The following is a 71,273-nucleotide window of genomic DNA, read 5'->3' as shown; positions in this document are numbered from 1 at the left end:
AGTATTTCAATTTGAGAAAAGTTGAGACAAAAGGGAAATAAAATTTGAAGATAATTGCTTGAATGCACAATAAGAAAGAGAATTTTATATATATATATGTGTATACACACACATTGTACGTTTGGACCTTTCATTGCTTGAGATAAATTTAACTTTTTATTAAAAACGTATTTATCAAATTATATTTATATCTGTAAAAGATATCTATAAAAGATATATAAAGTTATAAAAACTTTTATAAATAACACTTTCATAAATATTATTATTCTTGTTCTGGCAATAAAGTATCATTTTCATCACTATCATCTTCTGCGATAGTTTGATTCTCCGGTCTCCTTATTTCAAGGAGCTCGTCCACTGCGTGACGCATATTTTCTCGGCGACCTACGTTGTATATCCCATGATGTAAAAAACATTCTTCTTACATCATGGTACACCCATGGAATTTGATTCTGTCCATGGGGAAATTTTCCAAACTAAAAAATCGCTATCTTTCTACATACTTACAGTTCATGATTAATGTAACGACCAATAAGCTCTAGTCGTTACATTAATCATGAACTGCGAGTATGTAGAAAGTGGTGATTTCTTAGTTTAGAAAATTTCCCCATGGACAGAATCAAATTCCATGGGTGTACATTGTAGCTGATTTTCGGTTAATCGTATTACGATATCTTTATTTACCGAAACGTACCGCTTCCCCAATTTCTCTGAAAAATTCTTTGCGTGTTGGCTGCGGAAAATTAGTATTTCCAGAAATTGCATCTGCAGGAAGAAATATGCTATTATAATTTTATGTAATTTATACCTGCATGTATATTTTTAATTAAAGTTAGAAGTTATATATTTCCAATCTTTATTCGAAATGTTAACAAGCTCGAATATAGCAAAGCATAAAAACATAAATGAGTGGTAAAAAAGAGCGCAAAAAATTTAATAAAATGCAAAAATTAGAACATTTATTTGTTAAATGATAATAATTGTATATGGCAAAAGAAAAATTAAAGCGGTAAAAATTAAACTACTACTTTTTTTTCTTTTACGACATACAATTATTGTCATTTAACAAATAAATGTTTTAATTTTTATATCTTATCAAGCCTTTTGCGCTTGTTTCTTGACCTCTCTTATATGTTTTTGTATTTTTCAATCTTGTTTTAAAATTTTAATTTGTGGTGACAATGATGCGGAACAATAATGACTTTAACTATATCTTAACCGTATTTTTTTTATTTAAAGGAGCTAATCAGCAAGCAACTTACCATATATAGCTTTAATTAATTTTGTCGTTGATAATGGAAAATTTCCCCCTCTCCCCATGCAGAAAAGTGGCGTATAGCCTCGTCTGACAAACTCTCTTTAAAGCAATATTTTACAGCATCGTGAAGGGTCCAACCCCCCCCCCTCCCAAAATTGGAAATATTCAACCTGTAATGAGATAGTATACTTTTGTAATAAATTTGTTATTTTTACATGAATAATACAAGTACTTTTTTTACAAATTAATGCGCATTTATATGTATTACAATTATATGTATTACTTATCCTTTGAAATGTGATTTCTTATTAAAGAATTACAATTATTTTAAAATATTTTGTCCAGTTTTATAAAAATTATAGAAATCTATTTTTTCTTAAAAAATGACATTAGCTCTCTTAAAAATTTAACGTATTTTTTTGTTATGTCAACGATGTTTGCGTTGCTTACATATAAACTATTTTTACTGTTATTTTAAACTACAAACAACTACAAACGATTTCAGATTGAAATCTGATGCCATTTGAGCTACTAAATAATTTCTTACTGTTTTTTAAAAACCGATAACATATTTATTTTTTAACTACAAACAAAATAATGTTTACTACAATCATCTACAGACAAAATCCTACAAGAAACACACTTTTAAATTTGATTTCGTAAAAGTCGGGTGCCAACTTCACGGAGGTGCCGAGCCACACGATATCCGTTTAGAATTTCCATAGTTTTGGTTCTGTGAAAAGCCTGTATATTGGGACGATGTTATAGTATGCGACATCGGTGGCCTTAAGGTTCCTTGAGAAGATTCAGACATTCTCGATATTAACGGTAGGATTTTCATAATCTTATTGTGTTGGAATAATCCACTTTATTGGAGCTAGAATATTCAATAGGGAATGCAACATTGCTTGCGGCAGTTCTTGACGCCTCAAAAGCATATGTCGCTGTACTAGGTACAAGCTGCGTGTAAGTGTACGGACTGTATCGTTCTGAACCTTCCGTTCTGCAAGTACTTATCGAACTGTACGGCTTTATGCCACATATTTCAACCTGCTGATCATTGGTACAACCAATTAGTGTATTGTGCGACTGTGTACTAGAAGTCTCTCTTAAATGTGTCTGAGAATTATTTGTATGATTACTTTCCACTGCGAAAACTTGAGTATGCTGTATAGGCTTAGATGTTATCTGTTGTTCGGATTCAAGCATTTTTTTATTTGCATCAGTGGCATTTGTGCTTGAAGAAACTTTTTTCAATGTTTCTTTGATAATTTCAATTTCTTTATCCATATTTGCATGAATAATCTTCTTGGTGCGTACATTAACATTTTTACGCTTTTGTAAGAGCTCATTCTCCGATGATAATGTTATGTATCTTTTAGGCCTCACAATGGTACGTGAAGCATGTCCAGAACTAGAATGCAAAATTAATTTATAATTTTATTTCTACAATAAGCTCTACAACATACCATGCGTTTATTGCAATAATAAAAAATTTTCCTCTGACTGGTCATTTTTTGTTTTTCTCGCATATTTATTTCAGTATCCTAAAGTGACCGCTTGAAAGAAAAAGTGTTAGGGATGTCTAAATCGATTTGAAGTTTTCAAATTATAATAATTAATGTCTAAGTTATTACAGATATAAAAACATAGTTATGTATGGATTTATAGAAACCATAGTGCTGTATTTTTGAGAATACAATTAAATTTTTTGCGTTACTTTCTAATAAAGCCCCTTTCTTTTTCTGTTCGTCTGTATTTGACTAGACCATAACTGGCATATGCGAATATTTCAACGTTATCAATTTTTCCATCAGATGTAAAGTTACAATACACGTTTTTATTAAAATATCTTCTTTTTCGCCAATGCACAGCCGCTATTACGTACTATTAAAAAAAAAAATAAACATTAAAAATAAAAAATATCTTATTGCAATTATATCCAAAATACTAATTTTTTTGCAGGATTGGATAGTAAGTGAAAGGATAGAAAGTGAAAAGTTAAAAGTTAAATAATAAAGTTAAAAAATTAATAATTTTTAATTTACTTCGTTTTTAATGATTTACTTTTTAACTAGTGTAGGAGGATCAGTCGAGTGCGAGCGTGGGTATGCGTATGGTGTGCGAGCGAGTGCGATGCGTATACATCTATGTGTAAGAGTGGGCGACAGATGGCGCGAGCGGGCGGGAAAGTGTAGAGTCCCTAGAAGTAGAGAGTCTGGACATCTGCCCCTAAAATGTCGGTAATGAATATGTTAGTGTATGTACGTGAGCTTTATGTGTGTGTATGTTTATCATTGTGTGCACTTGAACGTATTGTATATTGTTATCGCATTGGCTAAAGAGGATTAAACAAGGATCCGTATTGGTGCTGCCATTTTAGGTGAACAATCACATGGAACCCCGAAATGTCCAGACTCTCTACTTCTAGGGACTCTAGGAAAGTGTAGCGCTAGCGGCGGCGCTGGTTTGTTCCGTTTTTGTGCGCTCTCTCCCTCTCTCTCTCTCCGTGCATGGCGTACCTGATGCGAACGTTCGCAAGCGATAGCGTAATATTTCCTAAGTTTTATTTAGTAAGATTAATCTATTTCCTAATCAATTCTCCGGGATCATTTGTGATGTTAGCTCAGATACCTGTACCCATATTCGCGTAGACTCTACTACTCTCGTACAGTAGGCCTATAAGTTCCCGAGAGCTAACCTCGAATCATAGCCGTTGAGGCTCGAGCTGTAAGCACGCGATCACGTCCACGTACTCGTGGAGTTTATTTGTCTTGGCGATTTTACTAAAGCAAACTATTTTATGTAAAGCCTAGCTGCTTAAACATTCATTATAACTCTCTATTTCCCGCCAGTCGAAATACGCCAGTGATTGGCCAGCACGACAACGTAATAGCCACAGTTGGTGACCCCGACGTGATCACGGCGCGTTACGCTGTAAAAAATTTTCAACCTAATCAACGCGTACATGTAACGAATAGTCATGGCTAGTGGCTCAGGCGACCCGCCGTCGGGCGACCAAGAAAACAGTGTATCGTCGCGTGTAATAGAGGTTCCCGCACTCGCGCGAGTCGGTATTAGATCCGTTTTGGAAATCGAAGCCGGATCTATGGTTCGTGCAGATGGAAGCTCAGTTCTTTACCGCGAATATAACAGTAGACGATAACGAAGTATAATTACGATGATACAATGCCTCGACAAAGCTTGTTTAGCTGAGGTTAGCGATATTGTGCTTAATCTTCCCGCGGCGGACAAATATCATGCGCTTAAGGACAGGTTAATTAAAAGTTTCGCGGACAGCGCTGAAAAGAAACTGCGTAGACTATTAAACGAGATCGATCTGGGTGATCGCCGCCCGTCGCAATTACTTAGACGAATGCGAGACCTTGCACAATCCGGTGTATCCGAAAAAGTGCTTAAATCCTTGTGGTTACAACGACTACCGCAGCAGGTGCAAGCCATTTTGACAGCTACCAAGTACGACCTTGAAGAATTATCGCAGCTAGCGGATAGAGTAACAGATGTGTTACCCGCCGGCATTAACGTGGTCACGGCAGCAACATCCAAGCAGACTCTTCCAACGGATCCGCAATGCTCGCAGATTTCTGCGTTTATAGAGCGAGTGGAAAAGTTAGAGACTCGTGCTTCGCGCAGCCGTTCACAAACTCCGCAGGGTTCTCGTCGCGGAAGTTATTCAAGATCCAGTTCAGGGAGCCAATCCGACAGCTGCTGGTCCCATCGACGTTTTGGCAGCAAAGCCAACAGGTGTACAAAGCCGTGCGGTTGGAAACCAGCCCCACAGGAAAACTAGAAGCCGAACTGCTTCAGGCGGCAGGTAGTTTGGCCGTGGCAACTCGCCGTCTTATAGTCAGAGACCGTGTCACCGGCATTAAATTTTTGATAGACACCGGGGCGGACGTCTCGACTCTTCCCGTCTCAAGACGCGACCGGTCGAATCAGAGCGATCATGTATTCTACACGGCTAATGGAACAATTATGCCTACGTTTAGACAGAAGTTACTCAAACTCGACTTGGGATTCCGTCGGACCTTTCAATGGCCTTTTGTGATTGCCGACGTGGACACCTGTATCATTGGCTCGGATTTCCTGGCACATTTCAATTTATTGCCCGATATTCGACACAAGCGGTTAATCGACGGCAATACGCTCATCAAAGTCTCCGCTCAGCTGGTCAAACAAGCCACGCCTCGCATAACAACGTTGGCCGAAAATTGTTCATTTAAAGAGATTCTGAGTGAGTTTCCAGAAGTAACGAGAACGTCGATCATTCATAAGGAAACTGCGCACGGAGTGGAACATGTTATCGAGACAACGGGTCCCCCTGTGTCGGCCAAAGCTAGACGACTGTGCCCGGAGAAACTTAAGGCAGCCAAACAGGAATTTGAATACATGATTCAACAAGGCTTATGTAGACCCTCCAAAAGTCCTTGGGCTAGTCCCCTACATCTAGTACGAAAGAAAAACAGCGACTGGCGCCCGTGCAGGGACTACCGCAAACTCAACAAGGTAACCTTGCCAGATCGTTACTCAATTCCTTTTTTGCAAGACAGCACGCATTTTCTGCATAACAAGACTATATTCTCCACCCTAGACTTGGTGCGCGCATTCCAACAAATACCAGTCCGCGAATCGGATATTCCAAAGACTGCAATTATTACGCCATTTGGACTGTTTGAATTTCCGTTTTATGACTTTTGGGCTGCGTAACGCGGCGCAGTCCTTCCAAAGATTCATAGATCGGGTAACCGCGGGACTTGATTTCTGTTTTACGTATATTGATGATATCTTGATCGCTTCACAAAATGAAGTACAGCACAAAGAGCACCTGAGAGTACTCCTCGGCAGACTCCAACAGTACGGAATCGCAATCAACCCCAATAAATGTGTTTTTGGTCAAAAAAGTGTCAGCTTCTTGGGACATATAATCAGCACGGAAGGCATCAGACCCCTTCCTGAAAAGGTCCAAGCCATCACCGATTTCCAAGAACCAGCAACGGTTAAAGGACTTCGACGCTTCTTGGGCATGCTCAACTTTTACAACCGATTTCTCAAAGACGTTGCAACCATGCAGGCGCCATTGCTCAAGGAAATCTCCGGACGTAAACGTTGCAATAACGCAAAAATAGTATGGACCCCGGAGCTTAGACAAGCTTTTCAGGAAGTTAAAAAACATCTTGCTCAAGCCACCTCACTTGCATTCCCTGATAGCAAGGCAACACTCTCGTTGCAGACGGACGCCTCAGATACAGCGATCGGTGCAGTATTGCAACAGCGCAGCAACGGAATTTTACAGCCACTTAATTTCTTCTCGAGGAAACTCACACCCACGCAAACTAGGTATAGTGCGTATGATAGAGAGCTGTTGGCTATCTATTCGGCTATCAAGCACTTTCGTTTCATGCTCGAAGGACAAAATTTTTACATCGTAACAGACCACAAGCCCCTCGTGTTCGCATTTAAGAGGAAATCTAATCAAATGTTTTCCAGGCAAACTCGCCAGCTGCTTTTCATCTCAGAGTTCACGACTGACATTCGCCACATCGCAGGCGCCGAGAACATCGTAGCAGATGCTTTATCTCGCGTCGACACTATCGTGATGCCAACCAGCCTTGACATGCAGGAAATTGCAGAAGCTCAATCCTCAGACGAAGAACTGCAACAGTTGAAGCAATCCGCAGCAACGTCACTGAAGCTAAAAAAGTTTACCCTATCGGAGACAGCATCCACCATCTTCTGTGACACCTCGGAAGATGACATCAAGCCGTACATTCCTGCATCATTGCGCAGACGAGTGTTCGACATGGTGCAGATGTCGCATCCAAGCGGCAGAGCAATGCATCGACAAATTTCGCAAAAATTTGTGTGGCCATCTATGGCGAAAGATATTAAAGAGTGGGCCCGTACATGTTTAGCGTGCCAGCAATCGAAAATCCATCGGTACAACCACGTTTCGCCCACTAAAATCCCAATGCCTGACTCACATTTTGAACATGTGCATATTGATATTGTCGGTCCCCTGCCTCCATCTAAAGGTTTCAAATATCTGTTAACGATGGTCGATCGATTTACTCGTTGGCCCGAAGCCATTCCTTTGCAGGACTGCACTGCAGATACGGTGGCAAAGAACCTTTTCACTTACTGGGTAACCAGGTTTGGTTTCCCACGCCTGATCACAACTGATCAAGGCTCACAATTCGAGGCACAATTGTTCGATGCTCTAGTTCAACTTGTCGGTTCGAAGCGCTGCCGAACAACTGCGTATCATCCGGAGTCCAACGGGATCATCGAGCGATGGCATCGCTCCCTCAAGTCCGCATTGATGTGCCATGGCGAAGCTCAATGGATCGACACACTACCAGTGGTTTTGCTTGGTTTGAGAACCTGCTTCAAGGAAGATTTAGGCACCTCCGTAGCGGAATTAGTTTACGGCGCCACGCTCAAGGTCCCAGGTGAATTTTTCTCCTCCGAGGAAATGCCGAGTAACTCACGGATTTTCGTTGAGGATTTCCGCGTAATTATGCAAAAACTGCGACCTAGACCGACCTTGCATCATATTAAACCTAAAATGTTTTTCCACAAAGACTTATGTAATTGTTCCCATGTTTTTCTCAAAGTAGAAGGTAGCAGACGCCCCTTAGATCAGCCGTACACCGGCCCACATAGGGTTTTAGAGCGCATCTCGGATAAAGTCTTTGTTTTGGATATGAACGGTAAATGCGTTAATGTTACTGTCGATAGGCTTAAGCCTGCCTACTTAACAATCCAAGACCCGGATACCTCTCAGTCAACTACATTTCCGGCATCAGCTGGTGCACCGAGCCAGCAAGAACCAAGAACATATTCCGGTCCAGCGACCAAGCCAAATACCGTCAGATTTAAAGAATAATTCACATTAAGAAAAACTCTAATGTACAACTTAGCGTTAAGCATTCAAAAAGCAATAATTCTTTTTTTTTATTATTTTGTCTATTATACCATATTGTATTTACTATTATCCTTGTTCTTCCATTCCAGTATTAACTAGTACGTTAACGTTTTCTTACGTTTACACTGGGGGGGGGGGGGAGAGTACTGTGGCGTTACGAGCGCTAGCGGCGGCGCTGGTTTGTTCCGTTTTTGTGTGCTCTCGCCTTTTCTCGCTCTCTCTCTTTCCGTGCATGGCGTACCTGATGCGAACGTTCGCAAGCGATAGCGTAATATTTCCGGGAAGGTCCCAGATGCGCACAAACCCAATTGGACACCACCAATTATAGCGGCCGATGCCTAGAGTATTTTCGTTGGTTGGGTTAGATTAGATTACGTGATTGGTGGTGTCCGATCGGGTCTGTGCGCATCTGGGACCCTCCCATATTTCCTAAGTTTTATTTGGTAAGATTAATCTATTTCCTAATCAATCCTCCGGGATCATTTGTGATGTTAGCTCAGATACCTGTACCCATATTCGCGTAGACTCTACTACTCTCATACAGTAGGCCTATAAGTTCCCGAGAGCTAACTTCGAATCATAGCCGTTGAGGCTCGAGCTGTAAGCACGCGATCACGTCCACGTACTCGTGGTTTATTTGTCTTGGCGATTTTAATAAAGCAAACTATTTTATGTAAAGCCTAACTGCTTAAACATTCATTATAATATCTCTCTGTTTTCCGCCAGTCGAAATACGCCAGTGATTGGCCACCACGACAACGTAGTAGTTACAAGAGTCCTGTCGGCAGCGGGACGAGACACGTCAAGGCAGGAGCGATTTTTGAGTTGCGAGCTGCGAGTCTGTGCGTATTGTGTGTGTGTGCGATATGATAGAGCTAATCACCGCGAGATCGGAAAGCCTTGTCGAAACCGAAGAGACTGATTTGAGACTGCTAAGAGTTTTGCAAGCACCGCAATTAGTTTGTATCCGAAGCGTGCTATTCTCATTGTGCAATAAACTCTGTACTTGTAGATCACACTTATTATCTAAATATACAATCATATCCTACACTAGTTTAAGTAATTTTTAAAACTACTTTAACTAGATATTTTTAAAACATAAACTTTAACTTATTACTTTTTTGCCTAAGTTAAAAATTTATTTATGTAAAAAGAAAACAATTATCACAGAAAACTAATTTTTATACAAATAATATTTTTTTTTTATTTTATTAACTTAATGTACAAATAAAATATTAAATGATGATCTATATTACAATTATTTTGAGCAAAGTAATTTTATAAAATTATGACTATAATTTAATATTAATGATTTTTAAAATTAATTTTTATTTTAAATTTATTATATTCAACGTAACTTTTAACTGAACTTTTTGTTAATATAATTTTTAGCGTATATTAATTTAATAAGCTATTAATTTTAACTTAATTTAATTAAAAAGGAATATTGTGAACTTATCTAATTTTGTTATTTTGTTCGCTAATATTAATGATTATCTATATAAGGTAAGTGAAGAATGTTTAATTTGCAAAAATATTTATTTCAAGTTTATAATTTCAACTCAGGAGTGTTTGTCAGTGTAAGAATAAATATGAAAATTAATAGCAATTAAAGGAACATACAAACATTATCAACATATCTTACTATGCCAGTAATTTGCTATGTCAGTAATTTACTGCCAGATATGTCCTACAAATCAAACAGTGTTAATATTAAAATATCAGATCAATTATTTATACATCTCTTGGATTTTTCTTTGGAGAGGTCGCTTCATGGGAGATTAAATATATGTAAATAAGTTATACAGTCAAGAAAAGTCTTCCATCCAATATTATCATATGTGTTATATCTTAAATTTTACCAAAAATATATAACATTTCATTACATATGAGAAACAGAAAAAGGGTAGCAACATTTACGCTCTTTAAAAGATATATACTTAATTGTAGAATCACAAACACATGCATATAAAACACCATGCTTTTATATTATCGTGTTTTGGTATATTAAAATGGAGCATAGTATATTATTGACTCAATTAATAACTTATTATCAATTAGTGACATACCGCCAATTTTTATGTTAGACATTTACCACATCAATTTAATCTGGCACTAATGCAATACAAATAGCAGGAAAAAGTGTATACAGAATATAGGAAAGTCTTTAATCCTTTTAAAAATCACAATATTAACTAAAGACCCATCACCTACATTTGATCACAAGCATTTTTAAGAAAGTTATTTTTAAAACAAGTCATTGTGCATCCTATTAATAAAGCAATTAGCAATTGAGTTCATTCATTATCAGTTATTGAGACAATGCGTATACGTACGTATGTGGCACGTAAATAACCACAAGTTTGATTCATATGGTATAACCCTGTTGAAATTATAAAATAAAAATTATAAGTTTGCACTTTATTGTGTTAACGTGTAAAAAATTACATTGTGCAGGAAGCGTCCCGTGAGGACGTTTTGTGAATCAGATAAAAACTGATAAATATTTCTGTGAAGAACATGATACATTTTTTTATCAGCGTGAACATAATAATACGATAATATAATGAGTACGAGATTATAAAAAAATATCTGTATAAAATTGAACGTATATTCTTTTATGTATTAGCAGACAATCAAAGTATTTTTAAATGATAAAGTCTAATCATGTTTTATTTGTAAACCATTGCATTCCAGAAATTATCATAATAATTAACAGTTTCAAAAGCGAGTATTTCATTTGAAATAAAAAAGTTATTGTAGCTGAATACAATTTTTTTAACCATATTTTTATTTTTCTGAAAATGTGATAAGTTTATATGATTATAGTATATAGTAGCTAGTTAATCAATAATAGTTAAAAAAAGAATACATTTCTATAAAAATGTATTAGAAACGTTCAAAAATTAAGAATTTGCCTGTCTCAGTTAATACGTTCTGAACAAAATTCATTAATATATTCGATATTCGAAATCCTAATTGTTATGTAAAATTTGTTTCGTGTCCGAAGATTTACATATGCATCAAACGGAACTTAATAATTACATTAATAAACGAAGTTTAATTAAGTTACATTAATAAACGATTTTGCTATTATACTTTTGTAAGTGTAAGAAATAAAAAATCACATTTACGTAAAGTATTAAACAAAAAGGTATTTATAAACTGTAAAATATTCACATTATAGCGTATCCAATAGCAAAACCTTTATTAATAGTTGACGAATCATGAATAAGCTTTATATATATAACATAGTTTGCTATACAACTTTACAACACCCATTCTGTATATAATATGAGAGCATAATTACCGATTTGATTGCCTTATTTTGCCTCGACCAATTTGAACACAATTTCGCTTCACCATATTTGCTTGTCGATTCTTTGCTTTGAGTTTATCATTCATTCTAAACGTAAGCATATTTTAAATTAGTTACTGTGTTATTATTAAATTACAATCTTTAATTGTAGTGCATAAATATATAACATTATGTACCATACAAAAAAATATGCGGAAAATTATTGTCATGATAATATATAGTATTTAAAAAAATAATGCTAACGAAATTTCTTTTTGCTATAGTGCCATTTTAAATGGCACCTTTGTGGCACCAACAAAACCTTCATGTTCATCTGGTATTACAGTATACATTTTTTATTCTTTTACTTTAAATTTATCTATTTTAAAACAAAGTAATAATAAAAGGATAATAAAAGGATAAATAAAAGTTGTTATTTTGGCCTTATATGACCAAACACACTTATTCAAAATGTAACAAGATTGTAGAAAGCAGTTTTCTGTTCATGAGAGAGAAAATCTATCTTTTAGTTCTCCAGAAATCCTAATCAAACCAAATTATAACAAAAATGAACCGAATCAAACCATCCAGCAAACAAACATAAATTTAAATAAATTGAAAATTATAATTTATTTTAATTTATCAAATTTACGGTTTAGCCTTTTTAGATTGAAATGGATTAAAATATAAAATACGCCATTCATCATGTTGAATTCTCATATATTTTTGTCTATATTATATTATTTTTAGATACAAATGGATTCGAAGTCTAAAGCGCGAATTCGAAAACGTCGAAATGAATTTATGTCTATCAATTTTAATTTAATTTCATTTAGTAGGCAATCAATTAGAACTAATTTCGGACGATGCTTACGAAACTAAATTAAACATAACAAAATCAATCTGAAACGAATCGATACAATCAATTGATTAATTAATCTTTATTAATCTCGAATAATCTTAATCGAACTTTTTTTTTACGAAGGGAAAATGGGCTTTGGAGGAAAACCCGGGGTTATGCGGGACTCGCCCCCGCCAACGACGTGTCGGCGGAGGACGGCCCACTAAAAACCCTTCGGGTATCCTGCCCAGATCCTTGATGTGGGAGGGCTCCGGAAACGTGTGCAGCATGCTTTCGGAGCATTGTAATCGAACTTAATAGAATTTCAGCGAATACAACCTGTTGTAAGATAATTAACCTCTCCAAATATCCTATAAAAATAAAACGAATTTATCAGGAATGGACTCTCCTTGCTCACTTTCCATCTTACAGAAGTGTTAAAACGACGAACTTATTATAAATGGATTCATCTTCTTCACTGACAGTAACATCAGAATAGTTGTCATCCTCGATTTTCCACCACGGCATAACATTTTCCCTTAATTTTACTCAAATCTACAACAGTACAATCCTCAGATAACACAGAACACACAAAAACTCCAAGTTTGGACGATGGAATACCGACATCATAGAAATCTTCCATGATTTGAAATTTGTTAATGATCAAATAATATGTATTATTCATTTGAACAATATTGCAAACAATGCAGACTGAAAAATTAATCGAAACAATGCATCTATCACCTAAAGAGTCAACATCTAAAAAGAAACTCTTTGTTTGTAGTTTTTTATATTGTACATAGTGAGAGGACAGTTGTATAGGGAATGGATTGCTATCATGCCTCCTAAAAACTTGGAGATTTTAATTTCTCTCTTTTCTGTCTTTCAACTTCTCTAAAAGCAAACTGTTGCAAAAAACTATGAGTTTTCTATAGTACTTTCTAAAGAACTCCATATTATTTTCATATGGAAACGCTGATAAAGAATCAAGAGGACCTAAGCGTTCAACATCTTTTGATAAATGCAGTAACGCATGAACATTATAGGAGGAAAAGGTCACGTCACAAAAGCAAGGACATGTCTCGACAAACTTTTCTAATGCAAATTTGGATATTTTAATCGTCTGTATATGTATGTAGTCGCGAAGGAATTAACTGAGAGCTCAAGTGAGTTTTCTTTCTGTTTAAAATCTAACGTTTTGAGTACATTACGTCCGAGTTACAGAGTTCGATGTGCTATGTCAAAAAGTTACTTGGCGAGAGAGAGCGTTTCCTCTCTCGCCCGCTTTATATAAACTCCAAAATGACTGTTTGGTCCGCAAATTCGAAACTGTATATGACCTTCCCTGTTTGCGAATCTTCTGACAAACATGTCATTTATTTTCCTGTGTATTATTATTTTTCAAACCTTCCGTTGGGCATGTGGCGAAAGGTCGCCACACAAGTTTTGCAAAAGTCATTTGGCTAGAAGAAATTTTAGAGTGGCACAGCGCACGTATAGCTGCGTGAAAAAGCAAAAAATGCTTATATCCTTGTTCGTCTATAATGCCTTGTAAAGCAATAGATCCTGTGTACAAAACAAATTGACGACCCTCCGTTACTTTGTAATCTTTATAGTCGGTCAATAACCTTGGCTTTCTCGAAAATTCTCGTGGGCAATGTAGCGTAATACGTTCGAATCTTTTTGAAATTCGATTTTGATTTCGAGAGGACAATTTCATTTTTTTGCCATACTTACTACTATTCCACGCAGTTAACAATTTCTTTACGACACCTACACAAATTAAGTGCATGAATTCAACGGGCACCTGTGAAACCAATCTAATCGGTAAATGAGATAGTGGACTTGGTCTCTTGTGATGATCATCGTCAAGCAATTGTGCATATTCGTTATCAGTCCGGAGAGGATGTTTTATGCCAGTAAAAACCAACTGGCCATCACTATGAACACCGACAATTTTGCATTTATGACAAGGATTACTAGAAGTATGACCAAAGTGATTTAGAATCCATGAGCGTGCTGGTGCGTCTGCTATAAAAGCTCTTAATACAATCGGGATATATTTGTTAAATAAGAAAATACCTCCACTGCTGATAACCTGAAGAACATCTACAATAAAGTCATTTAGAAAATCATCAATATTTGCAGATTTTTTTGATCCCTTATAAATTCTTACAATTTTAGGATTACTGCCCAGAATATTTGCTATCGAACACTGAATTGGCCAAATTTGCATAGTGCCACATTTATTTAATCTAGCACCATCAGTGCTAAAATCAATCTCGAGAATGTTCGGAATCAAGTTTGGTATAGTCTTCTGCAAAATACGAGTAAAGGCTTTCTCAACACCAACATGAAAATACTCTCCTGAATAAACTTTGCGTATCTGAGGACCAACTCGAGGAGTATTTAAGAGAGTTCGCTATCTTGCGGAAGATAAACGAGTTGCGAAAGGGATCGCAATGTTTTTAAAATAATGTTTCCTTGCACATGCGTAAGATTTCCCTTTATAAAAGCTGATGCGAGGGATTCTTGAAAAATATGTGCAGAATCTATTATCTCTTCACTCATACAATCACTCATACAAACTGAACTAGCACCCTTAGAGTAGATTGTACTTGCATTGTTGACATCATTCATTACTGTTACCAAAGAAGAAATATCAGTATCAAGTTCATCAACAGCGAACATTAATGAATCATTACAATTTTGAAGGGACGATGACATAACATCGTTATTATGGTCGCATGCAGCCTTTACTACTGAATTAACTATCTGCACATCCATACGCAATTCACTGCTTTGTCGCAATTCTTGAAACAAACGGTTACGTTAGCGTAACGATAATTTAAAAAACGGTTTACGTCTTCTAGAATTTTTCAAATTTTTGCTCATTTTGAAAGAATTCATTTCGCCTATTACATAGATGTGATAGCCAACTAAATGTGTTATACAATTTACCACTGAACAAATAATAGTTAAAAGCTTAAATTGAAAGTAAAGAAACTCTTGAAATTAAATAAATTATAATAATAAATAAAAATAAATTGTTTCTATAGGAAAAAGGAGAAACATTAAATGCACAGTACAACTTTTATGTAAATCAAGATAATGTGTACAAAGGTATTTTCAATTGTTGAAAGAGGAACATGTAATATAATGGAGTCAAACGATTCACTTAATGAAAGAACTCATATTAAAATACTCACTTGCAAAAATTATTACCAAAACTTTGTGAGTTGTACTAAACAGCACATTTAGTTTTTTGATTATCCTTAACAGCTAATATCAAGAATCTACGGAGATCCTAATAAAGAACAGATGAGGGGCCTGTAAGTAGAAAAAAACATTGGACTAAATTGCATGATTGTGTAAAAGGGTAATCATTTTATTATTTCTCTCGTGTATCTTTTTCTATCGTATGCGATACAAAGACAAATTGATCTTGAGATCTAGGATGCTATTCTGTACACACTTTTTGTTTTTAACGATAGTTGTCAGTGTCGTTGCGCAAATATTTTACATGATAAAAAAGCTGCGCAACGATACCGACAACTATTGTTAAAAATAAAAAGCATGTACAGAATAGCATCCCTGAGAAATGAATACGGACATATGTGCCGGTGCAATATACCCTAATATTTTGTACAGGGTGTTGCATTTACATATGAGGCAGTATGACCGGGATGCACGACAGACTTTGTCTACGTTCATTATCTATAACTGAGTCGCGCTTGAGATACATAACCTGCAAAGTCTGTCATACAACCCATCGTACTGCTTCGTATGTAAATGCAACATTCTGTACACATGAAGTTTTTGTCACGTCCATCAATTACCTAAATCAGTGCTCGGAATTAGTGGCACATTTCGAGCACTGACCTAAATAAGTAATTATTTTTACATACCTGTTAGGATGAAATTTTCTGGCTGATCTTCACCTTCCACTTCCACTCAATTATTGTTTCGTCCTTTTCCAAATGAAATCGAGGACGATACGATTATAACTTTTTCAAGAAAATACAGAATGAGAGGTGATCGCGTTAGCAATCTTCCAAGATTCTTAATCGGACAAAGTCTTGAGCGTCTTGACGTGTTGGCGCACGGATCAAAACTCGAAACTACTTTTCACTTTCAATTTTTTCAAGATCTCAAACTTTTCTCATTCTCTCCACAGATACAGTCCGAACAATAATAGATGCATTCAGAAATGTCGTGCATCCGCTTGTTGCTAAGCAACAAATGAAAATGATTGGTTCTTACCTAGATTCAACCAATACGCGTCGTTCTGATTTGAGTGGCTGGTGGAAGACGCGTGAATATGACAAATTATAAACATTTACGGCAGAAAAATATTATTAGTATATAATTATTAATATATAATTCTTGTCATAAAAATTCTATTATAGTTTTTAATGAAATTGTCCTTAAGGTAATTATGAAGGAGACGGTCCTTTTCACTGATTTTGATAAAATTTTACATATTTGTTCATTTTGAAACATACATTAAGAATCTGAAAGAAAAAATCGTCGCTCTCAAGCGGGTAAAAAGTTATGAAGTATTAAATAACGACGTTTGTGAGGTTAGGAAATCTGTCACACTGACGGCATAGAGAGACCGAATATATTTTTTAATTATTGCACCTGAAAGTAAATGCTTAAAAGGGGAGGGGCTTCGCCCCTCCCCCCGCCCCCCCTCCAAATCTAACCCAACCCAACCCGTGTCCCAGTTTTAATTCAAAAATTGTTTTGCGTGGAAGTTGAAAACCCATGTGGGGGGGGGGGCGGGGGGAGGGGCGAAGCCCCTCCCCCTTTTAAGCATTTACTTTCAGGTGCGATAATTAATTTTGCTGTGTGACAGATTTCCTAACCTCACAAACGTCGTTATTTAATACTTTATAACTTTTTATCCCCTTGAGAGCGACGATTTTTTCTTTTAGATTCTTAATGTATGTTTCAAAATGAACAAATATGTAAAATTTTATCAAAATCGGTGAGAAGGACCGTCTCCTTCATAATTACCGTCCTTAAATATAATCGTACAAATAATTATGAATAAATTATTTTTCAATTTAATAACGTGCCATTACTATTCTTGTGCAACTTAAAGCTGTGTGTGTCAAGACCGAAAATTTGCTCGGCGCACAGTTTTGTGAATTTGTATATAAAATTACATTGAAAAACATTTGCACGAAGATCTAGCTATGACGATATATTATTAATACATTATTTGTTTAATGTACACAGTTTTTTTTTATATTCTTGCCATATATATTTTATATTTAAAAAAAAACAACTCTTAATATTATAAAAGATATACAAATTTTTTATTTTACCAAACATGGAAAAGAATTGACAAGAAACAATTAGCTTTATTATTTTGTATATAAATTATTCTGTTTATATATTCTATATATTATAAATCACATATTTTTGAAAAGAAAAAACTATAACAGTTTCGAAAAATTAATATTGTTAAGTTATTGAAAAACAATGAAAAAAAGTTATAGTATTTAAATACTAGAAACAAACGTTTTTAGAATGTTATTGAAAACGTAGAAAAAATTTGTTACATCAATAAATTAGGTATTGTCATAAAAATGAAGAACAATACTATTATAACGTTAACAAGAACTGTTGTTAACATCATAATATTGACAACAAGATATAATTCAGAAACTTCAACAATATTCAACAAATATTTTGCAACGTTTGTAAAACGTCAGATATTTTATGTGCCATCAATTTGCCATTATGTTGTCGGCACGATACTGTATATGAAATGCGAAATCATCGCATGTTGTTATCTTGCTATCAACATGACACGTTATTAATCCTCACTATTTGCTCTTGAAATTTCATAAAATATTGATGTCTATTTGTCCTCATGTTGCTAACTCAGGTTGCACATAGGACTTCGGTGTCAGCAAATTGACGGCAACTTCACAACAACTCGTGAAGTGCATTAGTTTACTTAACATGGAAACAACGCTTGGTTAACTGGGTATATTCGTCCTGTACAATTGTAATACCTTTTGCGTTTGACCCAACGTGATATATTTCTTCCATTGATTTTTTCTTTTTTAAACGTATACGTGGAATTTTTACATATAAATAATGTCTTGCTTTTTCATCACGAAAGTTTAAAGAAACGTAATCAATTAACATCGTAACTTGATTTAAAGAAGTTCTTGCTTCTTCATTAGCTTCATTTTCAATTATAACATTTTGTTTATTAGGAAGATGGACAGGTAAACGAAATACAGCATGACTTTTATCTTGTAACTTTTTTTCGTGAATACGCCAACAGGCTTCTACAGGTTCAACATATTGAGTTTCTATAAAATTATGTATCGCATTATGATCAACAATTACATTATTTGTTTCAGGTTCAATTGTTATAGCAGATGCATCGTGTCCTTTGTAAATATACTTATAAAGATACTTAACTGATTTGATACTTAAAACTACTTTAACATTTATATGGCAATTAAAAGTAATTGATAAAATAGGACAATATGGAACTACGTAACAATTATTTACTACATATCCACCAGGACGTTCAAAACTTTTGCCGTTATTTCTTTGACAATAATATGGATAAGCATTTTCATTCATTCTGGTTTCTTCTTGATATGGTTTAGCATAATGTTTTGAACATTTTCCATTTACCAAACACTAATCACCACAAGGACCATGAATCGTGTGTTTCATAACTATATTATGTAAATTATGATTTTCACTTGGATCAGAAATTTCAGCAGATATATACTTGTCAACAATCTGAGGTGTTGTTATTTTGAAATTATATTTTAAAGTAACTAACATATGAATATGTGGTAAACCGCGTTTTTGAAATTTAATTACATATACATAGGCAGTTACTTCTCAAAAAAATTTTTGTTTTATAATCAAATCAATTAAATAATTTTTTTTAATATTAAAAACTCTTGCACAAATGTTAGGTCTATCAGAAGCTTATTGACTATGTAAAAGATTTCTTCGATTTTGCGCCATTTTGGATTACAAGTCTTAGTAACAAAGAGGTCCGATTTACCAAAATTACCAACGATTGCCATTGCATCTTGATAATTTTGTAACATATTACGTGGTGATCCAATAAATGTGGAGGGAAGTATAACCATACGCCCATTTAAATTATTTGCCATAGTTTGTGTATAATCTCTTAAACCTTGATAAGTTTCAGTACGTATTTCTTTTTCATGATTTTTACAATAATTTATTCTGTCTTTTTCAATTTTTACATAATTATCTACAAGCCACTGTTGAAATAAACGACGTCCTAATATAAAGACGTTAAATTCATCACGAATGGCTATGCGATATCTAATATATTGGCCTCTAGTTATTCGTTTATTACTATTTTACAAGTAAATATTGTTGGTTCGTAATATATAACAATTTTATTCCTGACGCAACTAAATCATTATTGCCCATTGCTACGTTTTAGAACATAATACAACGAAAATGGCTCCTGTTTTATCTAAAATGTGGGAAACGATAGAGGAAAAAACTCAGGCGATGATGAGAGTGTGGCCGGAAATTGTTCATGATATCATGCAACATGTCAAGAACAATCCTGATATTGATAAGTGGATGAACAAAGTAAGCATTATTGATTAAAATAATACAATATAGCTAATGTGGGAAATGAAAAATTATTACAAATTGTTTTATAGATTGATTGACATATATTACAATAAATTCTTTTAGAATAACTAGAAACGATAAGATAATATAAAATAAATATTATAAAATAATGTAACATAAAATTTCTCAAATAGCTATGAACAATTTATATAAAAATTTTAATCAAGATATTTAATGATAGCAATAATATAAAAGTTAATAAAAATGTTAAGAAATCTAAAAGAAAAGTGAAAATGTATACATAAATAAAAATAATGATATTTTATACCGTTAAGTATTTTAATAACATGAAAATAAATCTATAATTAAATTTATATTACCCATAAATTTGAACAAGCATGCAGATTGATACATTTTTATATAATACAGGTATTACAATATACCCTGCCTGCACCGGACGTAACAGAGACGTGCTGTTTTGATCACAAAGTCGCAGAAAATATGATACGTCTTGTGCACGTCGCTGCGACGTAACTAAATAATTTGAATGTTTTAATTAATTAGCTGTTTGTTGAATTTTCTTTTGTATTATGACTTATGTTTTAAAGATAAATAACATTTCACTTTTTAAAAATGATGTTTTTCATTTAATGTAATTAAATTTAATACGTAATTGTGAAAACGTTACGTAGAGTAATGTACAGTTGGGAAATACTATCGCGGTATCCGGCTATCCGGTAAAAATCACTATCCAATGCATCTCTCATAATAATTTCCTTAACCATGCAATTATAGTCACAAATACTTTTTTCTCTGCGTATAGTAGTACACGAAACCATCACTAGATGGTTGTTATGGCGTTTTCTCGTAAGAAAGAAAACACTTAAATGATATAAAAGGCGGAGCATTATAAGATTTCACCGATGTTCTATTAGAATAGAATAATTTTTCTGATGAATTCCCTTGAAAATGAAATCAAGTGAAAGATGTTTTAATTTAGTATATGATTAAAACTAACCTTTTTAAACTTCCAATATTTGGAACTATATAAACATAATAGATGTAACTTGTGACGTGCAGTTTTATCTATCTCGCTACTTCGTCCTCCACCCAAGCGCAAGAAGGCGCGTATGACCGGGTCGGGCACTCAGCGAGAGAGCGAAATCTCCGGCGGGACTGCGTAGGGTATTATTTTTATTTACTCATTCGCGGCTTATTTCATGTAACCGCGGGCACCTCAACAAACGTCGCCTAAGGACCAGCAGCGGCGAGGGAGATGGACGGCGGCGAGAAAAGGAGAAGGCGATCGCCCAGGGCCGGCGCACAGGAAGCCGCCGACGGAGAGGAGGACGAGACAAGACGTCGCGACAGATAAGCGCCACGCAAAAGAGGTTCGTAAGTGACACGGCTGATGGACAAGTTGAGGCGGACGAACGGCCAGGATGAGGGCCGTCGAATGCCGGCTGTCCATCGAGGAGGTAGCGGCGAAGAATCGTTGCAGGAAAATTCGGTTGCTGTCGTCCGCGAGGACGACGAGAGCGACAAGGATGTCGAATGCCGACGGGGACCGTACGACACCTGCGGAGACCCGACACTGCGCTGTCGTGACGTCACGGCTAGATAAGGGCGGCCGTTGATAGGCCGCGCCGCTTGGCGCAAGGATATCGCGCACCCTGTGGGAGGGGTAGCGTTCATCCATTGTGCATCGAGCGCGATCCCCTCGGTTTTTGCGTGCGACCCGTTCGACTGCGTGCGTGTGCTAGAGAGCGAGCAGCGGCTATCGGTTGGCTATCGGCGTGTCCGCTATCGGAGGAAGTGCCCGGCCTTGGCGAGCTTTGTCGGATCGCGTGGAGGATCCACAAGGATCCTAGGGACCCGGAGGAAGATCGTGCTGGAGTCGAGGTGACCCGTCTAACCGCTGTGTAAAGCCACGAGCTGCCGGTGTCGACCGGCTCGCGCTCTGAGGTGGAGCCATTAGGTTAGTGTGCGAGTGCGTCCGCCGCGTGGCGATTGAACGCACCTTGCTTCTTGGTGTTTGGCTGGCTCTCCACCTCAAACACGAGACCTCGTCGAGGCACCCAGCTGTCGGCTACCGCGTGTGCTTTAGCTGTCCCGCCGTAGAAGTTCGCGGACGCCCGGCTTCCCGGGAAGCCGCAAAGCCCTCGCGCACGTGCGCGAGGCGTGTTACGGCCGTGATCGCACGGCCGCCCGAATCATCGGTGTGTTGTTGTAGCGCGTGCGTTGTATTAATTTTGAAGTGCGGTTTCGGCGACTGCGTTGCCGCCGGCGCGAATCTTTTTACTGTACGTACTTTTATCTTGGAATTACGTGGTTCGCCTTAGCGAAGGCTCGGCTTTTGCGTTCTTGCCGCGCTGTTCAGAGCGCGCGTGATTGGCTGTCGTGTTCCGCGCGCGACAAACCACCGTAGTCTTTGCGTTGAGCGCAATTGTTGCAAACGTTAAATCAATTCTAGCATTCCGCCTATGTTTCCGTCAACCGCCTATCTATTTTGGTTGCTGTTTTCTTTTTTTTGTCTCCTTTTTTTGCGTTTGCTTAATTTTTGGCTGTACGTCATTCCTGTTTTTCATCACAATATATTATAGTCTGCTTGTTATATCGGCCTGATTTTACTTAATTTCTCGCCTACCCGTCTTCTCCCGTAAGAGAGCCGCTTCGTCCCTGTCTCCGCTACCCCGCCCCTTTATCGGTTAAAGGAGCTAGCTGGCCGCGTGCGAGCGACGATTTCGCGCTTCGGAATGACGAGCTATCGCGTGGTGTAACTCCGCGTTTGGCATTAGAGAGTGTATCCGGCGATGCGACCGGTATAATCACGCCTGGCGCCCAATTTCGTGACTCGGTGTGAACATTTGGTGTTTCTCGGTTCGTTCGTCACTCCCGCGCGTGTTTCGCGCGTAATTCCTTTGTTTGATCGCATATTTTGCCGTTGCTCTCCGGCGTCAGAAAAATACGTGACAAACTATACATAAAAAGTAGAATATTATAATTCAGAATTGCTATAATTTATAGATCGCACCAAAAACCACTATAAATTATAGTTGAATTATGGTAATTGCAATCATTCTCTTCTCTCAGTGTAAAACTATTATACATTTTATCTAGCAAGTACTTTACGTACATAATGCAGTAAAAACCAATCTTAATTTTTCAAAATTGGTCGATAATTTTCAGGTCACAATTAGTGCATAAGTCACAAAATACACGTCATTACAACACACGTCGCTGTCACCAGAAATGGGGATGTTAGTTACGTCTCAGTGATGTCTTAATTACGTTTCGAACACCAGTTGAGATGTCGCTGAGACGTAACATGCAACGAGTTAGCACGTCACAGCGACGTGCTTGTTACGTTTGGTGCAGGCAAGGTAATGTCTCAGAAACAAAGCATCTTCATAGCTTAACAGTAGTTTATGCTTATAAATCGATAACACCTAGTGAACAGCAGACAGAAGATAACATTCGCTTAGCAAGGATTTTAGGATGGTGTATGGAAATAGTGCGTAATCCTTTTTTTCGAAACTTGGGGTTTTTTTCACAAACAAATTTAAGTTAATTTAATACATCATTAAACACGAGATGTACGAGAGTCATTTTTAAAGTAAGAATCGATTGTGTATTGCGTCCGCGACGGCTGTCACGTGACGTCCGTTTAAGGTTAACCATTCTTGGTCAGTCCCTCACTATGCCTCCATTAAGTTTCACGTCTCTGCCGGTGTTGGTTGTGTGGTTATACTACTTTGTTTGTCGCCATGTCAATCAGTAATCCCGCCGATTGTAAAGTGCGTTCTGTTATTCGGTTTTTAAACGCGAAAAAAGTTCGTCCTGCTAAAATTCATCGGCAGCTTGTTAAAGTTTATGGTGGAGGTGTAATGAATAATGGAAATGTGCGCAAATGGTGTCGGTTTTTTAATGAAGGAAGGACAAATGAACGTTCGGCCTCACGTTGCGGCAAGAACAAAAAGGCAACTGGTCAACTTTCATTGGGAATTACTGGATCATCCACCATATAGCTCTAATTTAGCACCATCGGACTTTCATCTTTTTCCAAAACTTAAGGAATTTTTTGGTGGAAAGCAATTGGAAAACGATTGAAAAAAATTGTTACTAATTGGTTTAACGGTCAGGCGGCAGAGTTCTTTAATGAGGGGATCCAAAAGTTGGTGCCACGACTTAACAAATGTTTAGATATTAATGGCGACTATATTGAAAAGTGAAAAAATGTATAGTTTGTAATATAATTTACGTTCATAATTAAAGTTTTTCTTACTCCATTACAAAACGGTTTTTACTTTAAAAATGACCTTCGTATTATTTTAATATATAACATCTATTTAAATAAGAGCATAACGATAACAATTTGAATAAAAAATATAAATTATTGCGACTATAGATTATAATATTAATGCATTACTACTGTTTGCTGCACGGCACTGGTACGCGAACTAGCACCGATGCAACTTGGCGGGATGGAGATGCCGGTTAAATTTTAGTGAATGCGCTTGTAGCGTTTGAAAAATATAACTTTTATTTCGCACTGAGATATTCGTTTTCAATTACCACGATACGCTTACTCCTCGGAATTCGACTGCGAAAAGGCGCGCTCCCGTTGTTTGTGGGAGCCTATATAGTCTGCGACATGATCCGTTCCCGAGGGTCTCACGTGAAACTTTTCGCGGTTTTGCAGGGAACAAATCGTGCCGGGCTTAGCCGTTCGAATACGCGAGATCGTCGCGTATCGAACGTCAATTGGTCGGCGCGCATCGCGCAACCACGCGCGCAATCACGCGGACAATAGACCGAGCTCACCGCTCTGCTCTGATCGGCAAACAATAACATGTTGATTCCAAAGCCAAGAATGAATTGCCTAAAGTCAAAAAATAATAATTTCAGCGCTTTGTAACATTCTTGGCTTTGGAATCAATAATTCGGAAAGAAGCTGAAAATTGCGGCGTTCCGCAACATTCCGCTCGCCGTCGTTGATGTGGTCAACGACTAATTGGTACGCACAAGTCCGTGTAACTGTCGCGCGACGTGTAGCCACTCCGGTGCCCTTGAGTACGCGCTGTCTCTTCGAGTGACGAATGTGAAGCGACCCGGGAACCGCGACGGTGACTCCTGACGGCGTGGCCAAGTGAAGAATTGGTCGGAAGGGCTAGATTACTAGTGCCCGAATTGTGCAACAAAAAGGTAAGGGAATCTTAGGAATCTATATGAATAATAACGAAACTAGGAAGAACGCTTAATCCTAAAGCGCGTTGATCGTTGACCAACGATAGGAACTCAAGAAGTCTTAACTCTATAATTCTAACTGTAAATTTTGTACAGGTTACTTGGCGCGGTCAAGACCGGCCTCCTCGATGGCCTCGCAATCGCCGGACGACGACACCGGTAGGGGTACTAGCTTAGCGACAGGACGAGTCAGCTCGAAAGTCGCCGTACGCACTGTTACAACGCGGACTTGCCCATCGTCGCCTGGACGCACGCTAATGACCCGCACAAGAGGCCACTTGGTCGGAGGGTTGATCTCGCTCCTTAGTAGGCACAGGCGACCCACTTCGATGTCGGAATTGGTCGTCCACTTTGGTCGATGGCTAAGAGCGTGGAGGTACTCTTGCGACCACCTATCCCACAGCTGATCCCGCATACGCTGCACTAGTTGCCACCGGCCGAGGCGGCCAGCGGGTTTGTCCCGTAAGGATGGCTCCGGCACGGCGCTGATGGCCGATCCCACGAGGAAGTGGCTCGGGATGAGTGCGGCGAAGTCCTCCGGGTCATCCAAGAGGGCCTGCAACGGTCTCGAATTCATGCAGGCCTCCACCTGCGCGAGAAGCGTCGTCATCTCCTCAAAGGTGAGAGTGGTCACCTAGCACTCACCGGAGGTGGTGCTTCATAAATTTGACGGCAGCCTCCCAGAGACCACCGAAGTGAGGCCCCGCAGGTGGATTAAAGCGCCACCGTATTCCCTGGTTGCTCAAGCCGTCCGCTACTCGCCTATCCTCCATGGTGCCGTTTGCAAAGAGGTCGCGCAATTGACGATCGGCACCTACAAAATTAGTACCGCAGTCAGAATACAGGATATGGCACAGTCCTCGACGAGAAGTGAAGCGTTTCAAGGCCGCGAGGAACGCTTCTGACGAGTACTCGGAAACGACTTCCAAACGAACGACGCGAGAGCTCAGGCAGACGAACACGGCCACGAAGGCCTTGTACGCCTTATGCCCGGCTTGTCCGCAGCATGACTGGCGCCGCGTAGTCAACCCCTGTGAGGGGAGGGTCGAGATGGAACTACGCGAGGTCGCGGGAGATCGGCCATTCTCTGCGTCGGCGTTGCCGCCCGCCATCGCACACAGGGCAGACAACGGTGGATGGCGCCTTTAACTGCCGCTCTCCCCTCAGGGATCTAGTACCGCTGTCGGATCAGGCCCAAGGTCGCCTGAGTTTCACCGTGCAACGCTGCGCGGTGGCAGTCCTCGATGACGAGCCGCGTCAGATGAGCCTTCCTCGGTAGAATCACGGGATGCTTCTCGTCGTATGACAACAGCGAGTGCCTCAATCGTCCGCTCACTCGCAGAATGCCCTGATCGTCAAGGAACGGGCTCAACTTGACCAGAGAGCTTTTCTTTGGCAGCGCCTGACCACGCCTGACCGCGCCCAGCCGCCTCTCCCACCAGACCTATTGCGTCAGCCGTATCAAGGACAGATGAGCAGCGTCTAGCTTGTCCACGTTGAGGGACGCACTTCTATTCCCAACAGCCGACCGAACGCTGCCCAGCCACCGTCGGCATCAGGCAGCGACGCGGATCAGCCGATTCAGCTTGGAAAATCGAGTCACCCAGGCCGGCTCCTCAGGATCGACCTCCACGTGATGGGACCGAATGCGCACTTCGGGCAGCTCCTGGTCCGTAGGAAAGGCGGAGGAAGACCACTCAGTCATCTCCTTTGTCAGTCAGTCAGGGCCCGACCACCACAGCGGATGAGCCACGAGCTCGCCCGGCCGCACTCCCCTGGAAGTGCAATCGGCCGAATTGTCGCAGCCCGGCACATGCCGCCAATGAGCCCCCGGGACCGTTTGCTGGATCTCCGCCACGCGATTGGCCGTACGTCGTCCAGCGAGATGAGTGTCCCTGGATCCAACTCAAGGTCACGGTAGAGTCGGACCAGAGAAAGACTGGCACGCTTTGCAGACTCAGCGCGGACTGTACATGCAAGACCAGGCGTGCCAACAGAGCACCACTGGCAAGCTCCAGACGAGGCAGCGAGACTTGCTTTAGAGGCGCCACTCTAGTCTTGGCCGTGATAATTGAGCTGATTCTCTCCTCAGCACACCGCACACAAAGATAGGCGACCGCCGCGTACGCCCGTTCGGAAGCGTCCGCAAACCAGTGGAGCTCCAGTTGAATATGATCGGAGGAGCATCGCAACTACCTCGGGATGCGAATCCGCCGCAGCAGGTGGAGCTCGGACTAAAACGCCTTCCATGCAGTGGCGTCTGCGTCAACCAACGGGTCGTCCCAGCCAAGACCTTGAAGCCACGTTGTCTGGATATGAATCTTGGCTCTGACCACGACAGAAGCCAGCCATCCAAGCTGATCAAACATTCGGGCGGTCTGAGAAAGAACGAAGCGCTTTGTGGGAACTGCTTCTGAAATTTCACTAAATGAGAAGGCAAAGTGATCTGAAGTCGGGTGCCATTGCAACTCGAGAGTAGGATGGCTTTCGAGAGGTAGCCACGAAAGAGAGGTTGATGTCAGCCGGTCGGCTGGCGGGATTTCCTCCAGAAGGCCTCGTTCGCCGACCACTTCTACAGGGGGAATCTGCCCGCCGAGCAGATGCGTGCCAGCTGCCGTTGGATCTCTTTCGCTTCCTTGTATATGACCGGTGAGGACGTCATCCATGTAGACGTCCTACCGTAGGGTCGCCGCTTCAAGGGGATAGGCGCTCTCCTCGTCAACGGCCAACTGCCTGAGAGTCCTTATGGCCAAGAACGGAGCGCATGTGAGACCATAGGTGACCGTGTTGAGCTGATATTCTCTGACGTCGTCGGTCCTGTTGTGAGGCCAGAGAATACGTTGCAGGTCGCGATCGGCCTGATGAACTTGGATCTGCCTGAACATCTTCTCGATGTCCGAGGCTATGACGTACCTATGCGTACGCCACCGGAGGAGAACGTCTGCTAGAGCTGGCAGCAGGTTTGGTCTCGGAAGGAGATGTTCATTTAGGGACCCACCGGAAGCGAGGCTAGAAGAGCCGTTAAAGACGACTCTCAATTTGGTGGAGGCGCTCGCACCACGCAACACGCCATGATGAGGGAGATAGCACGTTCGACTAGCGAGGCGATCAGGCGAGGGATCAGCGAGTGACATGTGTCGCAGATCCTCGTACTGTCGCAGGAACTCGGCGTACATTGTCCTCATGGTCGCGTTGAGTCGCCTTTCAAGGTGCGTTAAGACGCGAAGCCCCGTGACGAGAGAGCTCAAGAAATCCGGTAGAGGTTCAATCAGCGGAAGACTCACAACGTATTGTCCATCTTGCAAGTGACGATGAGTCTTGACGAAGTGGTCCTCTGCCGCCTGCTCATGGGGGTAAGTGGAATTGTCGTTGCGGAAGGAAGCTCCTCCTGCTCCCAGAAACGGCGCACGCTTAGTGCCAGGTCGTCTCCCACGGAGCACTGCAGCGAGCTCGTGCGAGGAGGCCCGTTCTTGTCCTCGTCCGTGAGGTCACCCGATATTATCCAACCTAAAATAATTCTTTGTCCTATAGGCTGGTTCGGACCTCCACGTCGGAGACCGTCGCGGAGAATAGCAGCACAGGCACCGACGCCGAACAGCACCTCAATGGGATCATTGGCTAAGTAGTCAGGGTCGGCCAACTCCAGTCCGCGCAGATGGGGCCAGTCGCCGGCGCTGCCACTGCCGTCGCTGGTGTAGATGGTAAGGCGAGGTACCACGAGCGCCTTGATTGTCACCGTTGGTCCGCACAGGCGCGAAGTAAAGGCGAGTTTTACCGTTGCCCGCGAAACGGCGGTCTGTACTTCGCAAACACCGAAGATCGCGTGAGCAGCGCGAGAGCGCGGCAATCTTAATCGCTGCACCAAGGCCTCGGTGATGAGAGAGGTTTCTGCGCCAGGATCGACAAGCGCGCGAGCCGCATGTTCCCCTCCGAAACGGTCGATCACGTGGATACGAGCTGTAGCCAGCAGCGCGGTTGCTGGCCGGCTGGCGTGATGCGATGTGCTCGCAAGTGCGACTTCGCGAGAGGCATCGTGCAGCGAGGAATGATGACGTTCCCCGCACACCGCGCTCCAATCTCTTTGATGAACATTCGCTCGCCCGATACGACCAGAGGTAATTGCGACAAAGGCTCCCCTCCTGCACGTACTGCATGCGCTCTGATGGAGTCTTCTTCCGGTATGCCTCGCATTGCATCAGGAAATGCTCGGCTTTTCACAGTAGACAACGACTCCGCTTCTGCTCTTGGCCTTTCATGTGGTGAACGCGTGTTGCCTTCGCGTCGCCAGAAGTAACCTTCGTTACGCTGCTCTCTGGATTTGGCGGTTGCACTGTCTCCAGTACTCGCAACCGCTGCTCCAGAAATAATTTTAACTCTGCGTACGATGGCGGATCCGTACGGAGCAGTCAATCCCAATCGAGACGCGAACTCAGCTCGAGTCGATCGACCACGAAGTGAACAAAAAAATCCTCGCAATTAGTGATTGGTCGGCCGATGCACTCGAGGTTGTCAATCGTTCCGGTGACTTAATTCGGCGTGCCTGGCCTCGAACCTCTCCCAGTTTTTGTAGAGCAACTGGAGGCGGTTCTCGATCACATCGATCGTAATGTTCGCAACACCGAGTTTTCGCATGTTATCCGCTGTGTTGGCTATACAGCCACGCAGTTCGACTTGCAGTCGAACGGCACTCTTAAAATCCATGCTCATCTTTTCTGTCTATAGTTCACAGGTAGTTACACTCTGAAAGGCACTAAGGAACGGAGTCACTACGAGTGTCACTGATGCACTGTACGCGCCGGCGGAATGATCCGGCTCGAAGGACCAGATTGTTCGCTGCACGGCATTGGTACGCGAACTAGCACCGATGCAACTTGGCGGGATGGAGATGCCAGTTAAATTTCAGTGAATGTGCTTGTAGCGTTTAAAAAATATAACTTTTATTTTGCACTGAGATATTCGTTTTAAATCACCACGATATGCTTACTCCTCGGAATTCGACTGCGAAAAGGCGCGCTCCCGCTGTTTGCGGGAGCCTATATAGCCTGCGACACGATCCGTTCCCGAGGGTCTCACGTGAAACCTTTCGCGGTTTCGCAGGGAACAAGTCGTGCCGGGCTTAGCCGTTCAAATACGCGAGATCGTCGCGTATTGAACGTCAATTGGTCGGCTATAGCGCGCATCGCGCGACAACGCGCGCGATCACGCGGATGATAGACCGAGCTCACCGCTCCGCTCTGATCGGCAAACAATAAGATATTGATTCCAAAGCCAAGAATTGATCGCCTGAAATCGAAAAATAATAATTTCAGCGCTTTGTAACATTCTTGGCTTTGGAATCAATAATTCGGAAAGAAGCTGAAAATTGCGGCGTTCCGCAACAACTACATTTATTACTTTATAGACGTTGGCCTATTTCATCATGATTGACGACGTTTTAGATCAGGCAATATTTTGTAGAGACAAACCATGTTGGTATCGACATGACGGAACAAATTTAATGGCCATCAATGATGCTTTGTTGTTACAGAACAGTGTGTATTATTTAATAGAAAAACATTTTAAACGGAAAGAATGTAACATTAATTTAGTAGAAACATTTCTACAGGTATGTATGTATATCTGTATAATATTTATGTGTAATGCCGGTTTAAATTTTTTTTTGAAAAATTTTTTATGAAAAAATATTTGCAGGCTACATTTGATACACAAATAGGGCAGTTTTTGGATATGTCCTCGACTTCAAAGAAATTTAATTTGGATCGATTTACAATGAATCGATATAATTCCATCGCTTACTCCAAATCATCAGAAATAGCATTTTTAATGCCAGTATTTTTAGCAATGCATTATGTAAGTTTACTTTTTGTTTCCTTTTTTTACAGAAAAAACTGATCTCTTTACATGATAAGAAATTGTGACGTTGCTTAACGTAGGCTGGAATCGAAAAAGTTCAAGAGATGTTCAAGCAATCAGAAACTATTTTGTTAGAGTTGGGACAGTTTTATCAAATTCAAAACGATTGCTTAGGTTGCTTTTTCGATTTGCGCAAAGATAATACTGATATAGAAGAAGGAAAATGTACGTGGTTAATTGTTAAAGCTCTTGAACTTGTCACTCCGGAACAGCGTAAAACTTTAGAAGTAAATATTGTTGATTACGTGTGTTTTCCTAAACGTTGTTGCATTAATTAATTTTCTTATTTTTTTCTTTGTTTTTCAGGAATGTTACGGAGTTTTGAATCCGAAGAAAACAAAACGCGTAAAACAGCTTTATATTGATTTGAATTTGCAGAATGCTTATTTTAAACACGAAAAAGAAACATATAATGCAATAACTGCACTCATAGAGAAAATACCTTGCAAAAATCTACATTTTCTCATAGGTTTATTAGAGAAGCTTTATGGCAGACAAATCTGTTTTGGTTAAACATACCTTAAATACTACTATTTTAAGCAAGTATTTGTTTTAAGCATGTTTAATCTAAATTTTGAACAATGTAAAAAATTAATAAACTTTATGTTTGCTACATATTAAAAATAGTTTGTCAAATGTTAATGTAAAAAAGGCATCTTTTATAAAAATTTTATGTACTATTTGTACTGTTTATAAATAAAAATATAGTCATTGCGATTGTCGTACTTTCCCTATACTATTCTTAGATTATTCCTAGAATTCTTAGATTACACAATTTTTTACTTTCACGCGAATGCTAATGGTTTCTCACAAAATGTGGAAACAATTGTCGCGCGGCAACATAGGAAATTATATTCCTTATTTATTGAGAACTATAAGTTAATCGGCATTGATGCAAGTGACTCTAAGTCTATTATATATGAATCATTTTTTAATCTCAACCAAATTCTAAAATAAATAAAAATAAATTGTTTGCTTGGTAAGTTTAATTTACTTGAATTGATCGAAAAAAATTTGTTGGTCGAACTACAAAGTGTCAAAAATACGAAATTTTAAGGACCCATTAGTCTGCCGTGCTTCAATGTAATTCGTCAATTTGTTAATTTTTCCTGCTGTCAATGTCTTAATTTAATAAAAATAATGTAAAAAAGTTAACAAAAATGAAGAAATTTACATGTATGTAAAGAGTAAAATTTGATTTATGTTATTTAACAACCCAATCAACACACAATATTTTTTAAATGTTTTTTAAAAATTTATTTAATATTAATTATTCATTATTATAACAATTCATTATAACAATAATATTTATGAAGTAAATACAGTTCATACAATTCATTAAACAATAATAATTATTAAATACTTATTAAATATTTATTTAACATTAATTAAATATTTATATAATGACTTAGAGAAAATACTAATTTAATATTTATTTAACGTTTATTTAATATTTGTTTTACATTAATTTTTTTTATTTGAACCCATAATTTCAAAATACTAATTTAACATTAATTTAATATTAATTTAATATTTTTTTTATTATATATTCACTTAAAGTAATGATTTCTTAAAAACGTTTTTAAGGTGTATTTAAAGTTTAATATTGTTTAAGTATTTATTTTTCATGAATTATTTAATTGAAAAAATTATTTCAGTAAGCATTCTTTATATGTTTGTTTAATATTTATTAAATGTTTATTTAATATTAATTTTTTTACTTATTTTTTATGCATAAAATTTGTAACGGTACGCGATTTCCATGGTGTGAACGGTGCGGGAAGTTTGGGATCGGTCCGGATAAGGCTCGTCGGTTGGTCAGGTGTTCGAATTGATCATACCCAGTGATGTAGTTGGAAAAATATAAATTGGTTTATTGCAAAATAAAGTAAAGTAAAATAGTGTCGCTAACAGAGTAAACCATCGATAACGAGATGGTATTACGAACCAAGCGAGTCGCTGAGATTGCTAAAAAGATCGCTAACAAAATAATTAGAGCGTAAAATAGAACAGACAGAGCGAACGGAAAAGAGAGAACGGCTTGCAGGTGCCAAAACAATAGCTGTTACACAACGGAATTAACGCGCAAACGGAGACTAGAAGTGCGTTCACGATACTTAATTGGGCATAAGAACCCTAACAGCACAACCGTCCATATGTCGACTATAAGTCGACTTTTCTAAGTCAGGTTTCAGAGACTGTAAGATGACTTTGAACAGACGTCCTTCTGCAAACGTCCTTCAAATGTTGACTGCAAGTCAACTTTGTATAGACGTCTGCAGACGTCTTTCAAATGTCGACTTTAAGACGTCTTAAAAAAGACATTTTAAAATTGCAACTATAAAAGTTAATTATAAGTTAATTACTTTCAGCATTTGCTAAATTAACAGTGCAAGATTATATTTGTAAACGACAAATAAAATCGGTCGGCCGATGACGCCACCGTCCAGTGCCGAGAGTTACGCGCGATTGCTCCAATCCATCGTCGCATTGCGCCTGCTCGAAGCTCATCGTTTCCGGAGTAAAAGAGAAACAGACTCACTCTCTGTGTGCTGTTGCTCGCCGGCACCGATTTCAGTTCGTGTGTAAGAATCAAATAGTATATTAAAGCTAATCTATATTAAGCCAGTCTCTTGTAAAACTACAATACTGCAGTGTTAATTTAATTGCTTCCATTTTCAGTAGTGTGGACGAGAGAGAGAGAGAGAGAGAGAGAGAGATAAACCGGAATATACGTGTGCCATATTGGAAAACCGGAGCACGTGGCGGTGTCGAATCGGTGCCGAGTTCGGTTCGTGTGTAAGAATCGTATCATAAAGCTAATCTATATTTATTAAGCCAGTCGTCTTTTGTGAAAGTACAATACTGAGTGTTAATTTAATTGCTTCCATTTTCAGTACTGTGAACGAGAAAGAGAGAGAGAGAGAGAGAGAGAGAGAGAGAGAGAGAGAGAGAGAGAGAGAATGAATGAATGAATGAATGTGCGTTTTATTAGCTCTAGGGCAAGCCCTCTAAGGACGCAGGTGAGCAGCAAAAAGAAAAGAACAAAGCTCTTACAAACTAAAGACAAAATAGTCTAGTGACAAGGTAGAAGCTAAATTGTACAGAGACAGCGAAGTATAAACGTAAGATAAGAAACAGGCAAATCGCAAGCGTGAATAGAAAATAAAATAAAATAAAATAGAATAGAATAAATATAACATAACAATAACGCAGGTAAGCAATTAGAGCCGCAATATCAGAGAAGAATCAAAAATAAAACAAAAATAAAAGTAACGCAAAAAAAACAAAAAAGAGAAAAAAAGGAAAAGCTCAGATAATGCAAATACAAATAACGGAGAGTGAGTATAACGCATAACATGAGTAAATAGAATTAACGCAAGGAATAAAAAGAACTAAAAATAAGAATGATTAAATATGTAGCGCAAAAGAAAGAGAAAAATACAGATAACGCTAAATGTAGTACAAATAATGCTAAAAATAATAAGCGTGGGAAAAAGTGCGCGTCCCGCTAGGCCAGGGACGGAGAGGCACTCCGCCGCTGCAGGAAAAGGAGGAGATCGCGTCTGAAGGTGTGGATGGTCTCGGCGTTGCGAATAGAGACCGGGAGTGAGTTTCAGAATGTGGGCGCAGCCACAGCGAAGGATTGTTGGTAAGTGGAAGTGCGACATGAAGGAATGGCCATGTCCGATGGGGAAGCGCTAGAGGTGGCTCTGAGTCTAGAACAGGAGGAGAGCTTGGAGGCCAGGTAAGACGGGGTGTCACTACGGATGATGGAGTAGATGAAGCATCCGAATAGGTAAGATCGTCTATCGTCCGCTTGCAGCCAGCCAAGCTGGGTATAATAGGGGAAGACATGATCGTCCCAGCGAAGGTCAAAGATGAATCGTACGCAAGCGAGAGAGAGACATACCGGAGTAAAATAACAAACGCGTGTATTGGGAAACCGGAGCACGTGGCGGTGTCGAGTCGGTGCCGAGTCAACTATAAATGGAGTGTACTTTTTGTAATATAATTAATTTAAATTTTAATTAAAGGCGTGTTATTTCATACTTAAAATAATAAAGTCAGAGGCAAGTTTTGTAGGTTTTGTTATACGTTTATTAAGATTATTTATTGTCTCTGAAAATGCCCAAAAAATTTTCTAATTTGTCGAAACGTCAACAAAACCGGCGAACTTTACTTTCTTACAATTTGGATCGTGAAGTAGCTTCTTAGCCGGTTTTACTTCCAAATGTTGACGATAATCTAATCGCTGGTCCATCATGTTCATCGGCCTTAGAATTTGATGAGATTGAAGATCAATCAGCTATGATGCAGGTCAATGATACTTCATCAGATATTAGTCACTCTGACACACACAATTCTAATAATGTTTCATCATACGACACAAGCATCGTCAGTGATGACGAATTTCAAATTAACCCGTATCCGGAAAATATGCATTTGCCTTTGGCAGGTCAACTGTGTAAATGGGCAAATAAATTTTAAATTAATCAAAATGCATTAACATCATTATTACAAATTCTGTCAAGACATGGGCATAATGATTTACCTCGGGATGCGCGAACACTTTTGAATACCCCAAGACCAGGTACTCATAATATTAAAACTCTTTCCAAAGGTCAGTATGTTCACTACGGTTTATTAAAAGCGCTTACATCAATTGGTAGTCGCTTTCCTCATGCTTTTAATTATCGGGATATAATTCATTTAGACATAAATATTGATGGCTTACCAATTTCGAAAAGCTCAAAGAGTCAGCTTTGGCCGATTTTAGGCAGGATTTCTGATTTGCCATTTGCACCATTCGTCATCGGTGTTTATCATGGTTACCAAAAAGCTCCTTTATGCGAATTTTTTCAACAATTTGTGAATGAATATTTAAATTTAAAAAACAATGGATTCTTTATCAACGAACAGCCCCGGCAAATCAGTATCCGTGCTGTCATTTGTGATGCTCCAGCTCGAGCATATGTTACTTGCACAAAATCGTACAATGGACACTTTGCCTGTGGGAAATGCACTATAATGGGCGAAACAATAAATAGGCGAATGACTTTTTTAGATACTAATGCTCCACTCCGAACCGATATTGATTTTATTAACAGATCGCAACCTGAACATCACCTTCAAGGTGTTTTATCGCCATTTGAAGTGATTTCAATTCCAATGGTGAGTCATTTTCCTGTAGACTACATGCATAATTTTTGTCTCGGTATAAACAAGCAACTTCTGAAATTGTGGATAGACAGATCAAAAATTTCCAGAGTGATGCAAGGTCATCTTAATGTTTTGTCTGATGCACTGAAAACTGTGTCAAAATGTATTCCAATAGAATTCGCTCGAAAATATTTTGATTTGGATGATTTTTACCGATGGAAAGCGACTCAACATCGCACTTTTCTTCTATATTTAGGACCGCTGGTTCTTAGAAATGTGCTGTCTAATGAAAAATATCTACATTTTAATGCCTTAAATTGTGCGATGAGAATTTTATGTAGCATTGACGATTATGAAAGGAACAACAAATATGCACATGATCTTTTGGTATATTTCGTTCAAAACATGAGCATTCTGTATGGACCACAAAATGTTACTTATAACATGCATACTGTAATACATTTACCTGCTGATGCAAAAAAATTGGGACCCCTAGATTCTTTTAGTGCTTTCCCATTTGAAAACTATCTTTTCACTCTAAAAAAACTTTTCAGAAAAATTGATAAACCATTACAACAAATTTGTAACAGGTTAAATGAACAATCGTTATTTCCTGCAAAAAATCAGCGGTTTTATAATCAGCAGTATCCTCAGCTGCAGAAAAAGATCAATGATAATTTACCATTAGGTTGCTGTAACGCACATGGTCAGATAAAATTTTCTTCGTTTGTCTTGACAACAAAAAAATATAATAACTGCTGCTACATCGAGGAAAACAATATCACAAGCATTGTTTGCATTTCGAATATTGGTTATTATCGTGAAATTCCAACAATCATTGATTAAAAGTTTACAAATATTTCAACGTTACCTAATTATCCTTGTGATTCAGGAAATTTAGGTATATATATTGTTACAGGTTTATCGGCTTTACAAATGTGGCCAGTTTCTTTAATAAAAAATAAAGCATTCCAAATGAATTTTGAAAATGATTCAACATACCTCGTATTTCCCTTATTACATCACAAATTTTAATTTCAATTAAAATCAAAAGTAAAATATTATATATATTGTACATACGTTATTGTTAAAATTATAATTATTTCAATAGAAAATTCAATAACAGCTTGATCTTTGTAACATTATATATTATTTTCACGTTATTTTCATATTATTGTATTAAAATATGCATGTTATAAGAAGTACAGATAATGAACGTATTGATGCTGCTCTAAAAATGTTATTTGTAAAGGTGTGGTACGTTGTTATTGGCGACGAGTGGTGCTCTGTTGTTCCCGACTCATGAATCTTCGAAAGCGATTCAGTGATTTGGTGGCCACCGAAAGGTATCGCTGTCACCACAGCAATATCAAAGGAAATACAGCCCAACGATACATGAAGTCTAACTCCATACAAACAGTTGATTGGCCCATTTGGTGAGTTACACTTTATGTATGTAGAACAATAAATATTATATTAAATAAGTGCATATAAATTCATGCTAAATATATAATGATTTTTAATGATAAATCAGGCATGAAGTTTTGCATGCGCATAGTATTTGAATTTTATTAGATTATTAAATTTGACAGATTTATACGTTTCTGCATTATGATTTGCAAAAAATGCTACTTTAAAAATATGTGTGGTTTAAAATAATGTTTTGCATTAAACATACATACGTGTTACATTATGTTTGACAGATTCTTTCCAAGAAGCTCAGAAAATCGAGAAGAAATCAGCAGATATCTCATCGGATGCTGATACTGATGCTGTGCGTGCTGCATTTGATGAACCATCCAAACGGCCAAAAAAAGCTAAAAAACTCTCCTCTGATGAGTCTGACACCTCTGATGCCAGTTCCTGTAAGTTAAAAAAGAAATCACTATTTATTTGTGATACATATATTTGTAATTTACATTAATGCAAAAATGAAAAACCTATAAAACGATTTGCTTCATAAAGATTTAAAGAATATTCATAGTATAAATAACATATCATAAGATATCTCTTAAGTGAAACATCTTATGCTGTCATTTATAACAAATATTTTTTGAATCTTTATGAAGCAAACTAGTTTTATATGTAAAGTGGTTTTTTATTTTTCCGATCACTATATATATCAATTTCTGTATTGCAGGTAATACGCCGCCAATTTCCCAACAACGTAAAGGTAAGGCATCATTTACAATCATCCATATCAAAAACACTGGTAATTATGTAGAATACCCCTATCATCTCCGATTTTAATAAAATTAGCTACATCTGGTCGGTGTGACAGATATCCTAACCTTGATAGTCGTCAACTTTAGTGCGTGATATCTCGGTTCGCGAGAAAGTCCGACACTTTTTTCTGCCAGATTTGTTCATTTCAGGCAAAAACGCGTCGAATGAGTCTAATTTTATCAAAATCGGAGGTGGTGGGGGTATTCTACATAATTACCAAAACACTATTTAAAAATGTAACTATAAACACTTACAATAATACAATAGGTAGGGTTGTTTTGCACGAATTAATCATATATTTTTATTGATGATACTATTCTTAATTTTATTTTAATTTTTGCAGAAAATACACCAAAAACAATTTCCACGATATCCCTACCAAAATGTTCTTACATTAAATCAAAGCAACAATGCGAAGGTAGTTTAACAAAGGCATCACAATCGCAAATGGATAAGCATGCTACATTCTCATCCAACTACGAAAAGACTTGTAAGTTTATGTAAAGGCTTTTTTACCTGTGTTGCCAGGTGATTGAGAAATTGACCAGTAGGTGTCACGTCTAAAAAGCGGTTGATTTGAAATTTAAAGCGGTAGATTATGAATTTCAGAAGTTTCATGTAATATATAAAACTTATATTTAGAAAAAGTTATTATAATTATAAATAATACGATGAAAAAACGGTAGACCTAGCAACACTGCTTTCTACAGTAAGCTATTAGTCAGTATCATAAGTCACAAGCAATAAGAATTGATAAATTACAGTCAAATATTCTCTTTAAATTTGACTGCGATTGGTCATTTTTTTTCTAATTATTTCATATTTTCAAATCAATCACCATTGCTATCAATTGTGTATAATTTTGTTTGTTTTGCAATAGACTCTACTTCGAAACGGATCAATGATTTGAATGGTATGAAAAATTATTTAACTTGAGTAACACAGCTATGTGTACACCCATGAAATTTGATTCTGTCCATGGGGAAATTTTCTAAACTGAGAAGTCACCACTTTCTACATACTTGCAGTTTATGATTAATGTAACGACTAGAGCTTATTGGTCGTTACCAGTCCCCTCCGACTCAAGCTTTTGCCCGTTCCGTTAATGACCAAAAAGTTGTAGGTAGCGATACTACGAGGTGTGATCAAAAAGTAAGGTGACTTTTTGAATTTTGCGCGCTCTGTACACTCTAATTTCAAAATTTTTTTTTTTTGTGTTGGTACACTCGTCACGATCATATGTTCACAGTTTTGACTATGGCTGCGGTCCGATTCACGCTCACAGCGCTCACTGTACTCACGACGCTCATGATCGGTCCGATTCGTTAGCATGCTTAAGGCGCTTGACGACAATAAACGTTTCGGACCACTTGTAAACGCTACTCATAGGGATATAACCTAATATACCTAATATACCTTACGTAAGTAAAGTTTAATTATTTTATTTTTTAAAACACTAATAAAATCTTATAATAAATAGAATTGTAAAAAGTATATTTAATAATTTTTTATAATAAAATTAGTTACCTAGATGATATACAATATTTATTTTAAAAATTTATTAAAATATTTTATAAATGTTTTTGTACTCTTAGATTAAACAGATCATAAATATTTATAATAAACGTTTAGTCTATATTTTAATATTTTATACAATATTTATTATAATATTTATTGTAATATTTATAATAAATATTTATGATGTGTTGAATGTAAGATCATAAAAATATTTATCAAATATTTTGACAATTATTTTTATAATATTCACATAATTATTATAAATATTTTATAAACATTGTGTGTTGTTTAGATAAGGAAGCCTTACTCAAATATCTTATTAATTTTAGAAATCAGCCTCGAGGAAAGAAAAATGAATATTCAATGTAAGGTCGCAGCATTACAATTGATGGAAATTGCTTTAGAGGAGTCTGATAGTGAGGATTTGAATCGTTTATTTTATTCATCTTCAAGCGATGATGAGGAAGCTATAAAAAATTTGCATGCTGCTTTAATTATAAGTAAACAAAAAAAAAAATTGAACAGAAGACCTCGGATTCAAGACTTTATAGAAAGAGTTATCTCAGGGTACACAGCACACTCCGGAAGTATGCTGCACGCGTTCCCGGAGCCCCCCAGTCATGGACCAGGGCAGGACACCCGGAGAGGTTTTAGTGGGTATGTCCCCGCCGACACGTCGTCGGCGGGGAAGAGCCCCACATAACCACCAGGCCTCCCCCGAGGCCTGGGGTATGCGGTAACGCATTTCCTCTCCGTTATCAAAAAAAAAAAAAAAAAAAAAGGGTACACAGCACAAGAATTTAAAACACATTTTCGGTATGTTATTTTCATTTTGGTTGCTAATCTTATATTTATTGTCATAATTAAAATCTTAGCAAACTTTATGACTCTCCTGTTGATTTTTCGAATAGATTACTTCCAACGACCTTCGACCATGTTTTAAGATTGATTGGACCAAGTTTGACTTCTACAAAATCAGTTGCAGATAGAAAGCCTATTCCAGCAAAAAAGCAATTGTTAATGGCTCTTTGGATGATGGCTACACCAGACTCATACATTTATTGCAATCAATATACTAGTTTTTTAAAAATAATTGTTAACGAACGAAAATGGATTAAAGTGGATTCAGATGGATTCAGATTTTCACGAATGCGTACTTCTGAAAATCTAAATTTATTTTAATCCATTTTAATTCATTTTTGTTTGCTGGGAAAACATTTGAAATAAATCATGGCTTTCAGATCTGTGTGTATGAAATTTGATTTGGGAAAGGCGACGGCAATTCGCGCTATGAGACGAGTTACATACGCCTTGCACACCTTAGCTCCTCAAATTATTCAGTGGCCTCAAGGAAGAAAAGCTACTGAAGTAATGATAGCATTTGAGCGTGTGAGTGCATTTCCACGTGTAATAGGAGCCATAGATGGCACTCATGTAGAAATACGATCTCCCCGGGATGATAATCATCAAGCATACATTAATAGAAAAGGATACGCATCAATTCATGTGCAGGTAACGTTTCATGAGAAATTAATAAATATAATAGTCTGTAGAATATGTAATCTGTAAATTTTGTTTTATTTTCAGGCTGTGTGTACCCAAAATTTATTATTTACAAGCATGTTTGCTGGGAATGCTGGCTCTGTGCATGACGCACGAATTTTTCGAATTTCTCCAGTGGCTCGGTACTTTGAGAATCCAGAAAAATATTTCTGTAATGATAGTCATCTTGTTGGTGATGCTGCATATGGTATACATACCAATATGATGGTCCCGTTTAAAGACAATGGTCATTTGAGCCTTAGACAAAAGAATTTCAACTTTTGTCACTCATCAGCTCGAATGGCAATTGAAAGGGCCTTTGGTGTTTGGAAAGCGCGATGGAGAAGTATTTTAGATTGTTTACCCATGATTACGTTAGAAAAAATACCAGAATACATATTGGCAACTGCAGTCTTACATAACATTTGTATCATAAATAATGATTTATTTGATATAAATAATATTGATGTGCCAAATCAAAATCAACACATCCAGCACGGAATATTAATATCGGGTAGAACAAATGAAGGCAACAGAAAACGACAAAGAATAATGAACAATTTGGTAATGAGAGATAATGAACGTGTATTTGCGTAATTTATAAAATCTTTTTAATGTATTAACTCTTATAAACTATTTCCTCATCAACTAAATCTTTATAAAAATGAATAAATGTATGCAAATTAATTTGAATCAGTCTTTACATTTTTTTATTGTTGTGTGCACCTATTCTAGTATATCTTTATACTTAAACATAAAAATACATAAAAAAAAAATTTAAATACATAGATATTATGTTTAAACAACATACATAAAAAAAAATAAAGTTCATAGATATTATGCTTAAACCAATATCACAATTGTCATATCTATTTTAAAACGCAGAATAATTAATAAAATCACAGTAAGTACAATGGTAAGTAGCAAGAAATACATAAAATATAAAATGAAAATAAATGAAGAAAGTGACTAAAGATAAAAAATTTGAATACAATAAAGTTAACTTAAAAATTGCACACAATATAGGAACTCAAATCTTTCATGTAAAAATAGTTAGTCAAATAATTTTTTGCCTGAAATAGCTTCGCAGAATGTTTTCATTATATCCATTTTCTCTTTATGCTGCCTTTCTTTTTGTTCTTTTAGTTCTTGCAATATAATTAATTGCCTTTCCTCTTTTTTCTTCTCTCTCTCCTGTCTATCTTCTTTCATTTGTTTCACAAATTCATCTAAAAGTTTATCAGATTTTAATTTTTTAATGGCAGGTTTCTTGATATTGCTATTTTCATCTGTTGAATTTGCAAGAGATGAAGGTCCAGAATCTGATGCTGTTGCTTTCGGATTTGCCCATCCTGATTTTCCAAATAATTCATTCATTCTCTAAAAATAAAAAAAATTATCAGTTACATAAACCTATTTGTGTGTAGAAAAAGAACTTAAGAAGAACATTTATACATTGTAGATAAAATATATCTCAAAATATTGCCATGACTTTCGATCATTTCCAGATATATTATTGTGGTCTATGATTTTTCTATATATTTTTTTCATGCTATTCATTTTTGACTGACATTGTGGTCCTGATACTGCAATATTTGGATCAACTTTATTCATCTCGCTTGCAATATTTTCCCAGATTTTAGAATGACGTTTTGTTCCCGAAGAGAATTCATTCATTCGTTCCTCATATTTCTCCAGGAGTAAGTATACAGTCTTTGATGACCATATAAATAAAGTTTTTTCATTATCTATAAGATATCCAAGAAGTCATTGATTATAAATGTCTAGCTTATGTGTACAAAACAAATTGGAAAAGTTAAAAAGCTAAGAAACGAATGAAAAACAAAGGATGTTGAGAAACGTTAATAATAATTTAATATCGATAAAAGTCAAAACAATTCACTAAGACTTCTATTTAATATCAATTATTTATCTCAATATATTTTGTTTTTTTTATTTCTTAATTTTTTAATTTTCTCAATTAATAATAACAAAATTACTTAGCATCATTAAATTTATACTCACCAGTTGACTCTTCAACATTTTGTGTTGAAGTGTGCGGTACTGAGTATACAGTATCTGATTGTGCAGATGTGATGTCCAGAGAATCATTTACCTCTGAGATAGATGAGCACGGGACAGGAGATAAATCTTTTTCCATAAATGTATTACAAAGGTCAAGTCTCTCATTGGTCTTGCTAATTTGTGTTTTCTTCTGCCTTGCATACTCTTTATTAACTAAGTCTAATATAAAAACACTATCTAAATTTTTTATTAAAAGAAAAACAAAAACATTAAAATTAGTCAATTGTGCAATGTTTTCTTATGAAGTCACTATTTATTTTAATTTTAGTTTTTCTAACCTGTAGTTGCTCTTGCAGCTTCTACTTCTGTTAATTGAAATGTAAATGTTTTCCCAATATCCTCTACAAAAACTGAAAAAGGCACACGATTGATTTTTTGTACGTTCATTTTTAAAGAAAGTTAAAGGAACAATATAATTTTTAGAAAGAGGCACTGAGTTCTATGTTGCGTGAAGAATCGGAACACAAAATAAATATTGACAATGCAGGCTGTAATGGCAGTCGACTGTGATTCAAAAACTATTTCCCGCACAAATGACGCAAACGCTCACGTCGACCCACCTCGGAACCATGGTCACCGTGAGCGCGTGACGTCACAAATTCATTACGGCCCGTATTCATAGTCGGAACTTATTCTTAAGATCACCTTAAGTTTAATCTTAAAGTGCCCTCTAGATTCATAGTCGAAAAACAAGGCAGGATTTAAGCAAATGCTCAAGGCTTACCTTGTTCAAGATGATCTTATTTGAGAATGTCTTAATGTGATTCATAAACACATCTAAGCATGTGCTTAAGGCTACCTTGTTAGTCATTAATTCATAGTCATTTAAGACTGTCTTATTTCATGCACACATTTATAAATAAGACGATCTTCGCGAAGACGTGTCCGAGGACGTATTAAGCAAGGCTTTTGGAGGTTAAGTGGTTCGCGTGCTCCGGTCATAGGCCTAGTTTACATCGAGCACTTGATACGCGTACTAACTCGTAACTTTCTATTAATTTATCTTACTGTCGACAATACGTGTATACATAATACATATATTTAATTATCTTGATTCATATTATACCAACTTAATATACTATTTTTTAAATTTATTGCCGAAATCAAGACAATTTAATAGAAAATTACTAGTTAGTACGCGTATCAAGTGCTCGGTGTAAACAAGGGCCTAGTTTACACCGAGCACTTGATACGCGTACTAACTCGTAACTTTCTATTAAATTATCTTACTTTCGACGATGCATGTATACATGATACATATATTTAATTATCTCGATTTATATTGTATCAGCTTAGTATATTATTCTTTAAATTTATTGCCGAAATTAAAATAATTTAATAGAAAATTACTAGTTAGTACGTGTATCAAGTACTCGGTGTAAACTAGGCCAAGGTCATACTTTTAATTGATCTGAAGTAAAATCTGTAGTGATAATAAAAAAGTTCTGCATTCTTAAGGTTGGTTTATAATTACTTAAAGTAGGTTTATAATAGCCGTAACCGTAAGAAATTGACCAATCATAGTTAATTTATAAGAAAATAATCGACGATTAACCAATTTCTTACGGTTAAGGCTATTATAAACCTTAAGTGTAGTATTAAATTTTAAACTATTAATATCAATAATGACACAAATCAGAAAAAACTGTTCTGCATGTGGTACATTGCATTACAACAATAAATTTATTTTTCAGAAGGACGGTGTGAACATAAGCAGATATATATATATATATATATATATATATATATATATATATATATATATTTATACAGCTCAGCTAGTCAGCTAGTCGCTGAATTGTTATCATCACCTTGGTTTATCTTGAGCGCCTACTCATGCAGAAATAATATCGGCCAACTAGAAACGAATTGTGCTGGAGGCTATTTTATTGGCAATTTTATCAGGCAGTGTAAAATGTGGATCACTCGCAAAAACTGAGAGACATCACGGTGGAAGACGAATGTAAATATGCTTATCATAAGGATTTCTTTGTGCTCGAGCGAAATACTCAAGGCCATCCCTGGTACATTTGCAATATTTAATATTAATTAATAATACTTAACAATTACCTGCCGATTCCGTTAGCTCTTCAGTTCAAATGAAATTAAAATCATAGCTTAATAATATATAAGATAGTATTACAGTATACAAAAATTACTTAAATGCAACGTTTCTATTGGAGGAGTCCTAGGGAATATTACGGAAATAGCCAAACGGCAAATAAGTACAATCTTAAGATCATCTTCGCCAAGTCGATGTCAAATCAAATAAGAATTACTTGAGCAAAATCTTCTTCGCGAAGGTCACCTTATTTGGCGACTATGAATTCTTGTGACTTAAGACAATCTTGATTGAATAAGATGGTCTTGGCCAAGACGATCTTAAGCGCTGCCTTGAGGTTGGACTATGAATACGGCCCTACGTCACTTCGCTCGCAGAAAACGCTCAGGAAGTGAATTGGACCAACCGTGAGCGCGCTGATAGCGCTGTAAGCGTGAATCGGACCGCAGCCTATATAGCATGTGTTGTTTTTATGTGAGAGGCATAAAGGTTAGACTCGTGTTTGCGTGCTCGGCGATTTTTTGCTGTTGAAAATAATGGAGCAAAGAGTTTGTATTAATTTTTGTGTAAAAAATGGTATTAAGTGTTCAAAAACTCTTGAAATGTTGACAGTGGCGTACGGTGAGTCAACTGTGAGCAAAAAAAATGTTTATAAATGGTATAAGTTATTCCAAGAGGGCCGAGAAAATGTTAACGATGAACCTCGCTCTGGACGCCCCAACACGTCAAAAACCGACGAAAATGTTCAGGAAGTGAAAGAAATTGTGTTGAAAAATCGTCGAATCACGATTAGAGAAATAGCTGATGATCTTAACATATCGTTTGGCTCATGCCAATCAATTTTAACGGATGTTTTGGGTAAGACACGTGTGTCAGCGAAATTCATCGTTACTAGTGAGTACTTTTTTGGCCAAAAACAATACTATCATCATGCCTCAGCCACCGTATTCATCAGACTTGGCCCCCTGCGACTTTTTCCTCTTCCCAAAATTGAAAAGGCCTATGAAAGGACGAAGATTTGCGAAGATTGAGGAGATTAAGGCTGCATCGCTGGAGGAGCTCAAGGCAATACCCAAAAGTGCATTTCAGAAATGTTTTGACGACTGAAAAAAGCGCTGGCACAAATGCATTATATCAGAGGGGGATTATTTTGAAGGGGATAACATAATTTTGGATGAATAAATGAATATTTTTTTATAAAAATGAAAAGTCACCTTACTTTTTGATCACACCTCGTATCTAGTTGGCCGGTGGATCCGTGATGGGAGTATATTATTTTCTTATTATGGGATCGACTTCGTAATTTTTAAGAACGGTGTCTTTATTGTTATGTTGTTATTTTGAGTATAATATATATAAATTTATTTATACACAAAAGTTAAACTATGTAACGATAACGACATTAATTAAGAATTACAGAATTAAGTAATAGAGGCAATTAAAGCGACAAATATTCTTTTTTAATGATTTTGTCTAAAAAAATGAAACAATGAATAAAATAATAAAATAAAATGATAAAATAATATCATCAAATGTTATTGTATGATGTTAGTCTATAACCTCTATAAATATAAATTTGTTCATTTTCATAAAAGTTTTTAGGGAATGTATTATATAAATAATATAAAAGAAATAATTAGCCAGAGAATTTAAATAAAATTAAATCGTATGTCATTAATTCTGAGTTTATGTTTAGATGCAATAAAATTTTTTGAAGAGCTTAGAGAATGAATTCTTTTTTCATTAGGAAATGAATTTAAAATTGATGATGTACAACTTCATTTTTTTGAGTTTTTTTTTAACTCTCTGTACTCTATCTGGGAGTATAATAAAATATAAATAATATTTTTATTATATTATATAAATATTATAATATTTTATTACATTTAATATTTTATGTTTTACAAAATTTGGAAATTTTTTTTATACGCTGGTTATTTTTTTCATTATTATTTAAATCGCGACAATATTGTGATAATCTTATTTGTAAATAATAATAAACAATATAAGAAATCACATCTATTTTATAACTTTCACAAGGAAAAATTAATGAATTTGATTCAATAATATCGCATAAAACAGCATCTGCTATGTTTAATTGATAGCAATGTTTCATAAATACGTGCTCCAAATTTTTTACAAAATTGTAAAATCCTACATTTGGATGAACAAAAGATTCAAGAAGCATATCACCTAACTTCGCTTTTCTATCATGCACTACGGAATTTGTAATGAGTGCTTGTCTACAAGAGAAACATTTTGTAAACTGTAATAATTGATGGCAAACGCGTCCAGTGATGTAATATATAATACGATCTAAAGTTGCAGGCAGAAAATAATCGTGTTCCGCTTCAAATACATCATAAATATTCCAATCTTCAATTCTGATAGCTTTATTCAACTTTAATTTAATACTATTAATTAATAATTCCCTTTTTTTTTTGGTTTTTGATATAGTGATTTAATTTCACTGAATGAAATCAAAGGCGGTTTTACTTCCTTTTCAATCATGCAATTTCCATATTTCGGTAGGGAGAGAATCAAATAAGAACAAAGAATTTTATAAATTTGCAAAAATGTCGGTGTTGCAGGATGGTCATTAGATCCTCCTGCTTGAGGAACACAACAAAAAAATCGCTGTAATTAATGAAAATATGTGAATTATTTAACAAATATGATTTATGGCTTCTGCACACTGGACACAAAAACGCTTGCCGCGCGGTAAAATGCGACGCGGTAACCGATCAATTGATTGCAAGCAGGCGATTGATTGGCTACCGCGTCGCATTTTGCCGTGCGGCAAGCGTTTTCACGTCCAGTATGCAGGAACCATTATTTAAATATGTTTTCTAAATGAAATCTTTTTAAGAATGATGCCCTAGTGAGAATACAATTATTATTTCACAAAAATTATGTCTTTTTTCTGATACAATTGATTTCCGGTATGAAACACACCTCGAGAGCATCTTGATTTATGTTTCCTGACAATACAAGAAAAGTTAAATTTGCTAGTTAAATATAGCGTAATATCTATCATGGATCTTAAAGTTACACGAAGCCCTTCTGCAGTTTGCCGAGTAAGGAACTCATTAGTTGTAATAATTCTTTCCTCCATTAGATTTTCCCATTGATCCAACCTATTTAGAGATTCTTGTAGGAGCTGTAATATTGTACAAAGATACTTGATAAATTTGTGATGTCCTCTTAAAATCTCATACGTGTACTCTTGTTATTGAATAGAAAAAATATAAAGATTATTACGTACCAAAAAATCTTTATTTCCTACTTTCAATCCATTTTGATATTCTCTTCTATTTAAGGCATCAAACATGAAATTCATCCATTCACAGAAATCTGCAATGGCAGTACTGTCTTCTATTTCACGATATGAACTATAGAAGCGTAATCCTTTTGCAACAGAATTACTGAAAATCTAAAATGATAAATATTTTAATCGATGTAGAATTTTATAATATCGTACAAAACATTGATATTACCTGCACAGCTAAACGGACACGCATTTTTGATGAATTATGAAGTTCCAAATGATGTTTCATTATTTTAGGACAAATGGGGATTGGCATACCACGGTCTTTTTCATATAACATTTCAAAATGTTTCCAAGAGATCAAAAGTCCTTCTAGTTTCATCTGTATAAAATATTGATAAAGTAAAGCAATACGTTAAACAAAATTCTATAAAGCCATATCTAGTATTACAATTTTTATGAAATGTTATATTTATTTATATAATTAAGAATGTATTTGTTAATTATTTTATGATAATATGCATAAGCTGACGTACTTTCAGATTCTTGACATATAATCGATTCTGAATTGTTTTTATAAGATGTGGTGTGTCTGAGAATACAAAAACTTTTCTCGATGAATCAAGTACATGTGTAAACCAATTTTTAAATTCGTTTTTTTTCCCTGAAATGCCTATTATACTCCAAAATTTTCTATTTGTAGCTGCACCATCAGTTACAATACCGTGAATTTTAGCTCCAGAATTTTCTAATAGAATTATTGCTTTGACAATAAGTTCTGCTAATACGGTTTCTTCAGTTGGTCCTCTTGAAGCAAACACACTTATAGGTTGTGCCGCATGTAAAGCATCTACCCTAGTAGCACAAAATATTGGTTCAATATTGGGAAATAATGTAAACCCAATATTCTATATTGGGTGTGAATTGATTTTCAGTATTGATCCAATATTGCAGAGTATGATATCGACTCTTATGTAACCAATCTTGAAGTTGCAATATTGGTCCAATATTGAAAAATCATGTCAACCCAATATTATCTATTGGATGTGAATTGATTTTTAATATTGGTCCAATATTGCAAAGTATGATATCGACCCTTATTTAACCAATATTAAAAAAAAAAATAAATACGATATTATATATTGGTTGTGCATTGGGTTTTCAACATTGGTCCAATATTAGAAGGTTGACACTTTAACCAATATTAGTCCAATTTTTTTTTTAACCCAAGCGGTCACCCATCCAAGTCGCGACTCCGGTGAACGTTGTTTGACCTGTGTGATCGCTGCGAACTGATCCTTCGTGATGACCTGTGAAAGCTTTGTGTTGATACTTGTATATAACTGGTAGATCAGGTCAATATACGTTATCAAAAAAATGGAATATGTATAATTAAAGCACATTATTTACATAAACAAATATAAAATTATAGTTTTTTTACAATTTCACAAATGCGGAATAGTATCTGGAATAACTTTTCTGTTATTTGTTTGAGTAAGAATGCAATTAGAAAATATATGTCAATATAATACAAATTAAATATAAAAAATTTTTATAAAAAATTTTTGTAAAAAAATTTTTTTAAACAATTGAAAAATATTGTTTGCTTATTGGAATGTAGATTGAGGTTTCTTCACTTATGGACCTATTTCGTTTATTGATAATATTTACAATACAATTATTGACTCGTAACATTGGCAGCACATTAATCTTTCTTTTATAACCAATATTCGCTTTAGATTTGGCAATCTTGACCAATAATGCGCTTCCAATATAAGTGCAATATTGTACCATTGTTAACTCGTAACATTGGCAGCACATTACCGTTTCTTTAAAAAACAATATTCGCTTTTGATTGGCAAATATTCGCCAATGCACTTCTAATGTAAGTGCAATATTGTACAATTATTGACTCGTAATATTGGCAGTACATTACCGTTTCTTCAATAAACAATATTCGCTTTACATTGGCAAATCTTGGCCAATGCATCTCCAATGTAAGAGCAATATTATAAAATTGTTGACTCGTAATATTGGCAGTACATTACCGTTTCTTCAATAAACAATATTCGCTTTACATTGGCAAATCTTGGCCAATGCACCTCCAATGTAAGTGCAATATTATACAATTATTGACTCGTAATATTGGCAGTACATTACCGTTTCTTCAATAAACAATATTCGCTTTACATTGGCAAATCTTGGCCAATGCACCTCCAATGTAAGAGCAATATTGTAAAATTGTTGACTCGTAATATTGGTAAAACATTGTCATTTCTTTAATAAACAATATTCGCTTTACATTGGCAAATCTTGGCCAATGCATCTCCAATGTAAATGCAATATTGTTTATTAATTGGCGAGCAATATTACAAGTACATGTGCAATTGATTCTATGACCAATATTGGCTCTTTATTGGGAAATATTGGCCAATGTACTCCCAACATAACCAATGTTTCGCCAATGTTAACCAATGTAAAGCCAATGTACTGTGCTACTAGGGTAATGGCTGATATCTAAATACGAGTCCATGGTTTGTTTTGTCTTCAAAACAAACCATGGACTTTTAGCCTTTAAATCACTATTTCTAAAATCGACTAAAGCAGTAAAAGTTAAATTTTTGGATTTTACATGTATACTTTCGCGTGTGGCCATTTCATCTTTCAATAATATTCCATGCCTTTCATTTTCATTTCTTTCTAGCATTTTAACTTTAAATATTTCAAAAAAAGTTGAATCAAATCCACAGCATGATTCAATACAAAACAGATATCTAAAATAAGACTAAACTTTAAAGATCAAGTAGATATTTGTACAGTAATGATTGTTTTACATTTCTGTATTAAACAAAATACTAATATATACATTGTAAAGATTAATGTAAATTAAAATAAGTTCATTTATTAAAATAATCATACCTGTGTATAGTACTTGGAAAAGGCAGTGGCAATATTTTATTATTTAAAATAAAGTTGTAACCTTTTGGAGATTTCATGTGAAACAGTAAACATAATAAAATCCATTTGTCAGAATAACGTCTACCTTTAGCATTCTTTCTGGATGAAGATGATAATATTTCTTTTAGAACTTCTTGTTGATAGATCGGAATATTTCTTCCGCCATTGCTTCTTCTAACATTTGTTCATTTTTTGTATTTAAATCAACTTGTACTTTTTTTATCTGTCCTTGTAATTTCTGAATAGTATATGATTGACGCTTTTTAGATTGTATTACTTTATGTTTTTGTTTTCTAATTTCATCAATTACACTTTTCTTTGTTGGAGATAAGTTGTCCACTCTAACTCGTTTTATGTCACCTCCTTTATCATTTAAACGTTTCTTCTTTTTGTCTAAAATATAGTTTAAATTTTTACAAAACTGACACTGAGTTGAATTTTCTAATACTATAGAACATTTGTTATGTCTCAATGTATTATTGCTTTCTTCTAATGCAATACTGGTATATTCCCTTTTATAATTTTTTTTGTATCCTTCGCATATGTTAAAGGCCTCAACTATCTTAATTAAATCTTCTAATATATTGAGCGATGTCAAAAACTCTTCTTTTATATCAAATATGTTTAAATTAATTGATTTTCCTAAAGCTTTTATTTGTATTTTCATATCCTTAGTTATCCATATTTGTTTTAGACAAATTAATTGACTTTCCTTTTCAGTAGTTTTACACATCATTTTACTATATATTACAACAGAGGTATTTTCGAGAGGTAATACATTTCTAGTCCAGCCAACTGGGACATATAGCTTATCATTGCATTTTAAATGATTAAACGATAGAGCATCTGAGTTTTCTTTTTCATTAGTATTGCTTTCATTTAAAGGTTCACTTTCTATATTCTCTGTATTTTTATTTGCAAACTCTGTCCAAGGAAATAGTGAAGGTACCACACCTTTCTTAAGATAAGGTCTCTTTAATGGAATCTTTGAAATCAGTATTAATTACATTAATTACTTCAGTATTATTTAATTATAATATTTGCAATAATGCTGTACATATTCATAACCAAACATCATTTAATATTTAATATAATATATAAAATTATATTGCAATATAATAAATAATTGCAATAAAATATAAAAATTCTTAGTACATGATAACCAGGTAGCAAGTTATGATGTTATTTGACGTTAAATCCCACATAGAACTAAAACCTCCAATGGACGTCTAATGGACGTCTGCCGTGGAAGTTTGGACCTTCCAGTGGACGTCCCATGGACATCCAATGGACGGCCACTAGGCATCCACAGTTCCGCATTGCGCACGTCCATTGGACATCCATTAGACGTTGACAACGGATGTCCATTAGACGTTACGTGGATCATTAATAAAGGGTTCATAAAGCCTTAGTGGATAACAAACCGACGTCACATGGATTATTAGTAGAGGCTTTATGGAGTCTCAGCAGACGTTACTTAGATTATTAATGGACGTGTACCGTGGAGGTTCGGACCTTTAGTGGACGTCTAATGGACGGTAAAAAAATTTTTTTTAAACAGATTTTATTATTTTTATAGCTTAATCTGTATTCACTATTTCACATATAACATTTTAATTCACTAATTACAATTACGTATTATTTTATAAATTTTTGAAACGCATCAGCGCCGGCGGGATTCGAACCTAAGATCTTCGGAACGATAACCTAGTATCTTAACACTGAACTAAACGTACACTTGTGAGATTGTTAATAAAAAGTTATATTTGAAGTAAAGCTGATTTGAACAAGAAGAAATTGGCGTCTTGGGTATCGCGCAAACACTCTTATTAACCCTTTGTTTATTTAATCTTAGATATTTTTAATATAAATTATATAAATAATTAAAATCTGTTTCTGCCCATGGTCAAATCAGTCCAAAAACAACAATTAGAAATAGTATCGAAGCATGAGAAAACATTAATGACGTAAAAAGCCCGTTGCTGCCAAAGTTAATTTTGCAATTAATTGTTATAAACAAATTGTCAAAACTGACTGTAGAGGAGAATTGATTGCGCCAATCGATTCACCAAGAAAAATTACTAAAAAATATATATGACGCTTTTTTAATTGTCATAGTTGTTATAATTGTTATAAACAAATTAGTTGCATAATTGTTTTGATAAAGAGATAATGACCAAATTCTGTAAAGAGAGCGCATGATGTACGTAATATAACATTTTATCCTTGTTTAACTTTTGGTGATCAACAAGGATTATGTCATGCGCATTATACGCTTTACGGAATCTCTCTGACTTCTATGATAAAGTAAAATCTCATGAAGCTATAGAAATTTTATAGACTTCTAATAGACGTCCATCTGACTTCCACGGTGGAAGTAAAATCCTATGAAGCTATAGAGGTTTAATGGACTTCTAATGGACGTCCATCTGATTTCTATGATGGAAATAAAATCCCATGGAGCTATGGAGGTTGAATGGATGTCTAATGGAAATCTATCTGACTTCCATGATAAAAGTAAAATCCCATGGAGCTATGGAGGCTGAATGGATGTCTAATGGAGATCTATCTGACTTCCATGATGGAAGTAAAATCCCATGGAGCTATGGAGGTTGGATAGATATCTAACGGAAATCTATCTGACTTCCATGATGGAAGTAAAATCCCATGAAGCTATGGAGGTTTCATGGACTTCTAATGGACGTCTATCTAACTTCCATGATGGAAGTAAAATCCCATGGAGCTATGGAGGTTTTATAGACTTTTAATGGATGTCCATCTGACTGCTATGATGAAAATAAAATCCCATGGAGCTATGGAGGTTGGATGGATGTCTAATGGAGATCTATTTGACTTCCATGGACTTCTAATGGACGTCTATCTAACTTCCATGATGGAAGTAAAATCCCATGGAGCTATGGAGGTTTTATAGACTTTTAATGGATGTCCATCTGACTGCTATGATGGAAATAAAATCCCATGGAGCTATGGAGGTTTCATGGATTTCTAATGGACTTCCTTCTAACTTCCATGATGGAAGTAAAATCCCATGGAGCTATGGAGGTTTCATGGACTTCTAATGGACGTCCATCTGACTTCCACCATGGAGATAGACGTCCCATGGAGCTATGGAAGGGTGATGGACATCCATTGGAGGTCAATTTCTATGAGGGATGTCATCAAAGTCATTAAAGTGATAAGAAATAACATTAATTTGTAAGTATTCAATATACTTGCAAGTATTCAATACTTTTTATTACTTACCTCTTGAATAATTTCTCCATTTTCGTAAAACAATTTCTTCGACACAATATCATGTTCCGCGAAATGTTTTTCACAAAAACAATGTGAAGAATTAAAAATTATATTATTCTTACGCAACGTTTTCTGTCATTCTTGAGCTCTATCATTAGGTACGCGAAAAAAGTGTACTTTTTCGGGATTACTTTTGTATCCCGATGTGCAACCGACAACTATACATTTCATTTTTGTTTTGGCAAAATAAATTTTCTTGACTAATTTAATCTTCGTGAACCATATAAACCACATGAACCACATCGACCACATCATGCCACATCAACTCGTAGATTAAGATTGAGGTTAGCCGGTAGGGACCCACCGGCCAACTAGATAGTATCGCCATCCTCAATTTTTTGATCATTAACGGAACGCGATAGCATATGGGAAATATACAAGAGTCGGAGGGGGCTGGTCGTTACGTTAATCATAAACTGTAAGTATGTAGAAAGATAGCGACTTCTTAGTTTGGAAAATTTCCCCATGGACAGAATCAAATTCCATGGCTATACATATATTCACTTGGAAATCCTATTTGTAACTTTATTTAAATTTTTGTAGAAAAGCAACACAAGTCTAAAAAATTGTCCGGCATCTCGTCAGCTAATTTTGGGAAAACCAAGCCTGCAATGATGGAGCGTCATCAAGAATGGCACAATAAATGTTACCTATCTGACGTACAAGGTATACATACACAGTATCAATAATTTAAATATAATTTAAATATAAATGTGTATAATGTTAATATTAAAGTGTAAAACGTTATTACAATTTCTTAAAATCATAGTTTCTTAAAAAAATAATAAATTTATTTCTAAGTTTTATTAATCTAGTATACAGTATTGCTTCATAAGTGCTGCATAAAAGCTATTATCACAAAATCTTATTTATTCTTTAATGCAAGTAAAAGTCATGATTTAATAATAATAAAAATTGATTTTAATAAGAAAAACATTGTTATGAAACAAAGAAATTCGCAAGATGGTTCAACATAATATATATATTTTTATTTTATATATATATATATCAAGTGTATGCATAAGTTTTTTCCGGTTTCACTAAGAGATGGTGCCAGCGAAAAGTACGCAACGTATTAATTTGACACATACGTCATTTTGTTCGTCTGACATAGAACTAGAAACACACACACACAAGTTGAGTCCGCCAAAAACTAGCGTTTTTGTTTTATTGTTCAGTGATCATGTCGAGTTTTGTGCCTGAAAAACAACATTTGCGGCACGCATTACTTTTTTTATTTAATCAAAAGAAAAAGGCTGATGAAAGTCATCGTTTGCTGGTAGAAACATATGGTGAACACGTTCCATCGATTAAAACATGTGAAACATGGTTTCGACAATTTAAAAGTGGTGATTTCAATGTGAAAGACAGTGAGCGCTCTCGTAGACCATAAAAATGCGAAGACGAGCAAGTGCAGGAATTATTGGATGATGACTCAACTCAAACTCAACGGCAATTAGCAGAAGCATTACATGTATCACAAGAAACAATTAGCAGATGTTTACGAGCAATGGGAAAGATCAATAAACTCGGTAAATGGGTCCCACACAATTTGAATGAACGTCAAATGGAAAATCGCAAAGTCACTTGTGAAATGCTGCTTCAACGCCACGAAAGGAAATCATTTTTGTATCAAATTCCCTGATAGCCACCTGTCTGTGTTGTTGCTGTAATGTTGCCGAAAACAAAGGGCATTGGTTTTCAGCAAATTTAGAACAAGGTGTGTGTCTCATTTGCCTTTGGTGTGACATCATACAAATTCAGCATGTTTTGCTGCCAATATGCTGTGTATTTGCTGTCAACGATTTATCGCTACATAAAGAGCAACATGAGAGCAAGTTGCCAACAACATGTTCTGAGTCATAAATTTCAGCAAAAATTCAATATGTCGAAAACGGTTAAATATATGTTTTGTACTTTTTTTTCAAATATATAAAAAATAAATAAGTTAATTCTTCTTTCTGCTGAATTGTCACCATCCTGCCAAAATGTGCGATAAAACCAATTTAAAAAAAGTAATCCGAATCAATCGAGATTTCTACACCAAAAATACGGTATTAAGACCGATTGAAAATAAGATCGGAATCCAGATAGATTTATTAAAACAGAATACATTAATGTAAACGTACTAAATGTTTAGTGTACGAAAAAGTATTTCTTGTATCCTTTTCGTTAAAAAGAATTAAATTTAATTTAAACATTTAATTTATGTACAAGATTAAATAACAATACAAATTGTTATTTACATATAAAAATATAAAATTTTATGTAGACCATTGTTCCACACACACGTCACGTTTGAACAGAATGAGAGCGAGTATTTATCTCGAGCTTAGCAAGTCCTAAAAGTTTACGGAAGGATGAGCTGGGGTGTCCATCGCGGTGGCACCTAGATATAACGCCTGTGGCCAAATTCGATTCACGAGAAAATCTCCCGCGGCGTGGCCGCCTAGCGGTGACGCCAGCACTCACCTGTTAAATCCATTTCAATCCGATCTGATAGCCAAGTAAATAATTAATTTACTCCTATTTATTTATTACATTACACACGCTCGCGCAAACACACAATCACATACGCACACGCGCGCACACACACACAAATCATTTTTAACATTTTATTTGGCTACAAGACAATAATTAATATATTTAATGTTTTTAACAAATACACGACAAAAACACAGCATCATTATCTTTTTTTATTATCGTCACGTTGCTCTTATGTTGTTGAAAATGATTGATAAAGCAAAATGTTTTCCACGAATAGAAGTCATTTTGTTGGCAACAGAATAAACAACAGTTGCTCTCCGTTTGCTTTGAATCTGCTGACATAAAATGTCTCAAATCTGCTCTCATGTTGTTGAATATGTAGGACTATGCGTTACGTTTTTAGCAAATACACAGCAACTAGTCGAAAATTCATACTCAACATTAAGTTGCCTGATTTTGCAAAACATTCAATGCTATCAGGGTTGTGACGGGTAACGAAAAATGGATTTATTTTGAAAACCCAAAGCGGAAAAAATCGTGGTTTTCACCTGGCGAAGCCGGTCCATCAACACCAAGGCCAAATCGCTTCGGCAAGAAGACCATGCTCTATGTTTGGTGGGACCAGAGCGGTATTATGTATTATCAACTCTTTTAGCTCGGCGAAACCGTTAATACACAACGCTATCGCCAACAAATGATTAATTTAAACCATGCATTAATCGAAAGACGATCGGAATGGGCCAGAAGACATGATAAAGTGATTTTGTTACACGACAATGCGCCGTCTCACACAGCAAAACCAGTGAAAGACACCTTAAAATCTCTTGGATGGGACATCCTTCCGCACCCACCGTACTCCCCAGACCTGGCGCCATCTGACTACCCACACAACACATGGACGTCCCCGGGCGTCCAATACATGTCCACAAAAGTCTTTGTAATGTCCTAGTATCTCGTCCTCCATAGGACGTTCCAAAGACGTCCGAAGGACATCCTGGTTTATCATAGCTGCAGTATGACGTTTGTAGGACATTCGCAGGACATATTTGGGATGATTCGTAATATTTAACATATTATGTATACATACATAATAAATATGCATTCGAAAATTGCGTTGTTCTTTATATTAAATAAGACATTTTGAAGATGTTCTAAGGACGTCTTTTAAATGTCTAGCAGATATTGGTGGTACGTTCCGAAAAGGTCCGCTATATACATATATGTCAACGAAGTTGAGTATTTTTATTATTATCATCATTATCATTATTATTATAACACAAGAATTTTATAAATTATAAAATTGTAAAGATAATTTTTCGTGTTAAAAAATATTTAACAAAAGATATATTTAACCATATATAAACATAAACTACAAATTTTGATAATATGAGAAGCTTTAATATACAGTATATAGCTTTCTAATAAAATATTTGTTAATATTTAATATTTCATTATATATAATATTTAAATTATGTAATATTTAATACATATGTATAATACTATAACGATTAATTTAATATGCTATTTAATGGCTATTTTATTTGTGAGGAAAATCCTACTCAAAATATAAATAAATAATAACGTATATTATATCAAGTAAAATTTTTCTCGGAAAAAACGTTTTGGAACGTAAACTTAAAATATAAAGAAAGTAATTATACATCTAGCAGCAAGGTATATATTTACAGAATCATATCTGTTTACATGATTCTGTGAATCAAATACATGTATACATTAAAATTCGATTTAATTATAATTTATGAAATCCTGTAATTTCGGATTGAAATAAATTTAACAAGTGAGTGCTGGCATCACCGCTAGGCGGCCACGCCGCGAGAGATCTTCTTGTGAGTCGAATGCGGCCACGGGCGTTATATCTAGGCGTCACCGCGGCCAACTCCCCAGCTTATAAGTTCAGTAAGACTTTTAGGAGCTGTTTGTTGTAACCTCGAGACGAATACTCGCTCTCAGTCTTTTCAAATGTGACGTATGTGTGGAACGCTGTTCCCCATAAATTTTTATAATTTTTACATGTAAATAACAATTTGTATTGTAATTTAATCTTGTACAAAAATTAAATATTTAATTCAAATTTAATCTTTTCTTAGTCCTTTTTAACGAAAAAGATACAAGAAATATTTTTTTGTAAATTAAACATTTATAACATTTTATATTAATGTATTCTGTTTTAATAAATCTATCTGGGTTCCGATTTTATATTTTCAATCTGTCTTAACACCATATTTTCGGTGCAGAAATCTCGATCGATTCGGACTACTTTTTTTTTTAATCGGTTTTAATCGCACATTTTCGGCAGGTTTAATACTACTTTTACTAATAAATATCATTTTTTACTAAATAAAGTCCTAATCGCGCAATATAAAACAATGTCCAAACAACGTCCATAAAAGTCCTTTTTATGTCTTGCTGAGACGTCCTAATGACGTCTATTTGACGTCAGAAGGCGGTACATTGTACGTCCGAAGGACGTTTCCTAGACGTCTACAAGACACAATTGGTATGTCATCTGGACGTCAAGACATGTCCGACCGCGACGTCCATTGGACATCCAAAGGACGTCCTTGTGTTGCGTGGGTATCACCTCTTCGCATCAATGGGGCACGCGCTCGCAGAGCAGCACTTCAGCAATTTCGAGGAAGTTGGAAAATGGCTCGACAAATTGCAGTTTGCCATAAAAGACAAGCAGTTTTTCTGGCATGGTATTCATAAATTACTTGAAAGATGGGCGAAATGTGTAGAAGCCGATGGCCAATATTTTGAATAAAAAAAACTTAATTTCCCTTGAAAATTACGTGTTCTTTTTTACTAAAAAACCAGAAAAAACTGATGCATACACCTGGTATATATATATATATATATGATTTTCAGAATTACCTGGTTCACTGCAGTTAGATAAAGAAAATCAAACGAGGAATCATAACAACTGTTGTAAATATATAACTTCCTACAGAGATACATTATTAATTTGTTAATAATTTTTGTTCTTTTAATGTTTTTATATTACTTATATCTTTATATTGTATTTATATTTTATGATTATTTTATACAGTCATTTTATTAACAGTCACTTTATTAAAATATTAACAATTTTAATTTTTACAATTTTGTAATATCGTTACAAGCGAATGCAGAGATTATGTCCAAAAGGAATTCAAAAAATTGTCACGACAATTGTATAAAATCGAAGAGCTGCTAAAAGAACCGAATGCAGAACGAGGTGACGAGGTTGTAGGACAAGAATTATTACCGTCGTTCCCGCTGATGGCGCTTCAGCAATTCTTCGAATGCGACAATCAATTGAAAGTGGATGCGAACATGAGAAAACAATTCGTAAGTCTATTCATATTATAATATTTATAAAATATTGTTTTTAATGCTGATAATTGTACTGCCTGTTAAGTTGCTGTTCTAATTTCCCAAAAATTAACTCGCTTTTTTATAATTTTATAAATTTTGTCACATTTATTATATATTCCCAGTGAGAAATGACAGGTTGAAAAAACGTCAAATCAACGTCTAAAAAACCAGTTGATATAGACGTCTAAAATTTGGTCTATTAGACGTTTTTGTGTCTTCTAAATTAGACCACTATTAGACGTCTTAAAGACGTTCAATAAACGTTTATTAAACAACTATTTTACATTTATGTAGACGTCTTAAAGACGTTCAATAAACGTTTATTAAACGACTATTAGACATTTATGTAGACGCCTTAGAAACGTCTTATAAGCGTATTTAAACGTCTACTACGTTTACACGTCATCATTAATTGGGTTTAGCAACACTCGTAGTTATGAAACTGACCAATTACAGTCATTCCATTCTTCAGATGAATACTTGTAATTAACCAGTTTTATAACTACCGATGTTATTAAACTCGATTAATGGTGACGTATAAACGTAGTTTTAATAACGTTTATTTACATTCGTTTCTATTAATATACAGCTTTAAAAAACTTGTAAAAATGAATCTTGACTAATTTTTTTCCGCCCAATAGTCAGTAAATAGTCGTAAAAAGCACATAAAATGAAACCATTCAGACAAGAAAACACACAGTTGAACTAAAATTTCCGACGTGGCATTTATAAATAGAATTTGAATAAAATAGAATAACAAAATCGCTTTAAAACACTTGTAAAAATGGGTCTTGACTATCCTTTTTCCGCCTGTCAGTAAATAGTCGTTAAAAGTACGTAAAGTGATGCCTATTCAAACAGGAAAACACATGGATATTGAAAGGAGTGAATATGCTTTTATGTATTACTTCAAAGAAACTTTACTTGCGGTCCATTCTTACAAATTTGGTAAATATGAGATAAGTCAAATTTTCACAATGGAATATATAATAATGGAATGACATACACAACATTTCGTCGTCAATCTGTCACGTTTCTATTATAGCTCTAATTTTGTCCGCGACGAAACGTTACTACCGTCAATACGGAGTTCTCGGTGAGGCGTCAGGAGTCTTAATAGGAATATATGCAATTTCTTGCTTCCGATGTGGAGCTTGCTTCAACCAATTTTGACATGCTCTCTTCAGTTTATTAATGTCACAATTTTCTTTTTTATTACACATCACAGCACCTGAAATGAAAATTTATATTATCGTGGAATTATTTCTAAAAATATCTGTAATCAACGTGCAGAAGAATATAAAAATTTACCTTGAATTAGGTCCCACATATGACATTGTTCAAGAGGAATTTTTGATGAATTGGGATCAAGACCTTTAAAATTTATGTTTTTTGCCAAACAGTTGTACATTAATTTTTTCATCACATTCATCGTTGCTTTTGTTTCATCTGGATCACTTCCATAAAAACTAATATATTTAATCTATAAAAATATAAGAATAAAGGTCTAAGGATATAATTTAGAAAAAAACAGAATACAGAAAGAGCTACGATCATAATCATAAATAGAATAAATAATACAAAAAAGGTACACCCACGGTCATCGATTCTGTCGCTCGGGAAGTTTTCCAAACTGAGAAGTCACCATCTTTCTACATACTCGCAGTTCATGATTAATGTAACGACTATAGCTTATTGGTCGTTATGTTAATCATAAACTGTATGTAGAAATTTAAGATAGTGACTTCTCAGTTTGGAAAATTTTCTGAGGGACAGAATCGATGACGCTGGATATACTGTGAAATTAAAAGTATTTTAAAACGTATAATAAGAAAAGAGAACACAATTTTTTTAAATACTGAGTGTATATATAATCATTATGTATATGTCAATATAATTTACCGTAGCTGACATATTTTCTGGCTCTCTCAAGTATTTCTCAAATTTTCGAAGATCATTTATAGATTGCAGAGGTAAGGCAGGTAAATTATTGGGTCTATTTATTTTTTTCTCATGAGGCAAAAGGAAAGTCATTAATTTTGTTTGATTTATTATTGATACATCAAGCTTGCTGCTGATTTCGTCCATTCTAAGATATATATTGTTTAGAATTGTTTTTATATCTTGGTCAAAATCTGTAAATATAATGTACTTTTAGAGAAAGGAAGACTAATTATAGATCGAATATTTATGATATGAAAGTTAATCAAGATTATTTTTTTGTTAATAATACCTAAATTCACAGAATGTCTTTCTAAAGATGGAAGTGAAGTTTTTTTGTACTCTTTTCTTTTTCTTACAACTTCTGTAGTACAATCTGAGTTTAATTCTGTGTTAGACGACTCCGTAGACATTAAGTTTTTGGGAGAATCAGGGATGTCAGAAGTTCCTTCTGAATCAAATCTTTGCTGGAATTTCTTCGTTTGTATTGAATCTGCATCAAACTCATCTGCCAATTCAGATGAGTTACTAGAATAAGATTGTTGTATGATTGAAACATTATTTTGCCTCTTTCTTGTATCTTGCATTTCCTTTTCTACTGATATTTTAAAAGGAGAAGTCTCTGCTATAATAGATTTCTCAGAAGAGCAAACTTATTTCGGAATATTTGTAGAAGAAAAATGCCCCACGTTGGTCTCTTCAAAATAATTTGAAACCTCTTGAAAATTACTATGAGACGAAGACTTTTTTTGTTTGTTATCACTTCTTTCTTTTCTTGTATCAAGTTTATATCACGTACGCATGTATTGTACACGCACGCATGCATGCTTGATAAAGTGATAAAGAACAAGCGCGATCTAAATTCAACGTTTTAAGGATATCACCGAAAGTCTAACTTTTTAAAAAAAAGGTTATAAAAACTGTTGTATATTACGATGTTCATAGTATTTCAAAGGAAAAAATATACTGGGCATTTTTGTCGTGTTTACAGAGTGTTAATATAAAAAACTTCTTTATTGTATATACATATAGATAAAGCCAAAAATATAATACTTACATGACTGTCCAACTTTATCTTCGCCACAACCGTTCTTGCTAAATGGGAACAATGGGAAGCAACACAACACACGCAACACCAACAACACCTTTACGTATCGTAAAACAATCTGCACTAAAATTCCGCTAACATCGGAAAACAAATGATAGGAAGATAGCGCGCGTGTAGGCCGGCTCAGCGCGCTTGCTCAACGGTCTCGAAGTCCGTTCTTTTAGCTTTGCACATGTAAAAGGTTCAATTGAAAAGAACAGACCTCGAGATGTTGTGTAACGCGCTCACATTTAAAAAAATATATTTGATGGAATAGCTGCACCAATTTAATAATTGTAAACTACAAAATTGAAAACTGATCATCGATCCCTTATTTAATTTCTTAATATAATTATAATTAAATGTATAACTTCATTATTAAATAAAAATATTATATGTATTTACATAAATAATTTATAATGTATCGAAAGTGAACAAGAAAAATAAAATATAATAGTTAATGAGTTTTATGTTTTACAGTTGACAATTCTTGAATTTAATCGATCGATTAATTAAGTTAACCAGAAATAGTAAGATCAATAATGGAATTTCTATAAGAATGCTTTTACAGAAATTTAATTTTGGCAGTATTAAATTAGTCAGTAATTAATTTTACTTATTTTGAGTATTATGTACAAAAATACAAATAACATTGCTTTCAAGCATTTTCGAGAAAATCGCAATTAAAAAGTTTTGGGCATTTTATGAATAAGTCTTGCAAGAAATATGATTTGGACGACAATAGAGATGATAAGTTGAAAAGACGTCTATTCGACGCCAATGTCATTGATGGTTGATATTAAGGCGATGCTAAACGTCTAGCATCGCCTTAATATCAACCATCAACGACATTGACGTCGAATAAACGTCTTTTCAACCTGTCATTTCTCACTGGGTTATCAAAACTTTTTATTACTTGTATGTATTAAATTTGATAATTTTATATTCAATATTTGAAAAAAATTTCATATAAAAATATAACAAAATACAAATAAATATTTCTAAGTCGCAAAATTGAATAAAATTGATTTCAAAAATGTATGGTTGGTGAATACTAAATTAATACTATTAGTTGTCTGAATATGTTTAAAAACACATGTATTTCATTTTCGCACTAACATATTTTTTTTTCAATCATAACATTCTATTCGTGTACATTTTTGTAATTATATTACAGGAACACATGATATGTCGAATCGGAGGTTCGACAGATAAATAATTTATTAGAAACATTTTATCACATATAATGTGTAACGAAATAGGGACTCAAATATCATTGGCCAAAAGAGTGGTGTAGGTTTTAAATCCACATCCTTGTCCAAACTAATAATCGGTAACATTTATTCCATTATTCCTATAATACTTTCCTATAACAAGATTTCCTATTTTAAAATTAATTTTCCAGTACTGACAACATTATTTCATCTTTTTTTAACATTAGAGTTCCGATAGAGATCAAACAACGTTTTCAGTATTGATTACAATTAATTTCGCGGAACATAGCTTTATAATTTTATTTATATGTATTTCAGATTCTGTGATGAAACGGTCACAGCTTTAACCAGTGCAGAATTAGAAGCTGCCATGCAAGAATGGCTCCGTCGCTCAGGTGACAGGATCAGGAGTACGATTAATAATAATAAAATGTTTATTAATCAGTAAAACAAAGTTATTTTACTGATTAATAAACATTTAGTGGAAGTCTTCCATGAAAAACTTTGCGAAACATGTTTTGTATCGTGTCTTGTCGTTTCAAAAAGGACCGTTGACATTACTTATGATTACGTGACGCGGCACTGGTTTTTAGAATGTCAAGGAAATCCATGATAGTCTTAATTTGTAACATCTATGCTGTAGGTCGATCTTACGGATATATAACAATTTCTAAATGACGATTGAATCGTAATTATCCTGTTTGTACGCGCATAAATATCGATAATAATGCCTAACAATTAGTAAAAAAAATCAATATATCCGATTATTAGTTTATATACGCAAATAAAAGGTTTTATATCATACAAGCAATACTTTGAAAAATTTATCTTATATCTTTGTCATATGCTCAACGTTATGATATAGATATTTTGATATGTATTTTTTTAAATTCAGAGTGATTTATATGTTTCAAATCGAACTTTATGTAAGGCAGTAGAAAAATAACAAATTTTACTAACAAAGTTACAATGAAAGAAAAATTGGAAAAGTTAATATCCGTATTATGATCTTCCTGCAGTATACGCCTAAATATACGAAGACTTGTCAAAGATGTCATTCTTATTTAAGTCGTATAACTGAAGCTAGTCCATCATACAAACTATTTAAATATCATTGGCGTATTAAACCATTTTATGTTATGCGATCATCTTGCAGAAATAGCCATTGACGTAATAGAAAGAAGTATATGAGTATTATCCAAAAGGATCAAAGTAAATGTCACGACGTCAAATTTTGTTTTAGATAATCGTAATGTCCGTACGATGATACTCTCACATACACACATGCGCGTATTTGTATGCTTTTAAATTTTCATACTTTTAATTTATAATAATTTTGTTTTATGTATTGGCTTTCAAAATACATGTATGAAGTAGTCATTGCATTTTTTATATGAGTAAAAGAAATGTGTGATGTGATAACGATTGATTCGTAAAACTCATTGCTAATAAAAAGATGTAATGGTTAACTCGATCTAATTAAAAAGGAAACTTGGCATTCATATGATTATGCTGGAATATGTGATATATGTAATGCTATATGTTTGGTAAAAAAAAATAAGAAAGAAGTTTAAACGCAAGATAAGAATTTTATTACGAGTACAAAAATAGAAAAAAGTTATTTTCATATTAAGATTGTTTTATTTAAATAAAAGGAATATTTATTTCATTATTTAGCATTAAGCAAGTTGATGAAATTACATTGTGACTAGATATGAATGTGGATAAAGTTTTTGTTTTATGTGACATCCATGAATATAGAATAGTTAAAAGTTTTTATTATTAAAATTGTTATTATTATTTTTTTTAACAAATGCATTTGTATATAATATTAATATTAAGCGAGATAATATTGTATACATTGAGTTATTGTGATATACATATACACACACAATGTTAAACAAATGCGCACAATACACATACATAGATATAAACATTTACATTCGCTTTATATATTATAACAATTTTCTTTTTTTTTTCAAATAAAACGAATCAAACAAGTGAAAAATGTCTTATAACATATTTTCCCGCTTTCAATATTCCTTCCTTTACAACTTGTAACGCTGGTACTTTCTCGGTGCGGTTACGGGATTGTGTTCAGGATCGGTTGCTCGGATGTGCTCGCAGGATGTCCGGGTTCGGGTAAATGATAACGCCGGTTTGGTGGTGAAACAAAACAACTTAAATGTATTTTGAAACGTTGGTTTCGTACAAAATAATAATAATGTCCCGATATCTTTCGGATAGGATTGAAATACACAGTTAGTGTTACGGCACCGGAGTGCTCGGTTACGTAACAGTCGGACCCGTGTGAAACAAAAGAATAGACAAAATATATTTGCGGCGCACTTAATATTTAAACAAAAAGAAACGGATTCGAGTAACTAGAGAGACGGACGTACGCGTGTTATGCGCTATGCGCTCTGAGGTAACAATCGGAGTTGCTCGGTTAAATAATAATCGGTCCCGCGCAAAAAAATAAAATAACGGACCAAATATAATTCGCGGCGTAACTTAATACAAAAGAATGGACTCGGATAATTAAAGAAACAGACGGACTAGCATTATGCGCTAGGCGCTCGAAGGTAATGATCGAAGCCGCCGTGAAGCGGCTAACTTAACGTGCGGTTAAACGGGCCGTGATTGGCCCGCGCGACGGACGGTCGCGATCGCGATCGGTGGCGCGCGGTGCAGCGGACGGTTCCGCGATACGCGAGAGTGGTCGACGTTAGAGACCTAAGTGGTCTCACCTCGCGGGATGTTGTCACCCCGTGGGGAACAGGTTGCGGATTGAGCCGGAGGACGGTGTTGATCTCGAGAATCCCCGAGAACGGAATTGCGGGACGGACGGTTCCTATTGGCCGAGAATACCTAGCCGCGGAAACGACGAGTATTTCCGTCGCGGACGGAGGATGGGATCGGCCGAGTATTCCCAGTCGTTAGGACCGACGAGTATGCCCGTCGCGAGGAAGTTAGAACGAGAATGCTCGTTCCCGAGGAAGTGCTTGAGAATACCCAAGCTAAGGAGCGTCGAGGATACCCGGCGCCGGAGCGGAGTAAAGGCGCAAGTTCACACAGCGAATAAAAGCTGGTGTTTTACCCCCTCTCCATCAATTTGGCGAATCCAGCGAATAAACGCTCAAAGTTCGACACAGTTCAACTTTTAGCGACTAAACGCTGGCGTTTACCCCTTCTCCACCAATTTTCATCAATTTGGCAAATTCAGAGGATAAACGCTCAAAGTTCGACACAGTCCAACTTTTAGCAAAACGACGCTGAAATTTAAATATTACATTCCAAATTAATTATATTCCAAAAGTGAATATATAAGAAAAAAATTATGACTGAAAGGTTAAATCAATCGACATCATCTGAAAATACAAACGAAGTTAATATATATTATATACATATAGTAAGCATACTTTTAGGCTAGGTTGCTTTTTGTTTTTTATTTATATTAGATAGCTTTATTTGTTATATTGTGTTAATAACTGTGTTTTTTATATTGTAGGAAATTCTGTTATACTTCTGTTATACCCTCATATACTTGTGGTGTGTGCAAAACAATTGTTTGTACCATACAAGAAAGTGAAGAATATATCGGCACTCTTGTATGGAGGGATGAATGTTACATAGATAAAATTTCATATTATTTTTATCCTAAAAGCGGTAAATACATTAGTAACAATTTCGGCCCAAAAAAAAAAAGAAACTGTGCTCATTACGATTTACAAAAATCGGAGGTACCCCCCACTTTTTTTTTATATCTATTTCTTTTTCTTTTTTTAACAAATACATTGCAGCAATTGCAGCAGTTATACGTCGTCTTCTAATTTCAATAATAACCGCCACTGTGCGTTTATAATATTTTACATACTCGATATATTGATTATAATATTCCAACTCCATTTTTGCGGTTATGTCAGATTATGTATTTAGCAATTGCCGCTTTTAACGCTGCTTTGCGTTGCGGTGGAGTTGAGTGGAGTAAGGGTAAAACGCCAGCTTTTATTCGCTGCATGAAAAGGATAGAGGCGATAGCGTTTAGCTTTTTAACGCTGTTTTGCGTTGCGATTGAGTGGGGGTAAAACGCCAGCTTTTACTCGCTGCGTGAAATTGTACCTTAAGTGCGAGATCGGTGGCTCGGAGCGATCTGATTTCGGCTGCCCGCTGCCGGCTTATATAGCGGTCCGCGCGGTCGCATGTACCAATCAGCGCGCACGGTTGAGCCCGCCGGAGTAGGAACGCTTGCCGAACGCGGCGCGCGGCACGCACGGTAGCGCGTGATCGCGGCAAGCTTAGCCGAGCGCGTGCACGTGCTCGGTTGTATTACGCGTTGTGTTCGGCGTTTGGACCAGAGTGGCGGTGCGGCGGAGGGTCGTAACGTTACAAACTGCATAGAATGTCTGCATGATGGCTAACTATAGTCGACTTATAGTTGTCTCCAAATGTATGACTTAAAGACGTCTTTAAAAGTCGACTTAGGCTGGTATTCATAGTCGAGTCTCAAGCACTTAAGACCGTCTTGGCGAAGATCGTCTTATTCGAATAAGATTGTCTCAATAGTAGTACATTTCATAGTTATGACTTGAGGCGAGCTTGGCGAAGAAGTGCTTGCTCAAGTTGTACTTATTTGATATAAGATCGTCTTCGCGAAGCAATGCTCAAGCTAACGCTTATTTATGAATCGACTGTTTCCGTAATATTTCCTATGAATCATCCAATGAGAACATTGCATACATTGAGCTAAACGGATCAGACCGAATATTCCATTGAATCTGTTAGGGCCACTTGCACCAACGCCGATTAACTTAATCGCTGATTAGTCTATCGGAATTGACCAATCGTATTTGTCGTTAAGTAAAAACGACAAATGCGATTGGTCAATTCCGATAAACTAATCAGCGATTAAGTTAATCGGCGTTGGTGCAAGTGACCCTTAAACTAAAATCAGCGAACTCAAGTATTATACCTATATAAATCTTCAGGGGCGTCTTAAGCGGGGGTGCAAGGGGTGTATGGCACCCGGGCGGCAGGGCTTAGGGGGCGGCAGCTAGGTCGGATTTTTTTTTAATTCGAAGCCAGTCAAAATTTTTTTTACTAATATTATAATGTAAAAAATTTTAACACTAAGTAAAGTAAACAAAAACTCAAAAGTGTTATGAAAATATAATTTTTTCTTTAATTCATATACAGTTGTAAAGTAAATTTACAATTGTATATGAATTAAAGGAAGAATTTTATATAAACACGTCAACTCTATCATTTGTTCTGTCCCTTTCTCTTTTCGTCGCTGTATTTTGTTTCAAAGGCTGCGGCCGTCGCGCCGCCACAAACCGTGAGCTCGCGACGTCGCGACGCCTCAACGCGTCAATTCTATCATTTGTTCTGTCCGTTTCTCTTTTCGTCGCCGTATTTGTTTCAAAGGCTGCGCAATCGCTCGCTGCCATCGCGCCGCCGCAAACCGTGAGCTCGCGTCGCCTCAGATATACGTGGTTTTTGCTGTGTGCGTTATTGCTACGGAATTGTATTGTGTTTGGCCGAAGATTTGTAAGAGGATACTTTTTTTGTAAAAAAGTTTACTTTTTCCCTTCTTTTCTCTCTAAACATTTGCCCTCTAGTGTAGATATATTACCTATTTATTGGAGCATTATTTTACGAAATATCATCAATCAACTGTAGAATAAAAAGTAAGTTGTATCCGTTTCTTTTTTTTTGTAAAATATAGTTACCGATGGGTGACACTCTTTTGGACACCAACCAATCATCTTGACTTATCTAACCAAACCAACGGAAAAACTCTAGGCATCGGCCGCTGTGAGTGGTGGTGTCCAATTGTGCGCACCCCGTTACCGATTTCGGGAAAATTTTCCAAAAATTTATGAAATTTTGAAAGTACAGCAGCTGCGATAAAT

The 71,273-nt window shown here is 35.9% G+C and overlaps 8 protein-coding genes and 1 long non-coding RNA gene across 14 annotated transcripts in view; 4 read left to right on the top strand and 5 right to left on the bottom strand.

The window, feature by feature from the left end:
- LOC113005424 overlaps positions 1-9,251 on the top strand; it is a 105,114-nt gene extending 95,863 nt beyond the window's left edge. The window contains exon 3 of the mRNA XM_039459042.1: positions 8,931-9,251. Coding sequence (XP_039314976.1) covers positions 8,931-8,947 — 17 coding nt within the window. The 3' untranslated portion in view covers positions 8,948-9,251. The remainder of the gene's footprint in view (positions 1-8,930) is intronic.
- LOC113005422 lies at positions 646-4,815 on the bottom strand. The gene is made up of 3 exons (XR_005576598.1): positions 1,902-4,815; positions 1,263-1,428; positions 646-765 (listed from the first exon to the last, which is right to left on the bottom strand). It is a non-coding gene; the product is annotated as an uncharacterized LOC113005422 (long non-coding RNA).
- Positions 9,252-27,876: 18,625 nt separating the features above from the next.
- On the bottom strand, positions 27,877-28,386 carry LOC113005428. Its single transcript, XM_026141003.1, has one exon. The coding sequence runs from the start codon at positions 28,384-28,386 to the stop codon at positions 27,877-27,879; it is 510 nt and encodes a 169-aa protein (XP_025996788.1).
- A 2,204-nt stretch (positions 28,387-30,590) lies between these two features.
- On the top strand, positions 30,591-32,220 carry LOC105203900 (farnesyl pyrophosphate synthase-like). The gene is made up of 4 exons (XM_039459036.1): positions 30,591-30,806; positions 30,893-31,051; positions 31,135-31,341; positions 31,421-32,220. The coding sequence occupies exons 1-4, from the start codon at positions 30,621-30,623 to the stop codon at positions 31,625-31,627; spliced, it is 759 nt and encodes a 252-aa protein (XP_039314970.1). The 5' UTR covers positions 30,591-30,620; the 3' UTR covers positions 31,628-32,220.
- Positions 32,221-34,791: 2,571 nt separating this feature from the next.
- On the top strand, positions 34,792-66,937 carry LOC113004812. Its single transcript, XM_039458295.1, has 12 exons — positions 34,792-34,862; positions 36,868-36,983; positions 37,530-37,623; positions 37,679-37,713; positions 37,981-38,142; positions 38,418-38,450; positions 38,847-38,993; positions 39,384-39,416; positions 55,795-55,917; positions 60,628-60,687; positions 60,882-61,089; positions 65,677-66,937. The coding sequence occupies exons 1-11, from the start codon at positions 34,792-34,794 to the stop codon at positions 60,953-60,955; spliced, it is 948 nt and encodes a 315-aa protein (XP_039314229.1). The 3' UTR covers positions 60,956-61,089; positions 65,677-66,937.
- On the top strand, positions 41,219-42,256 carry LOC120359811 (protein ALP1-like). Its single transcript, XM_039459035.1, has 2 exons — positions 41,219-41,533; positions 41,609-42,256. Exons 1-2 carry the CDS (start codon positions 41,252-41,254, stop codon positions 42,158-42,160), a joined length of 834 nt encoding a protein of 277 aa, XP_039314969.1. The 5' UTR covers positions 41,219-41,251; the 3' UTR covers positions 42,161-42,256.
- LOC120359808 lies at positions 42,129-44,659 on the bottom strand. Of its 2 annotated transcripts, none has more exons than XM_039459027.1 (4): positions 43,927-44,659; positions 43,589-43,825; positions 43,019-43,311; positions 42,129-42,943 (listed from the first exon to the last, which is right to left on the bottom strand). In XM_039459027.1, exons 1-4 carry the CDS (start codon positions 44,033-44,035, stop codon positions 42,617-42,619), a joined length of 966 nt encoding a protein of 321 aa, XP_039314961.1. In that variant the 5' UTR covers positions 44,036-44,659; the 3' UTR covers positions 42,129-42,616. The 2 variants fall into 2 exon arrangements, with proteins under 2 accessions (XP_039314961.1, XP_039314962.1); XM_039459028.1 differs by having other exon boundaries at positions 43,037-43,311; positions 43,927-44,658.
- On the bottom strand, positions 48,530-50,087 carry LOC113005139. Its single transcript, XM_039459037.1, has 4 exons — positions 49,515-50,087; positions 49,208-49,360; positions 48,976-49,143; positions 48,530-48,870 (listed from the first exon to the last, which is right to left on the bottom strand). Exons 2-4 carry the CDS (start codon positions 49,358-49,360, stop codon positions 48,607-48,609), a joined length of 585 nt encoding a protein of 194 aa, XP_039314971.1. The 5' UTR covers positions 49,515-50,087; the 3' UTR covers positions 48,530-48,606.
- LOC120359810 lies at positions 62,017-64,327 on the bottom strand. Of its 5 annotated transcripts, none has more exons than XM_039459034.1 (5): positions 64,115-64,327; positions 63,350-63,508; positions 63,019-63,251; positions 62,428-62,599; positions 62,021-62,347 (listed from the first exon to the last, which is right to left on the bottom strand). In XM_039459034.1, the coding sequence occupies exons 2-5, from the start codon at positions 63,468-63,470 to the stop codon at positions 62,196-62,198; spliced, it is 678 nt and encodes a 225-aa protein (XP_039314968.1). In that variant the 5' UTR covers positions 63,471-63,508; positions 64,115-64,327; the 3' UTR covers positions 62,021-62,195. The 5 variants fall into 5 exon arrangements, with proteins under 5 accessions (XP_039314964.1, XP_039314968.1, XP_039314966.1 ...); XM_039459032.1 differs by having other exon boundaries at positions 63,350-63,565; positions 64,115-64,326; XM_039459033.1 differs by having other exon boundaries at positions 63,350-63,524; positions 64,115-64,326.
- Positions 66,938-71,273: the final 4,336 nt, after the last annotated feature.

This window comes from Solenopsis invicta, chromosome 16 (genome assembly GCF_016802725.1).
Source record: "Solenopsis invicta isolate M01_SB chromosome 16, UNIL_Sinv_3.0, whole genome shotgun sequence".
NCBI classification, from domain to species: domain Eukaryota; kingdom Metazoa; phylum Arthropoda; class Insecta; order Hymenoptera; family Formicidae; genus Solenopsis; species Solenopsis invicta.
The sequence above is the reverse complement of the archived record's forward strand: the minus strand, read 5'-3'. Positions and strand labels throughout refer to the sequence as shown.

Excerpts from the sequence above, each read along its gene's own strand:
- LOC113004812 (XM_039458295.1), top strand. The coding sequence starts at position 34,792 with ATGGCCATGTCCGATGGGGAAGCGCTAGAGGTGGCTCTGAGTCTAGAA. Across the intron at positions 34,863-36,867 it reads GAGGAGAGCTTGGAGGCCAG|GTTAAATGAACAATCGTTAT; the intron begins GTAAGACGGGGT and ends AATTTGTAACAG. Across the intron at positions 37,624-37,678 it reads GATTTGGTGGCCACCGAAAG|TCTAACTCCATACAAACAGT; the intron begins GTATCGCTGTCA and ends CGATACATGAAG.
- LOC105203900 (XM_039459036.1), top strand. The coding sequence starts at position 30,621 with ATGATTGACGACGTTTTAGATCAGGCAATATTTTGTAGAGACAAACCA. Across the intron at positions 31,052-31,134 it reads TATTTTTAGCAATGCATTAT|GCTGGAATCGAAAAAGTTCA; the intron begins GTAAGTTTACTT and ends TGCTTAACGTAG. Across the intron at positions 31,342-31,420 it reads AACAGCGTAAAACTTTAGAA|GAATGTTACGGAGTTTTGAA; the intron begins GTAAATATTGTT and ends TTTGTTTTTCAG.
- LOC120359808 (XM_039459027.1), bottom strand. The coding sequence starts at position 44,035 with ATGAACGTACAAAAAATCAATCGTGTGCCTTTTTCAGTTTTTGTAGAG. Across the intron at positions 43,826-43,926 it reads AGCTGCAAGAGCAACTACAG|ATAGTGTTTTTATATTAGAC; the intron begins GTTAGAAAAACT and ends TAAAAAATTTAG. Across the intron at positions 43,312-43,588 it reads AAATGTTGAAGAGTCAACTG|ATAATGAAAAAACTTTATTT; the intron begins GTGAGTATAAAT and ends GATATCTTATAG.
- LOC120359810 (XM_039459030.1), bottom strand. The coding sequence starts at position 63,644 with ATGCAAGATACAAGAAAGAGGCAAAATAATGTTTCAATCATACAACAA. Across the intron at positions 63,252-63,349 it reads AAGACATTCTGTGAATTTAG|ATTTTGACCAAGATATAAAA; the intron begins GTATTATTAACA and ends TTATATTTACAG. Across the intron at positions 62,600-63,018 it reads CAGAAAATATGTCAGCTACG|ATTAAATATATTAGTTTTTA; the intron begins GTAAATTATATT and ends ATATTTTTATAG.
- LOC113005139 (XM_039459037.1), bottom strand. The coding sequence starts at position 49,360 with ATGAAACTAGAAGGACTTTTGATCTCTTGGAAACATTTTGAAATGTTA. Across the intron at positions 49,144-49,207 it reads GTGTCCGTTTAGCTGTGCAG|ATTTTCAGTAATTCTGTTGC; the intron begins GTAATATCAATG and ends TTATCATTTTAG. Across the intron at positions 48,871-48,975 it reads TAGGAAATAAAGATTTTTTG|CTCCTACAAGAATCTCTAAA; the intron begins GTACGTAATAAT and ends ACAATATTACAG.
- LOC113005428 (XM_026141003.1), bottom strand. The coding sequence starts at position 28,386 with ATGAGGACAATGTACGCCGAGTTCCTGCGACAGTACGAGGATCTGCGA.
- LOC120359811 (XM_039459035.1), top strand. The coding sequence starts at position 41,252 with ATGGCTTTCAGATCTGTGTGTATGAAATTTGATTTGGGAAAGGCGACG. Across the intron at positions 41,534-41,608 it reads ACGCATCAATTCATGTGCAG|GCTGTGTGTACCCAAAATTT; the intron begins GTAACGTTTCAT and ends TTTTATTTTCAG.